General features: G+C 38.7%; 1 protein-coding gene across 3 annotated transcripts; it reads left to right on the forward strand.

Moving 5' to 3' along the window:
- The first annotated feature begins 324 nt into the window (after window positions 1-324).
- On the forward strand, window positions 325-38,115 carry DICER1 (dicer 1, ribonuclease III). Of its 3 annotated transcripts, none has more exons than XM_059819989.1 (26): window positions 325-506; window positions 1,457-1,619; window positions 2,042-2,172; window positions 2,284-2,418; window positions 3,266-3,426; window positions 4,805-4,973; window positions 7,078-7,550; window positions 11,471-11,603; window positions 12,580-12,822; window positions 12,918-13,072; window positions 14,516-14,648; window positions 15,147-15,222; window positions 16,349-16,497; window positions 18,619-18,798; window positions 20,792-21,005; window positions 21,382-21,535; window positions 23,707-23,889; window positions 24,210-24,315; window positions 24,416-24,591; window positions 24,883-25,666; window positions 27,075-27,230; window positions 31,124-32,006; window positions 34,044-34,312; window positions 36,939-37,101; window positions 37,186-37,261; window positions 37,555-38,115. In XM_059819989.1, the coding sequence occupies exons 1-26, from the start codon at window positions 363-365 to the stop codon at window positions 37,718-37,720; spliced, it is 5,775 nt and encodes a 1,924-aa protein (XP_059675972.1). In that variant the 5' UTR covers window positions 325-362; the 3' UTR covers window positions 37,721-38,115. The 3 variants fall into 3 exon arrangements, with proteins under 3 accessions (XP_059675972.1, XP_059675970.1, XP_059675973.1); XM_059819987.1 differs by having other exon boundaries at window positions 16,358-16,497; XM_059819990.1 differs by lacking the exon at window positions 7,078-7,550 and having other exon boundaries at window positions 4,805-4,972; window positions 16,358-16,497.
- The last annotated feature ends 33,974 nt before the right edge of the window (window positions 38,116-72,089 follow it).

The following is a 72,089-nucleotide window of genomic DNA, read 5'->3' on the forward strand; positions in this document are numbered from 1 at the left end:
CTTAAAGATATTTTAAATGGAATTCTGTCATAACATAAATGGGACTTTGTTCTGAAATGTACGTGCATAAATCCAAATGCCTAGAATGAACTTTGCCCTGCACAGTACAGTTCCTTTTGAATTTCTTTGGTACTTTGATAAGCATACTTCTTTAAGTGGAGAAGTGCCTGTAAATTTGAAATTAACATTTTCTCCTGAAAATAGTATGAGATTTAGCACTTACTGGAAGTAAAATCAAGTCATGTCCTTTCCTTAAAATAAATTTTTGCTTTGTATTGTGACTGTATCTAATACTGTTTCTTTCTTCTCATAGTAGGCTGTGCTGGCACAAAAATGCAATGAAAGAAACACTGGATGAATGAATGAAAAGCCCTGCTTTGCAATCCCTCAGCATGGCGGGACTGCAGCTCATGACCCCTGCTTCCTCCCCAATGGGTCCATTTTTTGGACTACCATGGCAACAAGAAGCAATTCATGATAACATTTACACGCCAAGAAAATATCAGGTACTAGTGATAATACTAATGAAGTAATATCAGAAAAAGTATAATTAAATCCATTAACTTAATAGAAAAAGAACCAGAGCAGCCGGAGAAAGTGCAGTGTTACACACAATCTTGGCATGTGTCTCTCACAGCTCCACCTGTTGGGACTTAATTGTGTCTCTGTTTCTTTAGCTTGTCTGTGTTCTACATTTGTGACATCCCCCATGCCCTCTTCTCACTTTGCTGTAATGAGGAGAACAACTTTTAAGCTGAATATTCTCTTGTTGCTCTCTGCAAAATGCTGTTAGGGGCAAATACAGTAAACATGACACTGTGCATCTTGATTGTATGCATACAATCATGTCTCCTTCCCCCTCTGACCTTTTGTCTTTTAAGTGGTAAATCTTGATTTTTTGGTTCACATAGTGGTCAAAGCAGCTCAGTAATGTCAAATCCGTCAGGGTACTCTGATTTCCATTTTGTTAAGGAAAGCTATTTCTGAGTTTTAGAACTTCAGTTCTCTTTGCACTGCAGAGGTGCCTGAAAGCTAGCATTTAGTTAGTATTACTGAAAAGCTTAGATCACCTTTAGCTAACATACTTGCTTATTTGGCTGAAGTGATGTATACAGTTAGATTTAAAAGCTTTAGCTTTTAGCTGCTTCTTACACAATGTATCTAGCAACAGAATCATCTATTAAAAAGATATAGTTAGAAAGCTACTTAAAATAGCAGCAAATTGTGATACTAAGGGAATTTTAGATTTGGAAGCTAGACTATAGTGTGTATGAATATTTTATGAAAGACTGTGACAATACATTGTTATGAAAGAGACATGCTAATTCTATGGCACTGGAAGGATCTCTGGAGAAACTACTGACTTGTCTGTAGATTATTTACCACTTGTGTTATTTTTTGTCAGCTTTTTCACTGCATTGCTGCAAGTAAGGATGTTGTTATTTTTTAAACCTAGGTTGAACTGCTTGAAGCAGCTTTGGATCATAATACAATAGTCTGCTTAAACACTGGCTCAGGGAAGACTTTTATTGCAGTACTACTCACTAAAGAGCTGTCCTATCAGATCAGGGGAGATTTCAACAAAAATGGGAAAAGAACTGTTTTCTTGGTCAACTCAGGTAAGGGGAAAAGTATACTAAGTTCCTAAACGTGCTGCTAATAATTCCATGGAATATTCCTTCATAGAAGTGGTGTGAAAGCAAAGTTGGGAGAAACTTTTGCATAAAGCCTCCAACAGCAAGGATGCTAAACTGCTTAAAGAATACCTTTCATCTTTTGCTTTTAATCCATTTAATACAACCCATTTATGACATCTTCTGTTTCCTGGTTTAAAATTAAGACATTGAATTTGAAGTACAACTTAGTTAAAAATCTGTTTCCTTGTTGTGGTTTTACGTGGAGGCAATTGGCATGTACACCTGGTTTACCATTAGTCTAAGCTATGTTATGAAACATGGTGCTAGGTAATATGACACACATATTGAAAATTAATGTATGAAAAGACCTTTATTTGATGTTTTTATATATATTTTTTCTCAAGCAAATCAAGTTGCTCAACAAGTGTCAGCTGTCAAGACACATTCAGATCTTAAAGTGGGAGAGTATTCAAGTTTAGAGATGACTGAATCATGGACAAAAGAGAAGTGGAGTCAGGAATTCTCTAAGCATCAGGTAAATTATTAAGTATAAACAATAAATATAAGCAGAGCCTACAGTAAGGTAGGCTTCATCAAAAGCTTGCACTTTTCTTATACTTTGGGGTTTTTTTTTCTTTCAATCTAGGTTCTGGTTATGACGTGTCATGTTGCTTTGACTGTTTTGAGAAATGAGTATTTATCCCTGTCAAATATTAATCTTCTGGTGTTTGATGAGTGCCATCTTGCAATTCAGGATCACCCATACCGTGAAATTATGAAGGTGGGTTTCCATTGCATGAACGTTTTAATACTTGATTGAGGAGGAGGAGTCAGGTGGGAGGGCTGGAGAAGTGGGAACCATTTAAGGCAGCTTTTACTACCAAGGAAAAATACCACTGGAACCATATTTTAGCATGTTCTGGGACTGTGAAATTACTGTAATAAATTAAGAATTCAGTGATATTATGAGATAGAAAAATAGTGTATTTATTTACTGTATTTTACAGTGGGGATTAAAGAAAAATCTGGCATTAACCGAGAAGCTAAACTTACGGAATTAGGGGAATTTTGTAAATTCATTGATAAAATATTTGAGTTTGGGAATGGGATGTACTAACCAGGTTTTATTATTTTTAAAATACGTATTTCTAAAGATGTTCGTAGGGCTCTTCTGGGATTTTCTTGACTCCATGTGGTATTTGGCTTATAGAATACAAGAAACCTGTATAATGAATGTCTTTACAAATCTCTCTTCAAGTTTAACCAGAGCATGTGTCTTTTCTGTTTTTTAGATGATACTTTAGTTCTTACATGGTGTGGAAGTATTATGATGTGTGTTGTAAATGTGTCAAGAATGTGCTATGCAATGCTAACTGTTTATGTCTTTATATTTTTCCAGATTGTAAATATTTACCTTTAAAGATTATTGCTGTTAAATGTTAGTCAATTTCTAGTTTAACTTCCAGTCAATAGAATAGAAAATACTCATTCAATGTTTGGTTCCTTTTCCAACACCTGCTATTAAAATACTAGTTTCCAACTAAGCATCTAAGTTTGCAGTCTGCTAGCTGGATGGTAGATTTGCAGGATAACTGTCCTAAGGTATTTTATTCTCTTTTACTTCACAGATCTGTGAGGATTACCCATCTTGTCCTCGAATCTTGGGATTAACAGCTTCAATTTTAAATGGGAAATGTGATCCTGCTGAGTTAGAGGAGAAGATCCAGAAACTGGAGAAAATTTTAAAGAGCAATGCTGAAACTGCAACTGATTTGGTGGTCTTAGACAGGTGTGCTGTATAATTATGGCTGTTAAATTGATGCCCACGTTTTCATTTTGGATAGGGAAATAAACCAGTAGAAATAGTTCCTATTTCAAATTTCAGGAAAGTTTGTGTGCATGTGATATCATTACTTCTGTTTCGGGTGGGGAGGGAATGTTAAATTGCTTTTTTGAGTAATCAGTGTTGAAGTAAATCTTTCCTTAAAGTTATGTACAAAGGCTGATTGGCCTTGATATTCAGAGATTTTCTGTAGTTTTTTAAGGAAGGAAAAAAAAAAACAAAAAAGACCAAATAAAACAACTGAAAAACGCCCCCAAAACCCAAACAAACCAAAAACCCAACCAACCAACCAAAAAAAAAAAACCAAACAAAAAAACCAACTCACCGCCAACCTAGAAAACTGAAATTCCACAACACATTTCTGAACTTGTAAAATGCACTGTTTTATGTTTGGAGATTAATTGGTTCATGTTCAGTCTATGCCATAATATTCCTATTTAATTTAGAAAAATGTTGCAACATCCACAGTACAAGATGTTTTTAATGCCAGAAAAGTTGCATGATTTTTTCCTTTTTTTTTTAAATGAGTAGCCTGTGTTTAGAGGCTGATGAAAGACGGAGGGAAATAAGAGGAAGTAGTAAAAACTATTTAAATAGTGGAGAAAGTGGGTGTTTTCCTCTATGTTCTTACAGAATGTAGAATCCTGTGAATTTTGTTTAAAATAAAGGTGGTGCTAGTGTGATGTAGAGGAAAATTAGTGTGAAATGATATGTAGCATGTTTTCTTGCACCTGCTGTACTGTGTTGAATGAACTGAGTTTCAGACAAAGTCAAAGATGGTTATTTCATGTTCTGGAACAGGTATTTTGTGGGTGTATTTTTACATGCATTTTTCTGAACTTACGTGAACCGTTTTCTTATAAGAATTTCTCACTCATAGCTCTGCCATTCAAGAATAGTAATTACTTGTGTAAGTGTGTATATATAAACCTAAATTTACGTTATGTGGATTGTATTTGTTTGGCATATCAAGAGAGTACACTTTGGAAAACCAGAAGTGAAGATGGTGGTCAAGTAAATTCAATTTGCTTTGTCTTAGATTTTCCAATATTTGAAATGAAAATAGTGATATTAACCTCCTTTTTAGCAAGTGTATTAGAAAGAAAAGTATGTTAGAATGAAGTAATTTAGTATTTGGGGTGGTGGAGGTTTTTTTCATTTTAAAGTATTTAACTGTGTAACTACTCGTTATTAATTCATGGTGAGGAAAGAAATGTACTTGAATACACTTCATGTTGGTGTTACTTGCTGTATAACCTTAACAGGCTGAAATAGCTCTGACTTTAAGAAGCTGCGTTTAACTTGATCTTTGCCTTCAATTAAGATATGCTTCTCAGCCGTGTGAGATTGTTGTAGACTGTGGACCATATACTGACAGAAGTGGGTTGTATGGAAGATTATTAAAGGAATTGGATGAAGCACTTACTTTTCTAAATGACTGCAACATATCTGTACATTCAAAAGAAAGAGATTCTACATTAATTTCTAAGCAGGTAAGGACATTAAGCTATGTGGAAAAACCTGGGCAATAGAAGTCTTACTACTCTTTTTCTTTGCCATGTATGTTACATTACTGAAGCTTTCTAAGCTAGCCAGCCTAGGGTATCTAAGCAAAAAGACTTCTGATTTGTGTGCTCACTAACAGTGCAAGTCTTTTCATAAATAAATGGGGCTTGAATGTCAGCCATTGATTAGAACTTCATCTGGTTAGAGAAACCTGTATTCAAATTTGCTTAAGGCAGTAAAATAATTCTGCACCCTGATGTTGTGGGTCCTTATTTGTGAAGTCAAGAATTTGATATCTTCATGATCTCCCATGACCTTTTGAATAATTCAGTACAGAAGAAGTAGTAAAGCCTTAGGAAGTATTTGGGAAAAAATGTATCCAGGTGTATTAAAAGATGATAAAGCCATAGATACACAATTTCTGCAATTTATCTTAGAACAATATTGGACTAGTGCCACACCTTGCTGGAATGGAACTTGAACCTCAAACTTGCCACTCCTATGTGTTTGCCCATATGTTGTCATGTGAGATGGCACAGTAGAGTCCAGAAGGCACAGTGTGTTGAGCAGGGACCTGTGACATGTGGGGTCTGGGGTCCAGGCAGCTTTTTTATCTCTTGGGCTTTGTGGTTTGCAATTGCCTCCTGAGGTACAACTATGTAGGTATGTAAGTCTCTGTTAAACAAGTAGTCAGTAATGAGTCATGCTTCTATAATAGTCCATGAAGAGGTTGGAGAACGTATTTCTTTCTTCAGCCCAAAGTACTCCAGTTTCCTTTAACATTCTTGGAAACCCAGCGCTCTGACCTTGTCCAGAAAAAGATTATTTGGGCCAGAGGCAAGGACGATACATAAGGCAGCCTATCACAGCTGCATGGGAAAAGGAAGTCCTGGTTACTTTTGTGCTAAACTTTATATATTTTAGCCTATTACATATTAAGATGCTGGGGGCAATCCCCAGCATTTGCATAGTCCATAAGAGTGGATTAACTGGTATGCTTCTAATGCACGTAACCCTCTGTGCTTGTTTTCTGATCCAGTAGCTCTCCAAGATGGAGGCATCCATGTTAAGAAAAAGAAATCCGTTTTCAGCCTGAGGTGCCTTTTGTGTTGGCACTGGAGAGCATCAAGCGTCTGTGTGCAGTTACAATTAGTTTAGAAAAATTTTGCCCTTAATTAAGTCTTACAGCTAACAAACTTCAGGGAGGATAGTGTAAAGAAGATGATAACCTGTTGTTTACTGCCTCACAGAAGGGAAGAAGGAAGAGAAATTAAAGCAGCCACTGAAAACTGTATCATCCTGACTGTCGTTATAGTTCTGTTATAGTTCTTATGTTGTAATAGTACATCCAAATCATAAGTCACATCAATGGTATTATTAATGTACGCCATTTCTGGATTCCTAGTTTATTGTTTGACCACTTGACTCTTCAGGAGGAAAAAACTTGCCATCAGATAAGATGTTGATGGTTCTCAAGTGCCTATGCTGTACTCTCTGAGTAGGGTATAGTTCTCTCTGTTTTTCCTATTCCACCCACGCATACAAACCCCTAATGTTTTTCCTTTGAGAGGCTAGACTTGCTAAGATTACCCTAAGGCCACTGTACAACTTTCTGGTTAGATACTTTTGAAACCCTGGCAAATATCAGTAACAAATAAAGTGAAAATGCCCAGTAAAGATTTTATTTTATTAGATCTATGTTAAATATAAAAGGTAATAATTTTTGCTTTGTTTATCTAGCTGACTCAAGAAGTATACTTCTTTTAGCACAGTTATCTTAAGGTAAATTTCAAATTGCAATTCCACAAAATTGTAAAATATTCTTTAAACTTGGGGTTTTTTTGAGATTGAGAAATGTACAAAGTTCAAAGTTTAGTTGGAGTAATTTAGGGGGGGAGGGGGAAACTTGCTCCATTAGAAACACCAAAGTACCCAAGGTCATCTAAATAACAAAAGCAGACTTCTAATTTTTATAATAGAACAGTTATAATCCTTACAAAGATTGTGCTATATGAGAAACAAGATCCCAGTCTTAAATTAATAGTTCATGAATGTACTCTTTGAACTGATACTTGAATTCATTTGTTGTAGATATTGTCAGACTGTCGAGCTGTGTTGGTTGTTCTGGGACCCTGGTGTGCAGATAAGGTAGCTGGGATGATGGTGAGAGAGCTACAGAAGTATATCAAACACGAACAAGAGGAGCTGCACAGGAAATTTTTATTGTTTACAGACACTTTCCTAAGGAAAATACATGCACTCTGTGAAGAGCACTTCTCGCCTGCCTCACTTGACCTGAAATTTGTAACCCCAAAAGTAATAAAGCTGCTTGAAATCTTGCGCAAATATAAACCATATGAACGGCAGCAGTTTGAAAGTGTTGAATGGTATAACAATAGGAATCAGGATAATTACGTATCTTGGAGTGATTCTGAAGATGATGATGAGGATGAAGAAATTGAGGAGAAAGAGAAGCCGGAGACTAATTTCCCATCTCCCTTTACTAATATTTTATGTGGAATTATTTTTGTGGAAAGAAGATACACAGCAGTTGTTCTAAATAGGTAAAGCTTTTTATTTAAAAAAAAATCATTTAAAAAAAGAAAAAAGGCAGACTCCACTGCGAGCACATAGATGTTAATATTATGAATATGTAGGGGATTGTCGTGTGTTGTCAGAACTCTACTTTAAACTTGGTTTAGGAGATCATACTGGATCTGCGTAAAGAATAACAAAAAAAAAAAATATGATTCAGGCTATGTGTATGTGGGGTGGATGAGAAGAGCATGTGTCTTTGAAAATTGTACTCAAGGGCTTGTTTTGGACCTGAGTTTGTAATTTGATTTCTTTAGAAGGCAAAATGTGTAATACTGTACTTAACCTGTAAAATAACCATATACTGATTTGTCTTAATCAGTCTTTAAATTTATAGTTGCAATGGATGCTGGAAACTTCTCTAACCTACTGAGTGCAATACTTTGGAAATTTCACCATTACTTTACTAAATCACATTATTACATGATCCAAGTGTACAGAAAATCAAATTTGTCCTTGCACAAATATCTCTTAAGACTTACCAGTACTACTTTAACAGTTGGTGTTTATAAAATGCCTATTTAGTTAAACACTAAGCACTTTCTTAGAGTCTCCGCCAAGAAAATTACGCACCCTGGAATATTTGCCAAGATATACTTTGGAATGCTCTAGTTCCTTATCAGTTCTTACTCCTGAATGTGATCCATGTTAGCATTTAACAATTAAGTGTTATGTATAACTATTTGCCACAAACCATGAATGACATCTGATTTATTCACTTATCTTGATTTTGAGGTTTTGGAAGGTTTTTCTGATAGTCTGCTAAATAAATGTCCTGTGCAATTTGTTTATTGCATTGTGGATACCTCTGAATCTGACCCTTCTGTTGTTACCTTTTTGCCTGAGTCAATAGTTTGAGTGCATAATATGTTCTTTGATCTGCAGACATACCTATGTGTTTTTTGTGAACTTCATCTTTTTTTGTCTTTTTTTATTTTTAAATATGTTTGCATAAATATGCAGTATGATTCAAACTAAGCCATTCAGTGAAATGGACATGTTCTGTTAATAAGTCCTGGAAAAAATAACATCAAGAGATTTTGATAAATTTTTGCTGAGCTGAAATGAGTATTTCATTATCTTGCAGGGAGTGAACAAAATGGTTAAATTTTTTTCTTCTCTGTGAGGTTATGAATGTGATTTAAATTATACTCTTTTTCCATTGTGTGTTCTTGTAGGCTGTGATTTATGTACTATACTATATCCTAACTGCTGTTGAAAGTGACAGCATATATTTTCTGGATCAAATACATAACCAAATTCTGCTGTCTTTAAGCTTTAGGCACATTTGGTACAGGTTATTGGCAGCAAAAAATAAAACGATATGTAACTTCTTATCCACTTCTGAAAGCTAGCTAGGAGACTCTCAAAATGCTCCTTTACCTTGTGTAGCACACCTGGTCTCAAAATAAGTGGATGATCCGCAGACCTGAGCTATTGAACAGAAGACTGAAAGCCTTCAGTGGAGAACCTCGCTGTAGGCTCGCTTCAGTTGAGTGGATTTAGTTCAAGGGCCTCTGCTGATTGTAGCTATACGTATGCTGTATAGACAGGTGGAAAGACTGTCTCCTGAATAAGGAAGTTGTGAGTGTTTGAATTAGTGTATCAAAACCACTCAAGCTTCCAGTAATCCAGTATGGATCGATAAACAGAACTAAGTTAAAGCAGAAATATAATTTTTTCTTAAAATATATTTATTATGGTAATATTTAGAGACTAGAATTCCATTTTATGAAGTCCATAGTTCATAATGACTGAGAAAGGGCAAAATTCATGGCATGTGTTGTACTTTCTGGGAGAAGTGGGTAGGAATTTTCTCTGAAGCAGTAATTAGAGCTAATCTCTTCCTTTAGAAATCTTTAGCAACAGCCATTCCACATACTGTAAATACTACAATTTAGGGATGAAAAAAACCAAACCTTCTTATTCTGTGATTATTATTACTCACAACTAATGAAGTGGCTCATTTACTGTTTTATTTGGTGTACAGTTGAGCTGTAGTTCCTATAAGCTCCTTTTCAGAAGAGAAAACATCTTCTAAAGCCCATTTCCTTCCATTTTCATTGTGGTGCCTCTCAACTGCCTTAGAGGGGTCTGAAAGCAGAAGTTTTTGTGTCTGTTTGAAAAACAACACCGGTTACCAGCCACTAATAATACTTTTTTAACCACAAGGTTGAACTCTTGAATGCTTTTAAGAACTTGCTGAAGATGTGTGCAGTGAAATCTTTACTCAGATGTCTTTAATTGTCTATTTCTGTAATAAGTGAGGTACAGTAAGAATGTTTGAGATGCTTAGTAGGTACTCAGACTGAAGCTATATGACTTGACAGAAATGCCATGTGGAAAAAGAAATGTAAAAAAATAATTAGGGTTTTTGTTCAGTTATTAACCTATACTTTTTCAGTATGTCTGTCTCAAGAGCCAAGACTGCATACAAAAATGTGAATCTGTTTAGCCTTGAACTAACATCACATGCATTTTGGTACAGGAGGATCCTTCTAGTCTGTTTCTCTAAGGATACCAAGCTGTTTGCCACTTTTTCCATTCTTTTGCCTATACTCCCTGTCCATTCCAGTTTTAACAGATTGCAAAGGAAGGAAGTCTTCAAGGTGTTTTATGTTCCCATAAATCTTGTTTAAAACAGCAACCAAGTAGAGGGGAGAGACTTCAGTACTTTTCTAAGAGTTGAAAGAGCAGGGAAAACTTTGCCATTTTCCATCTGGTTTGGCAGCAGCTCGCTGGGCAGGTGGTAGGCATGGAGCTGGCAACTGCCACAGCACCCATCTTCTTATATGTGAACTATTAGAGATGTAACTGGGAAAGGTTTGAATTACTGTTGGAGGTATACAGAGGCAGGCTGTCCTTTGGATATGAGGAGCACCTCATGATGGACATGATGGATATGCTATGAGCAAAGTGGTGCTGGGGTGGCTATAGTGAGATGTGCAAGGGTTGTAATTTTTTGTACATGATCTCTTGATTTTTATTGGCTCTGCTGCTCAAAAACCTGTTACGGCTGAAAAGTCCCAGGTTCTGTCCATGCTGAAAACAGAGCAACTAAGGATGCTACAGCATAATTACTTTGATTGCACAATGGAATTATGCTTTTAAATCCATAAATGCCTAGTTCTAGATTCCATGCATTATTTATATGAGCAATCTTCTACCTTGTCTGTGAAATCAAAACACTGCAGAAGCCAGCTTTTTCTCCTTCTGTAACCTAAAGAAGGAAGTAGGGGAATAAACTGAGGATGATCCTCACCTCTCTGATCAGTGTTCCTTTTTAAGAATTGGATTAAATTCTCCAATTGTAGATACATTTGGGTTAATGTCAAAAATAGTAGACATCTCACTGGGTAGGCTGAGTATTGCTCTTCAGAAAAGCAGCTCAACATTTTGTCATTAGTATACCTGAACAGAATATGTATTTTAAAACATAGATTGTTGTTCTCCTTAATACTAACCTAAAAATTAACACCTTATATTGAGGAAACATACTTCATTGAGGGAGCAGTTACAGGTCTTTCTGCTAAAATCATCATCATTAACAGAGATTAACTAAACCAGTTGTGAGTAGGGTGCCTTAACAACAGGGAGCCTTAGAGTAATAGATTGGTGTAAAAATACCTGGTTTTACCATGATAGGTCTGAAATGCACGTGATGCATGCACACCCATGCTGGGAATATATGCAGTCTGTCTTTTGTTATCCTTACAGAGGTTTTCACTAGAACTAGTGTTTTTAGAGAAGACTAAGGTCATTTTATGTGTTAGCGTGGCTTAATTGTCATGCTTCCATTTTTTTTCTTTTAATGTACATCTTGCAAAGAAAAGACTGTCTTCCACTTTCTGGGTTGAGTGACTTCTAAAAACATATGTAATATTTTTAGGTTGATAAAAGAAGCTGGCAAGCAAGATCCAGAACTGGCTTACATCAGTAGCAATTTTATAACTGGACATGGCATTGGCAAGAACCAGCCTCGTAACAAGCAGATGGAAGTAGAATTCAGAAAACAGGAAGAGGTAACTTCAAGAAAAAGAATTGAAACTAGCAATACCTTCAGAAACCTTTGGTTTCTTTTTTTTTTGTGTGTGTCTTCAAAACAAACCAACAGGCAGAGTCTGGGCACAGTCATTGGAAGTTCAGGGAATATCCTTGGTTTAACAAATATGCATACTTATTGGAGATACAGATATTCTTAATTTAAAAAAAAACCCCAGAAATAAAATCCCCCCCATGTTTAGAGACATTGCTATGTCACATTACATAAATTAAAACTTCATGTAAAATCATGTTTGTGTCTAGTCAGATCATCAACCATCCGATTTCTCTGCATTGGGTTGGTAGTAGTACAGTAAATACTGTAAAGAAAATCCAGGTTCCTGACACCTTCAGCAGTTGAGCTGGTTTTAATATTTATCATTGCTAAAAGTGAATTTGGTAAATAATTAAATGATATAAATATAAAACCCCGTGATTTTTGACCTCACTTAAAGCATGTGAAGTATTGGAAAGCAAATGCATTTATTCCTCCCCCTCACCCCCATCTGGGTTGTCCTTCTGACATCCTTTCCTTAGTAAATAGTATAAATATCAGAAGTACCAGCTCTGGAATGTGTTTCCCTTCCCCCTGCCTCAATTGTTTCAACCTCAGAAGTGGTTGGAAAAGATGTTGTCCTAAAGCAGCATTTTTTTATACTATAGCTGAAAAATTGTAAATAAATAGGTGGGATCCTCTCCATTGCTAGTAGCTGTAGTAGCTTCTTAAATTCATGTAATTCCACATACCAGATTTGATTCCTAGAAATCTGCCTGTTCTGATAAATAGCCTTGCTGTGTTTCTGAAAAAATTTTTTGTGATAGTTTTATATCTGCATATTTAGACAAGTTTTTGAAATGTCTGATCTACTGTCCTTGTTTTTACTGTTTTTTGATGAATCTGATGATGGAAACAGGTCTCAGACTCATCTCTCAAATTTGTCTTCATTACTTTTGCAGGTTCTTAGAAAATTTCGTGCACATGAGACCAACCTACTTATTGCTACTAGTATTGTAGAAGAGGGTGTTGACATACCAAAATGCAACTTGGTGGTGCGTTTTGATTTGCCCACAGAATACCGTTCTTATGTGCAGTCAAAAGGAAGAGCTAGAGCACCAATTTCCAATTACATCATGTTAGCAGATACAGACAAAATCAGAAGTTTTGAAGACGATCTTAAGACATACAAAGCAATTGAGAAGGTATGAGGTCAAAGGAACATGCCTGTTTTTGTTAAATTTATCATAGTATTTTAAAGGAAAAATCTCTCATTATGCTCTGTTCTTGAAATATTAAGATCCTGAGAAACAAATGCTCAAAATCTGTCGATACCAATGAAACAGAAACTGAACCCATTGTTGATGATGATGATCTATTTCCACCCTATGTGTTAAGGCCAGATGAGAACAGTCCAAGAGTTACTATTAATACTGCTATTGGACACATAAATAGGTAAGAGGCATATTCACTTTTTACTTCTTGTCTTTAAATAAAAAGTTTCTTAGTCTGTCTCTCACAACATGGAAGCATAGCCTGGGGCATTGTACACAGTTTCCTCTTAGGAATCTTGTAGGATCTTCCCTCCTAAAGAAAGTGGTTACAGCAGTTTGAAGGGATAGTTTGCTTTTTTCTCTTTATCCTACAGAGGTTCTAGCCCTGATAATAAATTTAGTGATATAGATTCCTCTTTAATTAAAAGCTGCCCTGAAACACTCCTTTTCAAAATGGGTATTAAGATTTTTTTTTTTGCTCTTGGCAAACTAGATTTAAAAAAACCCCAAAACCCAAACCCACAAACAAACAAAAACATGGCTTGCTAAAACTGTAGTAAAATCTTCCAGTTCTAATATTCACATTTGTAATAGAAATCTGTTGTCATGTTTAAAAAAAAAACCATAGTAAATAAGCTGAACATAATGCAAGTTCATGAGACAGGATGATAGGCTTCCAAGGGAGCTAGCCAATACTGTCTTTGTAAGGCCATGGCAATTAGAGGACATCCTCAGTGACAGGAAAAGGTAAAAGTTATGACACTTCAAAAAAGGTAAGGAAGAAGATCCAGGGAGCTACAGACTGGTCAATTTTACCTTAGTCATATGGAATATTACGGACCAAGTCCTCATGGAAGCTCTTTCCAGGCATGTAAATGAAAAGTGGTTGGCAGCAGCCAACAGGAGTTTTATCAAGGACAGTTTTTTGCCTCATCAACCTTGTCTCCTGTGTGATGAAGTGCTTGCGTGACTATGAAGAGGAGAAAAGCAGTGGAAGTCATTTACTACTTACGTAAAGCTTTCAGTGCAATTGCCAACAGTACCTTAGTGGCCAAATTCATGAGATGCAGACCATTTGGGTGAACTGCCTGGTAAATAAAACCTGGCAAAGCTGTCAGGTTCAAAGGGTGTAATAGTAGATGATTCAAAGGTTAGCTGGTAGCTGTTTATGTGTGGCATTACTCATGGGCCATTAGGAGGTCCAATACAGTTAAATGCAAACGTGCTGATGTTTGACACCAAGTTGGGAGAGGGGCAAGTGAGTGCAGGGTAGGTAAGGCTACCATTCAGAGGGAAACCATGACAAATAGGAGGAATAGGACAATAGTAAACTCGGGAGGTTAAACAAAGACAAATGCAAACTTTGGTACCTGGGATGGAATAATCCTGTACATCATTTCAACCTTGGAACCACCTTCCAGAAACCAGCTTTGTAATAAAGGACTTGGAAGTCTCCTGCTTGGCAGTTAATTGAACATCAGTCAGCAGTTGTACCCTTGTAGTGCTCAGTATGACCTGAAATCATCTTCTGTAGTGTTTACATCAGTAGGCGAGATTCCATTGAAATGTCTTTAGGTTTCAATTTGCAGGTTTTGATGATTTGTAAAATGTTTTGTCAACTTAGGTACTGCGCTAGATTACCAAGTGATCCATTTACACACCTAGCTCCCAAGTGTAAAACCCGAGAACTACCTGATCATACGTTTTACTCTACTCTCTACCTGCCAATCAACTCACCTCTTCGAGCTTCAATTGTTGTAGGTATTTGGGGAAGGAAAAGCATAGAAATAAGTGAATATGTTGGTGTAGGTGTGGGTGTGCCTTTTCTAGAATTAGTTTTTCATTGTTGTAATGAAAACAACATGATTTTTCTTTTCCTGTATCGTGGTCTCTAACTGTATTTAGATCCCTTTCTGTATCTGTTATAATCTGTTTTCCAGCAGTTACTGTTTATTCCAAAGGCAAAAATATTTAGATGTTCTTCCCAGTGCCTTGCTTTTTTACACACTTAAGTATTGGTTGTAGGTAAAATGTCTTTTACTGGTTTTGATCAATAGTATGTTGAGTTCAACAACTTGTAATTTTGGCTGCTGTGGAAAAACAACATAAGTCTGAATATTTTCACAAAACTGTCATCAGTGTAATACTTTACAAAGCTTTGCTTACCTAATGTTTGTGTTAAACTGTTTGTAAAATGTATAAGAAGTGATGTGCTAACCAATCAAAGTTTTTAAGAAATATTTAAATGTTTGTAGGGTCCTCCAATGAGTTGTGCAAGACTGGCTGAGAGAGTTGTAGCTCTTATTTGCTGTGAAAAACTGCACAAAATTGGTAAGAACTGGAAAAGCAACACCTCTTTGGTAAATCATATTTTGTAATTGAGAAATTGAACATGGTATGGATATTATGCATATACATGCATTTCTGCTATAGCCATCTATGATAGTTTCCTTTCTCTTGCCTTGTTTTGTGATATGATCATGTACTTACTAATTTAGCTTACACCTTGTAAGATAAAGTTAAATTTTCCAGGGGAATCTTGTTATTTAACATATTTTGTCTTAAACAGCAAATGCAATGTTAATACAAGACACACAGATTTTGACATTGAATATACTTAATAAAGGGGAAAAGAGTCTTGTTCTCTAGAAGGTTTTGATTATAGTTCAGAGACTACATCCTGCCACCAAAAAATAACTTGTTTTTTAACGTGAGTTGTAACAAATTAAAATATAAAATACACAGCCCTAAATTTATTGTATTCTCTACTGTATTATAAGTCATGTTCCAAAAATAGGACACTGCAGGATTATTTCAGCTCTCTTGTCTCTAGTATGTATAATGGAGCATATTCTTTTATTGTGGAATGTTTTAAAGTTAATTCCATCTTATGGGTGGTTTGATGAAGTACAGAAGTATTTATGTATCTTACAAGCAAAAAAAATTTGTAGGTCTGGGGTTTGTATTTTTTTCTGTCTGAGTTAAACCTTTTGATCACTGAATTCATACCAGTAAATGCATCCAAGAATAACAGCATGATGGCTCAACTCAGTGTTCGGAGTGCACATTCAACAGTAGTTTTTAGCATGATACAGAAGTATAACTGTTCTTTCTTTCTTGGCATAACTCCATGTGAGTGATTTTTAAGAGTATTTCAGTCACTGGTTGGTTTTTATGGGCAAAGAAGTTTATTTAGTTTATTTTTCTGTGTTATTTTCATTATAGAATTCAATTTTTTAATTAAAATTTCAGATACATTTTTGGCAAAATTTATTATATGTAGTAAAAATAACTTTTATCACTCTTTCCTCAAAGTTACACTTTTGGAGCCTTGCAGTAGTAAGTGTATTTTAAAAACTTAGGTGAGCTGTTTTGATGAGCAATCACATCTACTGCATAGCATCTGAAGGAACAAAAATTTGATTGTTCGTAATGCTATTTCTTTGTACTCTTTCATAATATTCAGGTGAACTGGATGATCATCTGATGCCAGTTGGTAAAGAAACGGTTAAATATGAGGAGGAGCTTGATTTACATGATGAAGAAGAAACCAGTGTTCCAGGAAGGCCAGGCTCTACAAAACGAAGACAGTGCTATCCTAAAGCTGTTAGTATCACTCACCACTGTCCACATCTCTGATCAAATGCTTTATGTACTGATAAGAAGACAAAATTGCCAACTCTTAATCTTACCTGATAAGAATCTTTTACAACAAACCTTGCATTTATAGTGGAAATATTTTGCAGTTTTAACTGTATGGAAACTTGCATTATTACCTGAATGAACTTATGCGACCATGTGCTTAGGAAGCATGCCTGCAGTTCAAAGAATCTACACTTTCTATAAAGCTTGTTGACTGTATTTGCCTACATAGAAATAACTGGGAGGAAAAATTGTCCTGCATTAATAATCTGTAAAAATTTTAAGTTCTGTGGTAAATATACTAGAGCAAAGGAAGAATTACTGCCTTTCCAGACAAATAATTGAAGACTGAAGGAGATGCCCAGGGGGTCAAAGTTACCCGCCAGGTGCTAAACACAGAAATATTTATTTTTTTTAGACGCTTGGTTTAGTTTGGTGACTTTACTGGTCAAACACAGACTTTCATAATTTTTGGTTTAAATCTTAGAATACCAAATAAGTACACTTTTAATATTTTTTACTTTTAAAATAGTTCCAAATATACTCAATACGCTAAAGAGGTCACATAAGATATTTACTATAGCTCTGCATTGTTCACTTATCCATAGATCTGTTACAACAGGTTTCAGCCATGTTCACTTATCCATAGATCTGTTACAACAGGTTTCAGCCACATCAGTTTGTAGAATTGGACTTCTTAGACAGTATTTATAGGGGAATGTCAAATACTTTAAAGAGAAAATGGAGAAAAGCTTTGTCAGAGTATTTTGCTACTACTCTGGAACCTTACTTGTTCCCCTGCGGTTGTTACAGGTTCTCTCTAAGGTTCTTTGAATAGGACAGGTAACTCATGCAGAATAGATTGCATAGTATCTTCTGATAATCTTTGCATTTGACAAAGAAACTGATAGCCTTTGCTCACATGTAGGAATGTCAGCATGTTCGTTCACAGTAGCAGGTTACAGTGCTGTGTTGTATGTTCATGTGCAGCCTCAGTTATGGCAATAGCCCTTATGTAATTCCATTCTTGGCATCCTCCACATGCCCCAATTTTATTAGTAGTTTAAATAACTGGTTATTAGGAAAGCTTAGGAAAGGACACTGTGGCTTCATAGAGTATATTACAGAGGGAACAGAGAAAACCTTTCTTGCAATACTTCACAAACATTTTGAATCTTTGCAGTGTTTCTTGGTGCTTCTTGTAACCAGTGCCTTCCTCAGTCCTCTTAACCTCACTAGTGATTTTTGGAGTAGGGGTGTCTTGTAAAATGCATGATTATTGTATCTCTCATTCAGAGGAGTTGATTTGTCAAGTGATGCATCATTCTTTCTTGGTTATTTTTTTTTAATATAGAATCCAAGAATACTTTCCCTTGCTTTTGTCCCAACTTTTCACATCTGGAAAAGAAGCTTTGGCAAATGTTTAAGGTCTACAGGATCCTCTTGGGCTTAATATAGTTATTAAATTTGTGAGTAATTTTCCATTAAGCCAAGGCCATACTTTTGCTATGGTATAACTTTAAAAACCAGGATTACATGTATTGCAGTTTAGTTTTAGATAAACAGGAGGATCATTTTTGAGACCTACAAAGTAATGAACTCCTACCAAACATAAAGCATGGTTTCTTCAGGTCTATGACAGATATGAGTAACAGAGTTAAAAGTGCTTGTGGCTGTTGTGAATATTCACATCTGCAAGCTAGAATTGTCATGAGAAAAGTATTCACATCTGCAAGCTAGAATTGTCATTAGAAAATTTGCATAGTGTAGTGCCTGGGCAAAGGGGCAGGGTATCAAATTTTGTGTGTTTGTCCCAAGTGTATAAAAAACATTTTTGATACTTCTAAACAGCTCTGCTGGGGAAAAGAATCCTTGTTACTGAAGCTGTAACTTCAGGCAAGCTTATATGAGAATTGAATTACTGGGTTGTAGGTTTTTTCTGTGTGTTTTTCTTTTTCTTTCTTATTCGTCATTTTTAGCAATACCTTTCCAAATAAACATGTGAAGCCTTGTTCAAAGAATAGTCTTAAGGTGAATTTTGCTTATTTTTATCATGTTAATGTTTGGGTTTTTTTGTATTTTTAGATTCCAGAATGTTTAAGGGATAGTTATCCCAAACCTGATCAGCCCTGTTACCTGTATGTAATAGGAATGGTGTTAACGACTCCTCTACCTGATGAGCTCAACTTCAGGAGACGAAAGCTATATCCTCCTGAGGATACAACAAGATGTTTTGGCATCTTGACAGCCAAACCTATACCTCAGGTAATGAGTCTAGCTCCTTTCCATATTCTACGTGCCTTACAACCTGTCATTTTCTACTTTATCCCCACCCCCAGACTGAAGAGTTGGAAATGACCATAAGTGCTGCTTGTATCAAGTAACCTAGAGAAAATAAGCAATAATATAGAATCATAGAATCATTTAGATGGGAAAAGACCTTAAAGATTAGAGTGCAGCTGTAAACCTAGCACTGCCAAGTCCACTGCTAAACCATGTCCTTAAGCACCACATGTACATATCTTTTGAATACCTCCAGGGGTAAGTGACTCAACCACTTCCCTGGGCAGCCTGTTCCAGTGCTCCATAACTCTCTCTCTGAAGAAGTTTTTCTTAATAGACAATCTAAACCTCCCCTGGCATAACTTGAGGCCATTTCCTCTTGCCCTATCACTTGTTACTTGGGAGAAAAGACCGACACCCACCTCACTAAAACCTCCTTTCAGGTAGCTGTAGAGAGCAGTAAGGTCTCCCCTGAGCCTCCTTTTCTCCAGACTAAACAACCCCAGTTCCCTCAGCTGCTCCTCATAGGACGTGTTTACTAGAGCCCTCACCAGCTTCGTTGCCCTTCTCTGGACACACTCCAGCACCTCAATGTCCTTCTTGCAGTGAGGGGCCCAACGCTGAACACAGTGTTCGAGGTGTGGCCTCACCAGAGCCGAGTACAGGGGCATGATCACTTCCCTGCTCCTGCTGGCCATGCTATTTCTGATACAGGCCAGGATGCTGTTGGCCTTCTTGGCCACCTGGGCACGCTGCTGGCTCATGTTCAGCCGGCTGTCAGTCAACACCCCCCAGGTCCTTCTCTGCAGGGCAGCTTTCCAGGCACTCGTCCCCAAGCCTGTAGCGTTGCCTGGGGTTGTTGTGACCCAAGTGCAGGACCCGGCACTTGGCCCTGTTGAACCTCATACAGTTTGCCTCAGCCCATCGATCCAGCCTGTCCAGATCCCTCTGCAGAGCCTTCCTACCCTGGAGCAGATCAGCACTCCCACCCAACTTGGTGTCATCTGCAAACTTGCTGAGGGAGCACTCAATCACAGAATCACAAAATCACGAAGGTTGGAAAAGACCTGTAAGATAATCAAGTCCAAGATCATCAAGTCTGGAGAGGTTACAATCCCCTCATCCAGATCATCGATAAATATATTCCACAAGACCGGCCCCAAAACTGAGCCTTGGGGGACTCCACTTGTGACCGGCTGCCAACTGGATTTAACTCCATTCACCATGACTCTCTGGGCTCGGCCATCCAGCCAGTTTTTAACCCAGCGAAGAGTACATCCATCCAAACCATGAGCAGCCAGTTTCTCCAGGAGAACGCTGTGAGAATCCATCCAGCCCAGTCACCACTTCATTTTCTGTCTTTAGTTATGGAACAATCTGTTTCTGGTTTTGTCAAACTTTTGTTTTACAATTTTATTTTTTATTATTTTGCAGTGGCAAATTGAAAATTTTCCTCCTTTTTTCTATGAGGTATGATAGGAGTGGCATATCAGCTACAAAGATGGCCTGCAGCGCTACCTTACCTATAAGAAAGCTATAAGTCCTTTCAGCATTCCTAGTCTGCAGCAGCAGAAAAAGTAGGCCATGTTAATTGAAATTGGTACCTATTGCTTAGGAAAGTTTTTAATAGAAAGGCATTTTCTGTGGATGAGACTCAGCTGAGGAATATTGCTGGTTTTCACATTTCTTCCTCCATAATGGAAAAGACTTCCATTTTTACTTGATCTTGTATAAAGAGAAGACTGTAAAATACAAGGAGAACTATTAAAAAAAAAAAGTCATCCTTTAAGCCTTCAAAATCTTAGCTATAATTGAAGGTCATCAGAGGTCAAAATTCTGACCCAGTTTGATCCAGTTTGCTGTGGGGTCAGGCAAGTGCTACCTTAGCATCTGAACTAAAAAACAACTGGTACTCTGTAGAAGAATCCTACTCTGGATTTTCTCTCTTGATTTCTTTTGTTTTCTTCTTATTTAGATTCCTCACTTTCCTGTGTATACTCGCTCTGGAGAGGTTACAATATCTATTGAGCTTAAGAAATCTGGTTTTACACTGTCTCTGCAAATGCTTGAGCTGATAACACGACTCCACCAGTACATTTTTTCACATATTCTTCGTCTTGAGAAACCTGCACTAGAGTTCAAACCCATAGAAGCTGATTCAGCCTATTGTGTTCTACCTCTTAATGTTGGTAAGAACAGAGCTCTTATTTTTTAAATATTCACTTTGAATTCCTTTAGCAACATGTTTGTTAGTGTTTATGTAAAATTTCAGGTGTTAGCTGTAGAAATAATACTATATGTGGTAGTATGGAAATTTGTTATTTATATTTTTTTACTTCTTCACAATTCCAAATTAGTTTTAACTTGATGTGAGTTGATTTATAGTAGGTTTCAGCTGACTCCATAAGGGTCTAAAATCAAATATATGTCTCCTTTGAAATTTTTTTTAAAATAATCAAATATGTGTATTGTATAAAAAAAGATTTTGTAATTTACAACTTCCCAGAAAAGTTCAGCCTGGAAAACTCTCCCCAAATAACAGAGTTATACATTTTCCTTTTTAAGTTGATGACTCCAGCACTTTGGACATTGACTTTAAGTTTATGGAAGACATTGAGAAATCTGAGGCGCGTACAGGCATTCCCAGTACACAATATACAAAAGAAATGCCTTTTATTTTCAAGTTAGAAGATTACCAGGATGCGGTTATCATTCCACGGTGAGTACTGTATACATATTTTAGGTATGTACCTATTGTATTTATACGAACCCTTGAATAAGGGGGTGTTAGTATCTGCAATAGAATTGCTTGTGAGAAATGTATGCTATTAATCTAAAGGTACCTGGTGGTGTCTCAAATAATTTAAAGATATTTTTTAGTCAATAGTTAATATTATATAGTAGCATTTAAGTGTTTAGGTCTCCCAAGACTCATTACCTTTTTATTAGGAGTAATAGAATTCACCACAAAACTTACATATTATTCTGATAAAACGTTGCGACTTCATCAAGATCTGGCCTACTGAAACCAATTTTAATTTGGAAGACTGAGACCTGGTAAAGGAAGGTATGCTGTTGGTAGACGGAGAAATTAACAAGTATAAAAGCCCAGTTAAAAGAATCTTTCTATTGAGTGGTATTTAGAGGAGAAATTTACATTATTTTATGTACTGGATATGCAAAGGTTCCCCAGAATTGGTAGGTCTTGTGGAGACTTAATTATTCCCTATGTCATGTTTGGCATGATGTGAAAAAAGGAAATGGACTGACTGGCTTGTGCTTGTACCTAGTATGTTGTAAACAACGGTAGTTTCAGAATATATATGGAAGATAAATATTAGTACTTTGTTTTGGCCTTATCTGTGTTAGATTTATTTATTTTTTTCTTTTAATGTCTTCCCACTTGTGCTGATGACTACTGTGGTAAAAATGCTCGTATAAAAAAAAAAGTGGTGACAGACCATCACTGTGTAAAAGCATTACTTCATTGTGATCAGACCACAGAAGTAGCTCATAGGTGGTGTGTATTAGCACAGTTGCTGGACTTCAGTGAAGCTATGGTATTTTACTTGTCTGAAGATCTGGCCACAGTGCCTAAACCAGAATTATTCTTTACCCTTCCCTCTCCTTTTGGTTTTTTTTTTTGATTGGGGGTGGGCCTGGGGTAGGTGGCTGAGTATATCTCTCTTACGAGAATTATTAGTTGCCATCTGATAATGTTCAGGCTTGGGAGAAACCAAAAATTTTTCACCTTGTTTCATATATTAAGAAATCTCAGAATTTCAAGTACTTCTGTTTCCAGTCACTATAAAAATAGTGGAAATATGTGCTTGTCCTCTATCCTGCTTGGTTGTAAACTCCTCAGGGGAAGCATAATACAATGACTGTGTATTCGTACAGTTCTGATTTGAATTCTTCAGAATAGGCATGGTTGTGAATAAGCTAAGAAAAAAGGATTTGTTGAAAGCTCCTTTAAACCACGTGTTCTTCAATGAAGACGTTCAGACAACCTGGGAATATGGTTTTCTTGATTTTTCTCTTCGGAAGAAAGCTAAAAAGACTCATTAATAGTGTGGTAATTTTATTTAGCGATGTCTATTTAGCTATTTGAATAGAAGCTTAAAATGATAAATGCAGCACATCAAAGTACAAAATAAGCTAATGCTAATGTAAATATTGACTGTTGATTTTATGGGGTTTTTTATTACTGTTATTTTCCTGTGCATGTTTATCACCATAGTATCCAATGATCACAATAGGATCACAGTAAAGGTGTTGCGGCATTCTGGCTTTATTTTTCTAACATTCTGCTTGTATTACAAGAACTGCATTATCCTTGGAAGGCTTGTAAATTTACCTTACTGTGTATTTGGGGTTTTGTAGTTTAACTTTATTTTGGAGCATGACATGGTTAAAATGCCAGTTCAGATGTAAGGTAGTAAGTACCATCTTTGTATGCAGTAGAACTCCATTTCTACTGATTGTAGCACATAAGAAACTAGTCATTAAAAAGGCAAATTACCAAGTTTAATTGTTAGGTGTTTGGAATTAAGAAATTATAATTTGCAGCATTACTCTTGGAGATTGTTGTCCAGAGCTTGATTTTGTATTAGATATTGAAGACAAATCCTGCATTTAATTTAAATATTTCCGTAGAGGGAATTCCGTAGATTATAGGTTGACTTTATTCTTCCTTATCTTATAGCATGTTTCTCATTTAGTTATTTGAGCTAGCTAAATGGTTTCTACCACAGAAAAATTCCACTAACCAAAAAGCTCAAGTGAGCTATTTAACGGTTTATTACCTGACCACGTTAGAATATGAAGAACTTAGCACAAGCTTTACTCTAAGGCTATAACATATGCCAAAGTATTTATTTTTTTTTTTAGGTATCGAAATTTTGATCAGCCTCATCGATTCTATGTAGCTGATGTATACACTGATCTTACTCCACTCAGTAAATTCCCTTCCCCCGAATATGAAACTTTTGCTGAATATTATAAAACAAAGTATAATCTTGATCTGACCAATCTCAACCAGCCACTGCTGGATGTGGACCACACATCTTCAAGGTAACAGCAGTCATATTTGTGTCTGATGTTTGTAGTTTCACAATAAAGTGCCTTTTTAAAAAAAAAAAAAAAGAATAAAGCTGTGGGTTTGTGTTTTCCAATACAGTTACTGATTTTTCTTTTTTTCTTGAGGGGTAATTCACTTACGTTATAACATCTGTAACTTGAGTCCATTTTTTTCCAGAGGTAACTGTGCTGTCACTTCACAATGCATTAAGGTTGAATACTAAGAATTAAGTCATCACTTCAGAAAGTTTAGGCTAGTAAGTTCTACTCATCAATTATGTACTTACTTTAAAGTATTTTCACATGGTTTTTAGACTTAATCTTTTGACTCCACGCCATTTGAATCAGAAGGGGAAAGCACTTCCACTAAGCAGTGCTGAGAAGAGGAAAGCGAAGTGGGAAAGTTTGCAGAATAAGCAGGTAAAATAGAAGTATCTAATTCAAGTTGCCTCTCTCTTAACAGTGATCTGACAGCTACCTTTACAGGTAAAATTCTTTTCTTCCCCCCTCCTCTCCCCAGATACTGGTTCCAGAGCTCTGTGCTATACATCCTATTCCAGCATCATTGTGGAGAAAAGCAGTTTGCCTCCCCAGCATACTTTATCGCCTGCACTGCCTTTTGACAGCAGAGGAACTAAGAGCTCAAACAGCCACTGATGCTGGTGTAGGGGTTAAATCACTTCCTGCAGATTTCAGGCATGTATTTTTTCAGTATGTAGTTTTCAGTATGATACCTGACTTCATTAGAAAACAAGGTGAAAACTTAATTATTACTTCATGAATTTAAAACCGATAACCCTTTGTTTAACTCATGTCAGTTTTCAGTGAAACATAGTTTAAAAAAACGTGATTGTGAGAGGTGGTGTTAGATGCTGCAGTCACTGTTGTTTTCAGAACGTGGCTTTTTAAAACATGTATGTGCACATAGAGTCTTCTTGTCTTGTGATAATATTTTTTTGTTAACAAAATCAGCATGTATCTTTACAGATATCCTAACTTGGACTTCGGATGGAAAAAGTCTATTGACAGCAAATCCTTCATCTCTATTCCTAACTCCTCTTTAGTAGAGAATGAAAATTACTGTAAGCACAGCACAATTGTAGTCCCTGAAAATGCTGCACATCAAGGTGCTAATGGAACCTCTTCTGCAGAAAACCATGACCAAATGTCTGTGAGTTACAGAACGTTGCTCAATGAGTCACCCAGTAAGCTCCAAATTGATGTCTCGGCAGAACTTGCAGCAATTAATGGTATTTCTTATAATAAAAATCTTGCCAATGGCAATTGTGATTTAGTTAACAGAGACTTTTGCCAAGGAAATCAGCTGAATTACTGCAGGCAGGAAATACCTGTACAACCAACTACCTCATATCCCATTCAGAATTTATACAGCAGTGAGAACCAGCCCAAGCCCAGCAATGAATGTACTCTACTGAGTAATAAATACCTTGATGGAAATGCTAACAGATCTACCTCAGATGGATGCCCCAAAATGGCAGTGACCACCAGTACTTCAAAAGCTATTAATCTTTCAAAAGACAGAGCAGATTCAGAAAAGAACCCTTCCAGTGGGTACTCCTCAAAAACTCTCGGTCCTAATCCTGGTCTCATTCTTCAAGCTTTGACTCTTTCAAATGCTAGTGATGGATTTAACCTGGAGCGGCTAGAAATGCTTGGTGATTCATTTTTAAAGCATGCCATCACTACATACTTGTTTTGCACTTACCCTGATGCTCATGAGGGACGACTGTCATATATGAGAAGCAAAAAAGTAAGTAACAATCCAATGATATTATGTAAAAGGCATACTGTAACAAGCCATATATATAAAAATTTCACTAGAAGATTGAATGGCAACAGGTTGATTTAATTCCAGAGCTTTACTGATTATACATTGGGTAGCATGCATATTAGGACTAAGAATACTGGACTAGGGATTAATGTTGCCATAACTGTGATTGATTGAAAGTGTTTTCTACAGTTCATTTTGAAATCTTAACCAGCTGATTACCAGCCTAAGAAAGGACAGGACTGAACAGAACTAAAAGTTCTGGGTTAGTGAGAACATTTGGCAGACTGAACACTAGAACTGTATTGAGTAGAAACTCTTTAACAGGAGTGCTTGAATGAAGGTGTGAAAGTTAGCAGCACAGAGCCCCAGGTTGTAGCTTTAATTTGACTTTTCCTTTGTTTCCTCAATAAGTTACTCTCCTTGAAAACTTTTAGCATGATCTTACAGGAACACTAAAAATGAAACAACAAAAAATCTTACAGAACTGTTGCATCAAAACTTTTGAAAGTATTTTAAAGTAAATGTAAACAGTAGTGAGCAGTCTTCAGTTCTACTGCTGCTGTTTTTAAATTCTGGAATAATCAATCATGTGAAAGTTTGTTTTGTTTGGGTGTTTTTCCCCATAGAATGTTATAACTTGAATTAAATGCTATGGATTTGATTGTCTACCTCTGATAAAATGCATCACTCTGAGAATTAAATGATTGAGTAGTTTAATCTTGGGGAATAAGGAGGGCTAAATAAGTTGCACAGTTCTAATAAAGTGATTGAATATTCAAGTTCAAATTTCAAGACTTGAAACATGGAAAGTGTGCTTAAAATGAGAAACAAAGATCAGAAGTTGATAGTTAAAAAGGAAAAGGAAGTATGTTTGTGTATGTGAGAGTGCTTTTTTCCCCTTCCTGATCAAAATACATCTGGATTATGACTTAGTAAGATTTGTTATACGGAACTGTTCTAACACTTTCTACTGCCAAGGTTTAGGTCAATCTACCCATAATAGCAATCACTTTTCATTCCAGATCTAGTCTGAATGTTGATTATTAACACTGGTAATTAATGACACTTGTACAGGTTATATTTACTTTTATTTTAAAAATAGCAATAATTTTCTTTTGCAAAGAGAATTAATGTATCAGGTTTCTTTAACTGAAATTGTCACATCTAATATGCTTGGCCTTAAAATTTATTTTTTAAAAAATCTGCACCTTGCTGTGAATTGGTTGTACTATATTAAGAAAGCTGAACTCCCCTTTGAGAACTAGAGAAAATGCATAATGGTACAAGATCTGCTTTGACATGTAAAATTGTTTTGCTCCTTTTGCATTTTAACCTATTTTTATGTAAATGTATGTCCAGAGGTTTATCAGAATTTTTTTTGTTGAAGGTTAGCAACTGTAACTTGTATCGCCTTGGAAAAAAGAAAGGACTGCCTAGTCGTATGGTGGTATCGATTTTTGATCCCCCAGTCAATTGGCTTCCTCCTGGTTACATAGTAAACCAGGACAAGAGCAACACTGATAAGTGGGAGAAAGATGAAATGGTAAGACTTTATTTAACTATGTTGAGGAATAATTATTTGCGTGTCTGTATTCTCTCACCCCTACCTCCTCCCACCTCCCAGATATTTTGGTATGTTTTCAGCATAAAAAAGTAAATATGTATCTTTGTTTCCTTTCTAAAACTTCAGTATAACTTACGGAAAATGAGAGGAAAACTGATCCTGAATAGAAGCTGAAGTAAGGAAATTTACTGAACATCACCCAATAATGAGTGTATATATTAATGGAAAAGCAGAGAAGAAAAACGTTTTCTTGCTTGTAGTTAGCATGCTTTCAGGAATTTTTTTTTTGAAATTTCACTTGGAAATTTTAAACAGAATTATCATTACTGGTTTTGCTGTAATATGTATAGGCAGAAGACTGTCTGCTTTTTAATAAATAATGAGTTCATCTTTATAGAATATATGAAAAGGAGTTGCTGTTTTTCATAGTGCTGAGGCAGAATGAAGATTAGAACTGGCTTGAGAAAATGTTCAATATTGGTTGCTGTTAGCTACACCACGGGTATGACTGAGAGCTACTTCTCATCCAAAATACAGTGCTGGCTTAGATACCCTCACTGTCCATCACCAAAAGCTTCAGAATGTCAAATCTTAATGAGGAACGATTCAAGTTATTTTCTGACAAAGCTCATTGTATGTCGAGAGTAGAAGTGCGTGTATAAGAAATATCACTGATCACAGCAGTTGGTAACAATCTTTAAGTGCTTGAGTCCACTTTGGAGATCTGGGGAAGAGGGTGGAGGGATTTTTTTCTTTTTCCCAATTCTAAAGACCACACTAGGATTGTAGAACCACCAGAGGGCACATGAGAGGACTATTAGGTAGATGTACTGTGCAAATAAATGTTTATTGCAGAATAAAACAACCTGATTATTGTGGTTCTTTATTGTGCCAAGAGTTCATTTCAAAGAGACTTACTGCTATACCTTTCTAAAAATAAAATAGCACATTTGGGACAGGAGCTAATAATTGCTTTTAAAAAGCTTGCAGTTCTCCATAGCTTTTCAGTGGCCTCTTCCTCTTTGCTAGTCACTGTTTATTTGTGAATAAAACATACAATTTCAGACCAAAATGCAGACAGTGATGGAACTAAGAAGTGTGGGTTTTGTGCCAAGTAGATACTTTGCTTTCTTGGATGTATATTTCATTCTCTGTCCGTGGGCTGATGGGCTATGACTGGGGCTAGAAATCTCACATTGTTATGACTAATTATTACTAAAACATCCTAGTCAAATGTTGATATTTTTTTTTATGTGTGTGTGTTATCAAGCTTTATTAAGGGGAAAGATCTTCCTTTGTTCATTTGATCAAATAGCTGATTTCTAAAGAGCATGAAAAAAAAGCACTTACATGTATTTATCTTCAGCTTGTAAGTGGCCATAACTTATTCAAAATCAATCAGGTGTTCTTCAAGAAAAGGTTTGTTTCTCTGGAGTTCATTGTTGATTTATTTTTTAAATGCTGTCTAATGATGAAAAAACCCAAATATCAGAATTGCTTCCTGGCTCCTTTACCTACTGTTTGTTCTCATCACTTAGAATTTCATTATTTTTTTATACAAGAAGCGATGTGCCGACAATGTTAGGGTAGTTCATGTAGCTGTCCTGCTAATTAAAATTAATTTTGTTTTAAGAAACTTGTGAATGAAATTGTAGTAAAAATGAAATTTATCATTTGTTAAATAGTTGTGAAAGCAGACACTGAAATCTGTTTGAATTGTCCATATAGACATGTCTCATTCAGAGAGTGTATTTTTATTTCAGTGACACATATGACAGGTGATGTGTTACAAGAAAAAATCCACACTAGCTCTGGTTGGGACTGGTTAAATTAGTGTTATTTTGAGCATTATACTGCTACTAGTATCCAAAATATCTCTTTCAAATAAAATTTTGCTATCTCTTTCAGATCAATTAAAGTTGTAGAAATCCCTGCTGTGTATATATGAGATGAGTGATTACAGCAGCAGAAATTCTTTTGGCAAAATGTCTAAACTATGGATTTCTATAGCTGCTTTTTAGCTCTTATTACTAAACCTGACCAAGCCTGCTCCATGAGGAAAGTCGTGATCTGTTTGATCCTTAGATGGTTTCAAGTGCTGCCTAGTACACCTTACAGCTGCCACCCATCCACATCTCTAGAGAGTTGTGCATTTGGCCCAAAGGGAGGGGTCCCCAGTGGTTGCATCTGGTTCACAGATTTGCAATATTAAGTGACTGAGACCTACAATATGATGTATGTAGATTGAGGGCAGATACAGGCTGTTTCACTTGATTCAAAATGGTGTTGGCTTTCAGGACCCAATCCAGAAAAGCACTTTGAATACAATCTTGCTCCTATCAAATTCAGTGGCAGAATTCCCACTGACATCAGTGATGCTGGGTTGAGCCTGTGAATAGTCCTTTTGATGTTAGGAAGACTACTTGTGCATTTAGCTAATACATTTAAGTGCTTTCCTGGATTGGGGCCATGGCAAATTGTACAGCGTTGTATAGCTTGGGCATATCTGTGTTCAATTTCTAATTTACATCAGTCCATACCAATTTGCTCAATATGAGCGGGGAAAAGACATGAGGCATCATTAGTTTTACTGTTGTGGGTATGTATGTAAGTATTAGAAAATTGGTGACAACTTTAATTTTTCTTTTAGTTAGTTAAGGCTATAAGTATAGCCTGAAAAAAGAGAAAAATTTAAATATGTACTTGCTTAAAGGATAGCATTAATACTAATTTCCTTTGCTTTGATTAGTTATCCTACTTCATGATTTAATGTATATGTTAATATTCAGTTTAAAAACAAACAACAAAAACCTATATTACAGGAGTGTGCCATTTTTACTGCTTTTCCATTTTTAGAACTGCTATATTGAAATCGTGGTAATATTAAATGTATGACAAACTGGAGACATCTCATATTTGTTAAAATTAAGAACCACAGGACAAGTTAGTAATTCTTACAGAACCAAAAATTGGCCTATATCTAATGTCTAATAAGCAGCAAGATCACTTACGGAATCTCCAACACATGCAGTCAAGACTGTTGCCCACATAAGCATTAGATTCTTGCCAACTGACTGGTATTAGACTCTCATTTTTGATCTGTAATATAAAAATCACCTACACTGATTTACTAAACTTACTTTCTACTAGTTTGCTAGGTAGACTGAATTAATTTGTAACTAACTGTGTTTGAGAGAATAGATGAATGTATTTTGCTGCTTCAGGTGATGACTGTTGAAGGCCTAGGTTAGAGAAGTTCTTACAATCGTTTCATTGAATGCATTTTCCATCTGTGTGGCCCAAAACTGCGATTATCATGATTGTGACTGTAGTAAACCCTGCAAGCTCCTTAGTATCTGCCATAGAAGGATGTAGAAAGAATCTTCAAAATTACACTGATTAAACATTTATAATAGCCTTACTTAGCAGCTGTAGAGAAGGACGCACCCAAAACTGTTTCTTGTACTTCTCTAAATTTTTTAATTTAGAATTCTTTCTTTTGTTTACTTTGCTGTGCAAGTATATAATATTCAGTGGTTTTACAATTAATTTTGTGTATCACATTCAAGTATAAGTACAAGTTCCTATGGAATTGCAGCATGTGTTATGTGTAGAACATACACTATTACAGGTTAGTAATAAAGGTTTTGTATTCCAAGAAAATTATGCTAGTCTTAGAATGCTAGTGTTAATTGAGGTTGTATTGTGCATCTGATCAGACAATGTAATTAGGGACATTAATTTAAAAATCAGTCTTATTATTAGCAGATACTACTCAAATCTTACTCTTCTGACAGTTCTGGAATGAAAGTTTCTCATTTCCCTCTTCAGTACCATATTGTGTTCTTTCATACCATTGTGTTCTTTCATAGACAAAGGAGAACTTGTTGGCTAATGGTAAGCTCGATGATTATGATGATGATGAAGAGGATGAAGACCTAATGTGGAGGTTACCCAAGGAAGAAACAGACTTTGAAGATGATTTTCTGGAGTATGATCAGGAGCATATCAAATTCATTGATAATATGTTAATGGGATCAGGGGCTTTTGTGAAGAAAATTTCTCTCTCACACTTTTCAACCACTGATTCAAACTATGAATGGAAGGCACCCAAAAAGTCATCCCTGGGTAGTGTTCAGTTTTCATCAGATTTTGATGATTTTGACTATAGCTCTTGGGATGCTATGTGCTATCTGGATCCTAGCAAGGCTGTTGAAGAGGATGATTTTGTAGTGGGTTTCTGGAATCCATCAGAAGAAAACTGTGGTGTTGATGCAGGAAAACAGTCTATCTCATATGACTTGCATACAGAGCAGTGTATTGCTGACAAAAGCATTGCAGACTGTGTGGAAGCCCTGTTGGGCTGCTATCTGACCAGCTGTGGTGAAAGAGCTGCTCAGCTTTTCCTGTGTTCATTGGGGCTGAAGGTGCTCCCTGTAATTAAAAAGGCTGATTGGGAAGGCACTTTGTGTGCTACCAGAGAGAATTGTAACAGTGAGCAGAAAAATCTTTCACCAGACTTTGTTTCCGCTTCTGTAGCGAGTTCAGAGCATTCTCTATATAAAGACCTGGAGTATGGCTGTTTGAAGATTCCACCGAGGTGTATGTTTGATCACCCAGATGCTGAAAAAACCCTAAATCACCTTATTTCTGGTTTTGAAAACTTTGAGAAGAAAATAAACTACAGTTTTAAGAACAAGGCTTATCTTCTTCAGGCATTTACTCATGCATCATACCATTACAATACCATTACTGGTAAGTTGTCTTAAAGAAACTAGGTTTTTTCGCCATATTGTACATGTAAAAAAAGCCATATATGTTGTGTTCCCATATGTAGTCTTTTTTCAGACATCACATGGTACTTTAAGAAGTCAATAGCCTCTGAATACAAAATCTTAAAAAATAATATCTTGCCCCTTATTTAGAGGGAGATACTTGTTGAAGCTGTATCTCAATGATTATTCATATTTTGGCTTGATACAGATAAAAGATTTACTGAAGCCTAACCAAGTTCTAGGAAAGAGCAGCATTTTTCATTTCAGATGCTGTATCACTAGTTGTATATATGACTGACATTAGATCCTCATTTAGCTGAAGTAAGTTATTGTAGAACTCTGGAAAATTGCAGTGTACTTCTAGAAGCAGAGGTTGTGTTTTGCAAATATATTTAGCAAATTTGTCCCATAATTTAATCCCAAGAATATTACCCTTTGACTGTACTTCTGAAGATTAAAAGTAGACTATACAATTTTTAGTAGCTGAATAGTCTATAGGATAGCAGCATATGGAGACTTCTGTTTGAAATTGTGAATTGGAAGGCTTAATTTAAGTCTAGGTGTTTTACTGCATAAATATTTAAAGTCAAAGTTTGAAGCAATTTACTAAATCAGACTACATACTAATTTCAGGTTAACTGCTTAGTGTATCTGTACATGATATCATAAACTTTTTACAGCAGTAAAAATTTGTATTTCTGTAATCTTCTTGAATTGCTTTTGCTTATTCTAATTAATTTAGTATTTGTTCATTCCAAAACTTTAAATATTTTCCTATGATAATATGCAGTTAAGAACAAACAGTGGTAAAATTCCAACCCTGTTCGAAGTGAATGGTAAATTCCTGTAAATTTTTCCCCATAGTGAATTAGTTCTTTATTCCAAGGAGTAAGAAAGCTCTGCTTTAACTAAAGAAATAAGTAATTTTGAAATGTTAGTACATTGAGAAACAGTTCTGACAAAATACTGAAATGCTCCTTTCATTTTTCATTCTAGGTGATATTACCCACATAAATATATATTTACTTTTTACAGATATTTAACAAAACACATAGAAGGTAGATGATTCCTTTTTGTATATATACTAACAAACAGAAACCTTGAGGGATAGTTTCTAGATGAAATTACGTTGTTGGTAGCAGAAACTTTTTATTCCATTTCTATTTACCAAGTAAGACAATTGTGAATTGCTGTTACCTGTAACTTTTTCTCTTAAGGAGTAGCTAGCAGTTGAGATCTGGCAGCATCTTGGGTTCAGCTGCTGTAAAAGCAACTTAGTACTAGCCGTTTCACACTCACATTACTGTTGTAGTAATTTTGTCTTCCTTACTTCTCTACCCACCTATCCCTGTTTGCTTTCAAGGGGTTTTTTTGCTTTTGCTTACATTCTAAAAATAGATCTCCATAACTCTCCATTCCCATGTCCCCTGTCAATTTTCCAAACAGCAATGGCTTGGCAATTTTAGTTTTCAGTTTAAAAGACCCATTCTGAATGGGAATCTTTGTTCAGTGCTTTTTGAGAAATCTAAATGTGTCACAAATTAGATGAAAAATCTCAGATTGTATGTTCCGCCTGCTTTTAATACATTGATTTCTTTATTAATTTTTTGGAGGTTTAATTGTTACTGTTTTCAGATCAGCCTGCTGGTGGAATCTCTCTTGGTTTTACTTTTTTGATGTTTCTCAGCACAATGTGAAGACCTTGAGTAAAAGCATTAATTGATTATAAACACAAGTGTTTTGCTAGCCTCAGAAATTAACACTGGGTTCAAAAGTGGCTTTATTATTAGATATAACTTCTGTTTTTCCTGATTTTTTTTTTCTTATAATTCAGTAACAATGCCTTTAAACACAAAGATACCTGTTCTAAAAAAACCAGATTGTATTCTCTGTGCATTGGTTAGTTTGTGGAATTTACACGGCAGCATACCAAACCTATCCAAAAAGGCCTGGAAGGAATGTGTGTGTTTAAACTTAATTGTGGTGTTGTACATTCTTCTATTTCCAATGCTTTAAGATTGTTACCAGCGCTTAGAATTCCTGGGAGATGCAATTTTGGACTACCTCATAACCAAGCACCTTTATGAAGACCCACGGCAACACTCTCCAGGAGTTCTTACTGACCTACGATCTGCTCTAGTCAATAATACCATTTTTGCATCATTAGCTGTAAAGTATGACTACCACAAGTACTTCAAAGCTGTCTCTCCTGAACTGTTTCATGTTATTGATGACTTTGTGCAGTTTCAAATGGAAAAGAATGAAATGCAAGGAATGGATTCTGAGGTTAGTGGAAGTAGAAGAAATGTGTTCAGTATCTGATTTAAAGCATGTCACTGGATTTCTTAGCGTGATGTGCATTTTTGTAATGTTTTAATTTTATGCGCGCAGCAGCCATAGAAGCAGGCTCCCAGTAATGAAATGTGCAATATGCAAAGTAAAATACAATCTTCAGAAAGTATAAAATCAATAATAGCATTCAGAAAATAATTAAGTTAAAACTAGTTTGCCTCTAGATTTTTCTGTGACACTTGATTTCAGTCACTATTTTGCTTTTGTGTTGTTGTTACAACATGGCGGGGGGGGGGGGGGGGGAATGCTTAGCTTGCTTTCTTCACTGGCAGATCGGAAGCACTACTATACCATAAAATTGTGATGAAGAGTTACTAAGTCACATAATGCTGACTCAGGACAGCATATCCATGCAACATCATGAACAATACTGCCTTGGCACAATGCTGGGATTATTTGATGTAGCACACTGACAGAGATTTCCACTGTTTTTTTCTTACGATTTCTGCTGGAGCAGGTGTCATTGCACTGTACTGAAGGGTGCTTGACATTGCTCCTGAAGGCTTTTTCTCTGCTAACCAGGGAAACATTATATGCATCTTTCAAATAAGCCACTTGAAAAGTAGTTTAACTGAAGACTTGCAAACACAGATCATATCTGTGCTATGCTGCAAAGCTAGTGATAACGGCCATCTATTTGCTGGAGAATGGATTAAAACTAACTCATGTAGATAAGCTGCTCAGAAAATGTATGAGAGCAAGGGCCTTGTTAGTCAAATGCTAATCAGAGTCCTGGAAGAGATGGACTTTCTTATTATCCTTTCTTTAAAAGTGTTGTCTGATAGATACCCCTAATAGTTTGTCTTCTGAAAAACTGACCAATCTCTTAAAAAATATTCTGTCTGAAAATACTCCAGCACTAAACAGACATTTTACCTTTGTCTTTAGTAATTTCTTCTTTCTGATATGCAATGTAAAAGCTTGGGAATCAAAATACTTCAATTACATATGTGTTTACAGGCCTTGCACTCTGTTGCAGTGTGAAATCCGTGTGTTTTATGGGAAGGTTCAGAAAACATTGGCTAAGAAATTTGTCACTGAAATTTAGATAATATAGGCTATTTTAATCAGAGGATCAAAGTCTGTTATCTGTCTTGTTTTCTTCACAATATGAGTCAAAAAGCTAAAAACTTACTTTAAGAGCTCATAGTAGTGATTTTTAGCTTTGTTCAGTTTTTGCTAGTGTGCAAAAAGATTGCCTAGAAACTTCCACCAAAGTTGCAACCAAATTGTGTGATAGCTGTTTCAAATAAAATTCTTGTTTCACTCTCCCTACGCCTGCTCCCTATCTTGGTCTGGCACTGAATTACTGAAACTCTTATTTCATCAGAGTTAATGCAAGAGTCTTTGTTTCTGCAGTTCATGCCAGCTAGACTGGCTTCCATGTGTGTCTCCACGTCATCTGCTTTTCTTTTTTCAAATCTCACTCCTGAAACATCTGTTGTCCCTTGCCTTATAGCTCTTAGTTTCTCTCTTCTTCTGTTATTTCAGTGTAACTCAAAAGTGCTTCAGTTTGCACTTGGTATGAAATACGCTATTGAAAACGGTTGAATTTGGTTTTTAACATCAAAATTCCCGTTTGGAGTGTGTACACATCAGGTCTGACTTCTTGTTTGATTTTAGGCAAAAATATTGTGTGGGACTAGTTTATGAAGTACTATGGTGACTCTTAAGAGGACTGAATCGGGTTTTAAACCCTAAATAGGGACCAAATGGAGTGAGAGGGTAGCTGCTGGGGGGAAAGACTGACAAACTTATTTCTCTTTAGGCAGAGGAGAGTAATGGTCAAAAACTTTGTTTTCACGTTACTTTGTTTGGACTTAGGTGTGTGTATAGTATATGTATTTGAGGTATTTTTAGTGAAGGATTAGATTAACTCAGGACCTGTAAGACATATACTGAAAGTTTAGTTTTAATAATGAGAATAGACTTGTCTTAAATTAGTAGCATAGAGGAAAACGCTGTCTGCTACATTTAATAAATACCTGAGTGTGCCTGTTTAGTTCAGTCTGATGTTCCTGGTTATCAGTTATTAATGGCTTATTTTACTCATGCATGTTTTGTGCTTGTTTCTGGGGTAAATGAGGTAAGGAAGGGGACATCCAACTTTCATCCAGAGTTTGGACTTACAGATTTTAAAGTCTCCTTCTAGGAGATGTTTAAGTATGAACTCTTCCTTTGCTGTGAGTAGCTTTCTAGTATGAATTGATAGAGCCAAGTCTGTTTCTTATTGGAAAAAACCAGACCCATGGTGAAATCCTACACAATTATTACAGGAGGACTTCACAAAGCGTATAAGGTCTCTGTACACAATGGTGTTTGGGATTTTTTTTCACATTTGAAAAGTGATATACCCAACAACTTGGTTTCATTGGGGAATAAAAGAACAATTTCACTGTGGAAAGTTGTCAATGAAAACTTAAAGCAGCTCAGGATAAGATGTAAGAGAGCTTACATTTCTGAAGATCTTTGTTTTATTTTAAAAGAAGCAATTGTTTCTCTCTTTTCTCCTCCCCTTCTCTCTCTCTCCCCCCACTTGGCTTTTTTTAATTGCAAACAGCTCAGAAGATCTGAAGAAGATGAAGAAAAAGAGGAAGACATTGAAGTACCAAAGGCCATGGGGGATATATTTGAGTCCCTTGCTGGTGCCATTTATATGGATAGTGGAATGTCTTTGGAAATGGTTTGGCAAGTGTACTATCCAATGATGAGGCCATTAATAGGTATTGTCAGCTTTCAGAAAAAAACTAATAATTAAGTGCCATCTGTTATAAAGAGACCAAAACTAATTTTTTTTTTTTAAATAGAAAAATTCTCTGCTAATGTGCCCCGTTCCCCAGTGCGAGAGCTGCTGGAGATGGAGCCAGAGACAGCCAAATTTAGGTAAGAATACACTCCCTTTGGTACACACTGCCATAGAATGTTTTTAAACTGTGTTTCAGAAATTACTGAGGATTTTTAAATGTCAGGAGTGACTTTTAATTTCTTTTGCACTTAGCAGCTAGCATGATCAGTGTGTTCACTGATTTTTTTTTTTTTCCTGTGTAACTTTCTGAGAAAACTAATGATTTCTGTTTAACTATACTGCTTTAACTTCCATAGAAGAGAGAATGTAGGTCTCTTATTTCACATTAACTTGCCTAGGCAGTAAGTAATTCTTGTGTCTATTTTTGCAGTCCTGCAGAAAGAACTTACGATGGAAAGGTCAGAGTAACAGTGGAAGTTGTAGGCAAGGGAAAGTTTAAAGGTGTTGGCAGAAGCTACAGGATTGCCAAATCTGCAGCTGCGAGAAGAGCGCTACGAAGCCTCAAAGCAAATCAACCTCAGGTCCCAAACAGCTGAGACTCCTCTTAAATAAAATGGGGGAAAAAAACACATACAAATAAAGCAAATTTTTAAAAATGTTGATGTTGAGAGGAACAAATTGGAAGACAGAATTTAAAGTTTGTTGATAACAGAACAGATGATAAATCATTTAACATGTATAAAATTTTGGAACTAATTGTAGTTATAGTTTTTTGCGCAAACACAATCTTGTCTTCTTTCCTCACTTCTGCTTTGTTTAATCACGAGAGTGCTTTAATGATGACATTTAGCAAGTGTTCAGAATAATTGTTGTCAGGTCTTTTTTGGTTTACTTTTATTGTCAGTACAGCTTTGCTTAGTGTTAGAAGGCCAGGGAGCTTACGCCTAATGCAGTTGCTAGATTTATATATAGTAATCTTGAAATTCTTCAATCTGTGCACTAGTGCCAGTCATAAAGCAGTTGATAAACTGTACTGGATGATTGGGTATAAGAAAGAATAAGTGTGCCAGTATTCTCCTTTTTTTTCTTTTTTTTTTTTTCTCTCCATGTCATCTTTTTACATTAAGATGGCATTCCCAATCATTATTGCACTTATTTGTTAGGGACAGATTTTAATTGAAATGGCTGGCATACTGGTAGAATGAAACTTCAGTTTCCTTATGCCACATGGTCTTGCATAAAAAAGGTTCTTGCCTTAAAAATAAATAAACCCTCATTAATAGTCTTTAATTTCTTATCTTTTTTGGAACAAACTGTTTTACATTCCCTTCATTTTGTTATGCATTTTACAATGATACAGCTCTATATTTACAATACAACTCATTACTATAGCTGTGACTTATTACAGGATTATAATAGAAATTGTATTCATATATATGTAATTAGGTTATTTTTAACAATTCTGAGGAGGTGGTTAGTCTACAGTTTTTTTTATACCATAAACAAAATATGGTCTTTGGCTAAAATTCCAATTTTACACAAACCTGCAAGCTAGATAGTTCCAATACTGAAAACAGTAATGAATAATTGCACAGTGCAAACTGTCACTCTAATAAAATAACCTTAGACATATCACACCTAAAATATGCTGCAGATTTTATAGTCAATTGGTTACGTATTTAACAAACAGAGCACCTTTACACTTAGAGATATTTCCACGTAAATTTCTTACTGTACTTTTCAGAGTTGCATGCATATTTCACCTACCAAAGCTGTGCTGTTAAATAACATGAAAGTTGATGTTTGAGATATAACTGCCGTACTTTTGATACATCTGTGATTTAGGTCCTTAATTTAGAGAAACTAGCTCATTGGTGTTTTGGTCTACTGCGGTTGGGGGGGAAATCATACTGTTATTTTTAGGCTTTGCCTATACTTCTTTAATTCGATTTTTGTAGGCACTCTTCACTTAAATACCTCAGTTCTTTTTTCTTTTCTTTTTCCTTCTATTTTTGCATGCATTGTTTTTTTTTTTCTGTTTTGGTGCTATGTTTATATATTATGCTTGAAATTTTAATTTTTTGCACTGTAACTATAATACCTCTTAATTTACCTTTTAAAAAAGCTGTGGGTCTCGTATTCCCACCAATATCAGTAGAGGTTTGCTGCAATTTTGCCCTGTTAATTATGCTTGAAGTTTGAGAAAGCAGAGCAAGGTGTTTTAACGTTTTCCAGCACAATAGTTTGAACTTGATGCTGTGTCTTATGTATTAAATTACAAATAAATACTGTATTTCCTGCTTTTAAACCCTATTCCTTTCCTCACAAATGCACACTAAAACAAAACAAAAACTGTCAGCTCTTGCTTCCTTAACAAAAAAATAAAATAAATGCCTTAGTGACAAGGGGTAGACATTAAGCTTTTCTGAAATACAGTTTTCAAAAGTTCATATATTTTCTATCTCAGTCATTTTTCATTGTGCAAAAAGGACCATGCTTGTATTTGAAAGCATCATTGTTACAGTAGTCAGACCGAGATTTAAAATACTAGCTTATAAAAAATTCTAGCATTTGTTTGGTCCTTCAGTCATGAAAATACAACAGGGTAGTATAAGACCTGCAAGTCTTGATGTGTATAAAACAAATGTAAATGAGATGGAACAGTAAATCATGCAGTCTAAATTTTCAAAGGTAAATTGCTTTGAGTTAGCTGTTTAAAAAAAAAAGACACCAATTTAAGTTATAGCTCCTTCCTTATGGTAGGAGTGAAGTTTCTTAGAGAAAATACATGATCACTAATGTTAACAATTCTGTGTTTCTGGCCAGACATAAATCAGCAGATATAATCAGACCATCTAGAAAGTCTTAAGTAGTTTTAACTGCGTTATGAAAAACTAAAATATAAGTTAGTCTTTGAATACCTAAAATTTCTTACTGATTGTTACAAGGTAATAGATTCTCAGGGGTTTCAGGTAATTGTTAGCAGTAAAGCGCTGCAGAGTGTTTTGATGCAAAGAAAATTAACTGAACTTGCTCTGTGTTTCAGGATAGTTTAATGATCACTTTGTTACTAGATGAAGCCTATGAATTGGAAATCTGAAATGTGTAGTGGCTGACTAAAGTAGTTTCTGCTGCTGATGCGTTTTTAAATGCGTTTTAAATGCCGTAATTTTTTCCAGTGTGACCTCATTGAAATATTTTTTATCCTTTGAGATAGAAAATTCATATTAGTTTCCATGTTATACATCTGTGTGTTTTACCCTACAGTTGATATGATTTTGATATTGGACAGTGTATGCTATTAAAGACCTAAATCTGATCATTTGAAGGTTGGGATAGAAATCACTTGACATGCTATAAGCACAAGTGTAAGTGGACTGTTGCAACCCATCTTCAAAAGCAACCACACAGTCTCATCATAAATAGTGTGGGGGTTAGTTGGCATGAACCTTGTTTTTTTATCTAAGTCCTATTATACTGTACTTTAAACAGTCCTCCTAACTATGCTGCGTTTTTATTTTTATGGCTTTTTTTGCGCTGTTCTGTTCATGTAGCACAAATAAGCATTGCACTTGGTACCATGCTTTACCTCATTTCAAGGAAGAAATGCTTAACAGAGAGGAAAAATGTGGTTTGGCCTTGCTGCTGTTCTGATTTACTGAATTTGAAAAAGATAATTATAATGCCTGCAATGTGTCATTTACTTGCACAACTTAAATAGGTCATTTGTAATGTCTGTGGCATTTTTACTGTATGTGGAGAAATACAACAAAGATGTGTAACAACTCTTGATTGTATTTTAAAGCTGTTGTTTTTCTACTTCATTGTTTTACTGTTATGTGAAGTAATTAAAATTAGAATGACCTCTGACACTCCAGTAATTATCTCTGAACAAACCAACATATTATGTGTATAATGTAGTTTTTGCAAGAAGACAGCCCCTAGTATTTTGGTCAACCTCGACTAAATCTCTGCTCCATCTGAATATTGAGTGCCCGGTAGCAACTTCTGAAGTGTTTGTTCAGCTTGATGCTGCTAAAGTCCATACAGGAAAAAAGCCTACTATTTTTAAGTCTCATAACACAGTAGTATGTTGTGACTGCAGAGTACAGAACTTAGACAAGAACCAGTTTCCGTGCTGGGGAGGGATATAGTGGTGGCCCAGGGATGATGTGCCAGATCCTCAGCTAGTGCAAGTTGATGTGGTGTCATTTTAATCAATGGAACTGCATTCTCTTACATACCTGAAGATCTTGTGCTTGTTATTGCAGAGTTTGGGGTTTCCTCCTTCTAAGCAAATATAGAGCCATAAACTGGAAAACATGGGTTTTATGTTACTGCATATGACGTAACTATGCTACATGCATTTATCTTTATAGAAAGTGAAATCTTGGTATCCCAGTCACAGCAGCACGCATAATCTGAAAATGACAAATAGCATCATGGTCTGCTGTGATACTACACTTGCCTCTCTGACAGTATTCTGGATTTGTATGTTTTGGGTGGGGTTCCCTACAAAAACGTTCTCATGGAGATCTCTATATTTATTACATGAGTAAAGCGAGAAGGATTTTAGTTTTTGCTACTTAATTACTGACATTGATCCTTTTCCAATTGCTCTAATTTTCAAGAAGTTAATTTCTTTTCTTTCATATTAGGTTTAAAACTTAAAACACTACAGTTCATGAACATGAAATGTAATCTAAATATCAACTGTAACTCAATCTGAATTATGTTATCAAATATCTAGAGGTCATTGTAGTATACTCCACTAGCAGTTAAAATTAACTTCTGTCAAAGCTAACTACATTTCTTAAAAATAAATTTTATCCATTAAAGTCCTTGGGTTTTTTCCCTCTTTTATTTGAATGGCAACCACAGACAACTTAAATTGCTTTGTAGATGCACTCAGAATTTACTGCAGCAGCAAGTTGGAGAGAGAAATGTTTGTGAACAAGAATTGGAAATTGCAGGCATTTTTATTGTAAATAGTTTGACTGAAAAGATGGTTAAAATCAAGTAGAATGAATAACAAAAATAATTTGATGGACAATAAAATATTTACCATCACATGCTGCAGCTGTCTTTAAGGGACATAAAATGTAATTCATTCATACTGTAATCATGCTGCAGAAGTTTGCAATCTGCACCTTATGGATCACAATTACCTTTAATAGTTTTTTGTAATAATTGTAGCTGAGTATATCTCCAATAAAGTTATGGTCTGTTCACCTTGTATTGTCTTTTTGCTTTTGTTTTTAGTTCCTCTTAATGTTTCCATAAATCTTCTAGAGTTTACAAAAAATTACTTTTCAGTCTAAATAAAAAAAATAATTTGCAAAAACATTATTTCTTGACCTTGTTTAAAGTCAAGTCTGCTTGTCTCCTTACTCTGATGAATGAGCTGTCTTCATAGCTGTGTGAAGACTCTTAAGGGACGTTCAGGTTAAAAATGATGGCATACGTGCTACAATTTGGTCTCTATATTGACCATTATACCTGCAAGATTTCTGTTGGAGCGGGGAGGCCCCAGAGCACAAGGGTTGAGTAACACAGGTTTGCACAGTTCGGCACATCTTGTAGGAATAACGTGTTAATATTAGCTAATAGTCTCAACATTAATAACACTGATTTTAATTATTCTTTCCATTTGTTTTCCGTTAGTATTTCACTCATCCTGAATATTAGAAGCATGTTTGTAGAGTGTTCTGACTGGCACACCAGTGTCATGTCTGTTTTATGGAGGTGAGGCGAGACAGACCTGCCAGTCAAAGATCAGGAGTCTTCCTTTTTGAAAACTTCCCAATGCAGCAGTCAGTTTCTTGGCATCTGCAATAGGCAACTTCTCCTAAGCATTTTGTCTTAGGTTATAGAGAAAAACAGGCTGAACTGCTGACAGGCATGGCAGTACCTTTTTCTGGGACTTGGAGGAGGGCCAAATCACCAAAGTCTTTCAATAGTGTCAGTTTATTCCTTGTCTCAGCTGTAATGAAGCAAGCAATTCTCAGCTGAGAATCCTGAGGAACCTTGTGGATCTTCTCTGGCTTTCCAGCTCTTTTTTTTTTTTCCCCCTCTAGGTTCTACCCTGACGCTGATAGCACTGGTAGGTAAGGCCCTTTAACCTCCAATGTGTAGGTTAGTAAGCCGTAGTAGGGGATGACAACACAGCCCCTACCCTCCAAGTTCTAGTAAGTCAGTCAAATCGGAAAACTTTCTTTACCCAAATTTTCTACAGGAAAATAGGCCTGAAAGTAATAATTAAAAAAAAAAGTAGTTGAAGATGCCATTATCTTCCCGTTCGATTTGGAGGAATGAGATGAGACGGATGGCCATTGAAACTTGGGTCTCAAAGGAAGTGGTCCATCCCTTGCTGGGTGGTAATGTGGGGCATCCAGAGTTCTCCAGAAAGTCAAAGTGTATTATCAATAAAAGTTCTGCTTCAAAGGCACGTGACTGCATTTTTTGCCAGTATCAGAGCGTCATCTACTTACCGTTGATTTTGAGTACAGCTTATTAGCAATGGTGTTGAAACTGTGTAACATAAAATAAAGATCCTTTTAGTTTTTTAAATTTAAGCTGCTCAGAATGCAGCAATGACTGGGTTCTTCCTGCTCCCCCAAAGGAACATCAGGCTTGGCTTAAAAAGGGGAATAATTAACTTCAATAAAGCTATAACATCAATACATGAATTTTCAGGATAGTTACCATTTGTCATCCTGACAAACCTCAGTGGCTACTCTATAGGAATTGAAAAGAGAATACCTTAACGTCTGTCTGAAGAAGAGTTTACAGGTACTGCTTTCTCATAGTAAGAATAAATACGTTTCATAATTGCATCAATAGAGCTAAGATATGTATTTAGCTAGCTGCTATTCTTCTTAAGTGAAACCATACAGAAAAAGCAATTTGAGTGGCAACTGAGGGGAATAAGTTTTTGAAGAGGTAGTAACAAAGCTAATCATAACTTCCAAGTCTAGAAACAGAGGAGCAGATTTGGTGCTTGGCTAGGCTTCCCTTAACACTTCTGCTAGAGTCCAGGTGTAGGATCTATTCCTTAGAGGAAATCTCTGCGTCAGTGGACGCAGGCAGTACTGACATGTAAGTGGATTTTATTTTTCTCATAGCTGTGATTATGTCCTTCCTTACTGTAGAACGTGAACAATACTTTCATTTTAGTGAGTAAAATAACCAAGGACATTCCACATGTTATGAAAACAGTATCATTTACTTCACAGCTTAACCACCTCCACTTACCTGGCTTATATTCTTTTTTTTTTTAACATTACTTCTTTTATATATATTTTATTGGAAGACTCATGCTAACTCCTGAAGTAATTTTCTTCTGTTAACTTGAAAATTTCCTGTAGTTTTGGGTTCCTCTCCAGCTCCCACTGAAGTTACTGGGAAGACATCCCCTTGGGCTCTGTAATTGGTGTGCATTTGAACTTAACACAAAAGTCCTTCAGATATAATTGTAAATTCCAGATGTCAAGTAGAAGTTGAGAAATGCAGTGATGTGCAAAGGCAGCCTCTTCTGTTTTGCTTCTGTTTTTGAGGCTCCTAAGTAAAAAGAATGGCACATTTGCTAGCTGCCTACTTTTGAGACAGCCCACCTATTGTGAATATCCAACTACCTGCTTCATTTTTTTTGACCAGGTGGGCAAGATTTGCAGGGGAGGAATTAGGGTGATCTTCCTTGCAGCTTTTATTAACATCTAGGATGCTTCAGCTACCTTCAGGCGTGTGCTCTGCAGACAGCCGCATCTGAGCTAATTCCCACCCATTTCTTCTGCTTTCAGTGGAGCCAGATCAGCAGCCACAGGGCACTGTTCGGTTTTCTTGCCCTTAGATCACCCTTTCAGCATGAGGTGAGTTGAATGAGAGAGAGGCCCCTTCCTCCCCACCCAGGGCCGGCACTCAGCTTATGAGATGGATCCCACACTGTAGCTTGAAGCTGGAAATGTTCATTCAGGGAAAGTGATGGGGCAAGGAGAAGAGGGGATTTCATCTAGCTGTGGTATGGCCAGGGAGTCACTAGTTACTCCAGGTAGAGTAACTCTTTGCCAAGGAGGGGATGGTCCCCTCTTTAATGCCACTTGGCCTGAGGCAGGGGAGTGAGTATGAACTGTTGCAGCTGTTCCAGCATTTGTGCTAAGTTTGCAGACTTCATGTACCTGACCGAAGCACTGAGCTACAGGAGGGGACTGTGGGATCACCAGTCCAGTCTTCAACTATATACTCCTTTAAGAAAGTAGCTTTAACAGAAGTACTTGAGTGGCACTTTGCCATCAATTTTAGGGTAATGTTTTTAACTTTGTTTTATAAATGAGAATCTAAGTAACATAGAGGAGCAGCGCTATTGTTGTACTAGTTGCCTGATGCCCAACTACTAGTGTTAGCACAAGCGTCAGTGAACACAGATATCATTAAGCATAGCCATCTGCTTCCATGTTCTTATACCACAGCTGTCTACACCAGCCATTTTTGCTTTCATGTATTCACTCTCCAGTCACCTGAATTTAAGCAAGACCCTGGTGTCAGAACAAAACCCTCCCTGCATTCAGTCAAGCCTCAGTATCTTGATAGCTAAGATCTGCCCTATTCTCACACATCTATAGCAATTAACAGTATTTTGCAGCACCAATTTTAAGTTAAGAAATTATTGCTTTCAGGGTGATTCTAGCTGGAATAGCAGGGCATTATGTTCCTGCCAGCAACACTCATCACCTAACTCCCAGCTTTACATAGTGCATGTGCTGCAGGCAAAAGAGATCTCACTATACAAACAAGCATGGCACAGGCAGTCGTACTCCCTGTCTCGCCAACTGGCTGCTGTGCAGGGCTGTGCCAGCAAAAAGCTCGCTTGTTTTACAAGGGCAAAAGTTCCCAGGACTCTGCCTCAACAGCAGTGTTGAAGTTGCTGGTGGTGGAGATGGGAAGGGATCTGTGGAAGATGTAGTAACCATTTTTTCCTGGACCAAATGCCTTTGCTGGGCTTTAAAAAGTTGCCCTTTCTGTGGAATCCATCAGCTAGAAGGGTTCCTGCAGTGAGCGCCAAGCACTGCCTGCCATGGAGGGCTGAATTCCCAGAGTGCTGCTGTCCCCAGCAGGTACAGCAAGCCAGCGGAGAAGGGCGATGCAGACAGACCTCCCTGACCCACCTTGCAGAGCTGAATCAAGCACACATCCTTGTGCATGTGAATGGCAAGGGTACTCCTTATTTTGCTTAAAGTTTGGTTGCAAGCCACTAAATTAGTGTAAAATAACCACACAGCAACCTCTGTGGAAGATTTCTTGTAAAGTGATGTTGGTTTATTGGCAGTTTAGCTAAGGTGTAGGGTTACTTAATGCAGCAGCTAAATAAATTGCAACAGAGCCTATGGCACATGGGCTGCGTGAACTAAACTAAACATGAGTATATGATCTATGCTAGATATATAGCAGCTGCTTTTTGTATAGGATATAGTGTGTTGATGCGTGTTAGAAAATTCCAGAAACTGCAGTGACTGAGGAAAGGCGTGATGGAGGACCTGCATAAACACCTGAGATGAACAACAAATAAAGCCAGTTGCAGGCTGGAAATATTTTGGAAGAAATGCTAAGATTCAGAGACACCTTAAATATAGAGAGGAGAGGGAACAGACCTGGGCAACTCGGCTCTTAAATCAGCTCCCTAGAAAGGGGTGAGCATTGTCGAGGAGGGCTGGGCCAAAATTCGCTTATTCCAGCATCAAGTTTTAAGGTGACAGTGGGACACGCAGGAAGGACTGAGAAGAAGAGATCAACTGAAGCAGAGCCTTACAAGAAGCAGAGGTTGAGCTTGGCCACCAGGTACTGCAGAGGTCACTTACCAGTTTTTGCCACTTCCAATAAACTTTAAACCTCAGGTATCCCTGAACTTGGTCCTCTGAGGTCCAAAACAAGTCCTGTGGTCCGGGGGCCATCTTGCCCTGGACGTTGCCTCCTCCTGCAACAGTTTAGAGCTTGTGACTCTTTGCATGTCACCCCTGTGAGGACTCAATGTCTTAACTGCGATAGCGACAACTCTGCCTTGCATCCAAAGCAAGCTTGTGGTGAGAAGAGCCGTGGTCTGTCCACTGTGCCAACAGTAAAGGTACAGTTTCTGTGCCAGCCATGCCACAAACAGCAGGCACGGTAGGCTTGTGTTTGGTAGGTGGGAAACTGGTTTTGCTGTTAGAGATAAGACTGTGGTTATGGACTTCTGGCATCACTCGGCTTAAAATCCCCTGCTGTTTTTCACCTCATTGTGACTGCTCACATCAAGAGCTACATTTGCTCATCCCTTACATTGGCACAGTCCTCTGTCTTTTTTCAAAAAGCATCTCTGCCCTGAGCTTTCACCAAGATAACATGTCTCAAAATAGAGGGAAGCAATCGCAGCTTAAGATTTCAGTTGTCTTGTTGAAGTCTAATAGACAGGAGTAAGCCCATCAGTGGTGATTTTCAGGGGACAGTTTTAAGCTTTCAACTGATTTTCTTGTAAAGCTAAATCTAACCTGATTTTCAGAGGTTGATTCCTCACTGTGATCAAAGAGGTTCTGAGAAGGTCCTGAGCGAGACCAGGCTGGAGAGATGTGGGGCTGATGTGAAGCCACAGGAGACTACTTTGACAATTATGGCAAGTATGAAGAAGCAGATGAAGCTGCAATTGCAGTCAACTGAGGAACACAAACATTTTTCAGTGGGGTAGGTAACAGCAGTCTTTGACGGCCAACTTCTAACTTCGTCAATGGCCTAGCCATAAACCCACGCATCTGCCTGGTTGCATTATTTTTGGACAATTTCACCCAGCTGCCCACCACAGGTGTCTCTGGTCAGTGGGCTCCCATTGTCCTGTGGCTTTATGGAAGCACAGCTGGGGTTATCTTTGGGGAATCTGAGCAATGCAGCGTGACAATACTGGAGATGGAGCCTCGGAGCCTTCGGCTCGACTCCCTCAGCAGCCAGGGACAGCACCACAGGGAGGTTCATCCCGTTCCCCGACCCACTGCCTTGAGGGTTGGAGCCAAAGGCTGCAGCTTGGCCCTACGGTGGGGGCTGCTCACCGGTGACGGTTACCGCAAGGCTATCCCGAATCAGCGCGTGTCCTGCCACAGCTGCCTACGCACCTCCCTCGCCTGCAACTGGGGTTATGCCTTTTATATTACGCTCCTGAGACTTGGGTATAATTTTGTCCGCTCCCTGTCCCCAACCATCTCTCTCGACTGTCAGTGTTTATAACCGCTGTGCACAATTACTCTCCTCCCCTAACCCCTGCTCCACCCCAGAGGCAGCTGTATTTCCACAGCGAATGAAGCAATTCCTGTATGTATGATTTTAAAGTGCTTCAGGACCCTTTGGGAGAGAAGGTGCTATTGTACAAATACAAGATATTATTAAAACAGGAATCTGTGTAATGGGTGATAAATTTTGATACTGTAGGTTTAATATAATATGACGGTTGTAAATCCAGTGAATTACCATAGGTATTTGCTGTGCAGCGTGTTTATGAATTGTTTGGGCAGGTGTTTTTCAAGTCCCAGTTTTTCACACGAAATGTGAATTATAGGACAGTTTAATAATATTCCTTACTAGACTCCAATATGCCACAATTAGCTGTAGAAATGTTATCACTTGATGGTTGAGCTTGGTTGCTGATTAAGTTCATGTATAAGAAGGTAAATGAAAAAAGCAGCACAGAGAAAAGAGGTCTGCAGAAGTAAACTTTTAGATCTGTTTTTGATCTCTTACAAGCAAATATCTTTTAAAGCTGCAGAAATCAATGGTTTCAGTATTGTCCAACTGTATTTTACGTGTGCTTCCATATAGGTTAGAAGCAGTTTATTTTGATTGCAATAATGGAATAGTTCTCTAAAAGTTTATATTCAGTAGTTATACTATTAATACTGATGTGAAGGGATATCTGTACTGCACATGTTATTTGAATTAAACGTTGTTGGATAGTTTTTAAATCAGATCCAAAACAATGTAATGCAGGATTACATAGGGTCGGAATTTCTTATTTTTATTTTTTACTGACTTCCACATAAAAAAGACTTATAAGACCTTGAAAAAACGTTTCCCTTCTCTGAAGAAGAGAGAAGTGCTCTATTTCACTCTTCCATCTGCTTTTGTACTACAAGCTGAATCTCATCCTGAGCTGATGTTACACCAAGCAGCACAGCAGTAAACTATCTAGAGGTAGGGTCGGGCAGAGGTTTTAAAACTTAGCAACTGAAGAACACATCTTCTCCATCACTATAGGATTTTGTGAGTGTAAATAGGGCTGTCATTAGTTTTATTAAAATCTATCGCTTGTGTTCTTTGGGGTGTGGAGCCCTTTGCTCTTCACGTAGGTGTTTGCAGCTCTGGGGGGTTTGCCGTGACTTACGCCCCTCTGTAGCCGTTGGTAGCACCCTTCAGACGAGCGAGGCTCAGGGCTGGGTTTTGGAGGTGCTGCGCTCCCACTGCTCCAGCTGACGTCCAGGGTGGCTGAAGATGCTGGGCACCACCGCCCCCTTCTCCAAGCCCTGTCCCACCGTGGCTCCTGCCTCCCTGAGTGCCCAGGAGCTCAGCACCGCCAGGATCAGACCCATCGTTGAGCGTAGCTGGATCTCACTAGTGCGATGTTACAAGCTGGTAGCTCAGATGGAGGTTTACTTAAATATTTTCTTTCCACTTGACTGGCATAAGGAAGGCTTTTGCAGCCTGCTGCCCTCCCTGCGCCGTGCCTTGTGTATGTGTAAAAGCTGCCCTTGGCCCCAGATGATATGTTTGTATTTCATAATTAATGCTGAACTTGACTTGAGGCAGATACCAAAGGACAATTTTTTAAACAGATGTTGCAGGTCACTTGTAAGTTATTTGTCAAATAAGTTTCAGAGCGCGAGCCGCTGCTTTTGCCATTGTAACCAAAGGCGTATGCTGTTCAGCAGCAGTAATTACAAAGCCAGGGCAACGCAGGGAAAATTCATCTTATTTAAAAGTGTTTTAGTGTCACCAAACAGCTTGCTATGCCATTAGGCAAGTTTTGCTAGACACGTTCGAGTTGAGGGTTTTAATTTGTTTGAAGTATTCTCTAAAACAGAATTATGTTGGAGTTTACATAAAATGAGAGAATGACATGAAAAGTTTTAACTTAAGCAGCAAAATATAAAGGCTAATCTTATTTAAAAGTAATATGTGTGTCTTGATTGAGTGCCCAGATACGCTCAACTGGGACATTTTAGTGGAATCGGTTCTAAGCTGTTACACTGAGTTATACAGAGTAGGTTTTCCTGAGCTCACATTGCCAGACCTGAAATACTCTTGTGGCTGCATTTAATAAAGAAACGAAAGTCTTGGGTAAGGGGATATGATTTTTTATGACAGAAGGAATGCAAATAACTTTTAGTCTCATTGCCTAGACCGGGTTTGGTCTGATTTGATGGAGTTTAATAATGACTTATAACCTGTGCTGACAATGTGCAGACCCGCACAACGTCATTTAACTCATTTATTCTGCTTGCTGTAAAAACAAAGAGATGGCAAATAAATATATGGAAAGTTCATTGTTTGTCAGAGGGCCCAAGCCAAAAGTTTTCAGTGACCTTTTAAAATATGGTCCCAGGCTAGTACTAAAATGTCTGTCACTCAGCGCACACACTTGCACAATTTGGCCTTTTAACCCGTGCATCTTGTTTTTCTCTCTTTCAACTGGTTGTATGAATTTCAAATCAGCTGCAGCTATTTAAGTTTTTGCATTGGAGGATTACTGTAAATTGCAGTCTGACAATTACAATGTACAGCGCACAGGAGAGTTATTAATGGATAGGCCTACTGATGGCCTTTCAGCGCTGACGAGGGCCTGGTGTTCCTCACCCGTAATTAGATCCAGTGGTCGGGGTCTGCGCGGATGAGGCAGAGGAGGGGGTCGGCCGTGGAGCGCCGCTTTATCAGAGGAAGATATCAATTGATCAGAGATAGTTACTATCGGCAACGTCTAAATCTCTAATTCACCTTCTTCTTAATGACTTGTATTGGCTTAAGGAGCTAAGTTACTTGACAGCACGGAGCTCAGCTGACAAAGCTGCGCAGGTGGTTTTAATAGAGGATTTCTGTTGCTTGAGATTTCACTAAAGACGGAGCAACAGTTCAACAGACACAACAGAGGCCAGTAAAAACCCTGGTCTGCTGCTCTGCTCAGCGAGGACACCAGCGGGGCTCGGGCTGCAGTGAACCACCGCTCCCATTTACGCGGCACTTTTTTTCTTTGCAAATCCCGCACAAAGATTTTCTCTTAGGTTTCAGTCTTTATTTTAAGGAATGAATCTTATATGGGCACAAATTATATTCGACAAATGAAAACCCTTGGGGGGGGATTTTTTTTTTTTTAATTGCCCTTTGAAAAACAATTTCCAGAACATAATGTTCCTGAAAAATTAGATATGTTTTTTAGGACAAAGAGAGAGTCCAATGCCCAGGAAGAACCAGTAAGCTTTGTAAAAGTTGAAGACAATGGTCATTTACCATTGATAAACCCAGAAAATAAACTGACTGCAAGCCAAGTGCTTAGATTGGATATGGCATCATGAACCAAAATTCTAGCTTTTTTATGAAGTAACCCAAGAAGCAACAGTTTTGTGCTTAGATTATCACAGTGTAAATCCAGTAAGAGATGGGCACCTCACTTCCCGAGGCGTTGCTGATCCAGCCCTGATTCTTTCTAGAAGGATTACAACCACCTGCTGGGAAGTTTCCCATGCAATAAAGCTTGTAGCCAATCTGATGTTCACAGTATGTCCCAGAGGTTTTTTATTATTATTATGATTCAGATTATGTATACTCATGGCAAATATAGGTTTGAGTCTGTTAAGGTTTTTTCCAGGGTAAACATTTGTTTAAAATCTTGCTCCAATCTCTTAACACATACTGAAGTAAATTCTAATTGAGTAGATCACTGGCATAGGTGAAACTTTCTGTTGTTGTTCTTGAGGGAGAGCTCAACAGAAAAGCAGGTCTGTGAGACTTTGCATTTTAGCCTTGAGTGGAAACATATTTATCAGTACAAAGCGTGCTTTTTTAAGCTGTCCTGGAACTAGCAAAGCTGAGGGACCTGTCTTCTGGTTTCACTTCAGGTTTGTGACCTCAACCCCAATACCACTTCTGGGTTTGTATCATGGTTTCTACTTGTGAGCACTAGTTTGCCATTTGCACTTCCTTGCAACCTGTCTCTGTAAGCTATGGCTTTGCAGCTCCTTGGTCAGGGACCACTGGCTTGAGGTGTTAAGAATAAATACAGTGTCCACCTGTAGTGTGCTGTTATCTCAAGATCTCAATGTGCCTTTGAAACTTGCTAATTATGGTTTATAAAGTTCTGAGTGTTATCCCGATCAGAGGAGAAAACAAACACAGAGGGAAACAAGTAACTCTCCCAAGAGCAGTAAATTGTTAAATGGTTCATTAAGTGATTTGCCCAGACAAGGATACAGACTGAGCTAGAGCATGGATTGAAATCCTGATTCTCTGATGCTGATGGTGAGACTCCCATTGGCTTCAATCTTGTCAGGAGCTCACCTGCACGTTTCTTGCTTTACGTGAGGAGAGCACTCAGGAGCCCAAGTCATGGATGAGTTACCACATAATTACAAGCTTTCCTCATTAAAATGAGAGCTGTTATTTTGGAGCTGTCTGGGCTAGCTAGCTGGGGTGCCAGTGTCAACCTGACTTCAACGTGGCTGTACCAGCAGAAAGCTGACTGGAGAATGGTGTTGAGGTGGAGGGCTGCTTCTCTGTACTATGAAGCAAAGCAAAAACATGGTGATAGCAGTCTTTTTCAACCCAAAATGTAGCTATTCTGCCATGGACAATGAGGGATGTCCAACAAGTCCTTTTTGGAACAGGTGCATAGGTCAGCTGTTTGTCATAAAACATGTTTTTATTTTATAGTTGCATGTGCTTATGCCCTTAGACTTCTGCTTTTTGTGTTTGAAGTTACCTTGGGTAGGGAAAGTTTCTTCACTCATGTTTGTAGAGCATCCTGGACAGTGAAAAGCTATCACTGATATCTTTGGATGTTATTATTTATTCACGAATGAGTAGCAATGGTGGGGGCAATAAGCAATGTGGCTCTACGAGACCCCAGTGTACCACAGGAAGGTGTTTTCCTCCTATCCCATGTCTTGCGTGAGCTCCCAGGTGTTGGTCTTGGGCAGGCCTGAGTCTCCGCCACACTGCTGCAACTACATGCCAAATAAGCAAAAGTTAAACTTCTCACTGAGGAAGACTTTGGCACCAAGAATCAAGCACAATCCTTTCTCTTGCTGTAAGTCTGTCTTTTTTATTATTTAATTTTCTTTTAAGTATGGATTGGAATGTTTCAATTACTTTATTTTACTTTACCTGTCTTCAAGGACTTGCCAAAAAAAATCATTTTGGATGCAAAGAGCAAACCTTGATCACTCAGTCCTCGAAGGTGAGAGTTTTGGCACGTTTGGAGGGTTCGAAGCAGGGGGGCCACATTCTTTGCTCTTGTAAAAAGGAGAACCTCTGCTGACTCAGTCAAGCTCTATTCATTTACACAGAGAAGATAGGGCCCAACAGTTTGCTCTATAATGGTTTCCATAAGAGACATCTCAGCTCAGTCCCTGTAATAGTCTGTGTGGTGTGAATAATCACCAAGCTGTTAGCAATTTTGAGCAAGCCTGTTAGCACCATGATCTGATCAGCTGAGTTTCGCAGAGAGACTTCGCTGAGCCATTCTGCTGCTCACAGCTGCATTGCTCCTGTAGTTCGCGTCTGCCTTTGGGGCAGCACAATGTGGGAGCTGCTTCTATTAGGTAACTCTTTCCCCTTTTTCTCATGCTGCCCTATGATGATTGTGCCCCACCATGTTGTATTTCAAACATGCTTATTAAATTCAATGACTTTGAAGATAGTTGCTTTCCTGCCTAATGCCCATTAGCTAATGACATCGGGGTAAGCTGGTCGAAAGAGTGTAATGGTAGGTGACCTTATTCTACCACTGTGCCCCTGAAACAAGACCAAAATACGATTTTTTGTGCGTTGGAGCATATATCTATACCTCATTCTTCTTTCCCAGGTGAAAAAGTTTACTAATTTAATCTTTAGTGTACATATTTATATATATACACACTATATATATGTGTATATGACTTGCTCATATATGACTTGCACATCAAGCCACCTAATGACAAAGCAAAGAAAACAACCAGCCTCTGACGTGAAGCACTGCTGCAAAAAGCATTATAATGAATAACTGACTTCTGTCTTAGTGGTGCCTTCATCTTTTTATTCCTTTTTAAAACAAAGTCTGTTTTGACTGCTTTGCTATACTGTTAACAGACAGATACACTCAAAATGTTGGCAGTTATGTTCAAGGCTGGATTAATATAGGCTTGTTATTTTACCAGCATATCCAAAGGCAAATACTCCTACTGGACTCCACCCTTCAGCTGTGAAGCAGGTTGTAAATCAGTCCCTTTTTTGTTGTTTTTAAAGTAGTTTAGGGGCTTTAAAATGGTATTTAACATTATTACAGTCTGCTTGAATATTGTGCAATTTCTAACTATTTCTTCTTTTTTTATCCACTTTTCTGCCACGCAGAAGCTTCTGAAGAAAACAATGCAGTCACTACTAATGCCAAGGTGTAGCAGAAGTGCTTATAATGTTCTTAACGACTGTTCTCCCCCAAGTATTTAGGTGCCATAATTTTTAGCCTGCTAAAAAAAACCAACATTTACAGAGGGAAAGAATGAAGGCCAAGTTTTCAGACTTTGTCCCTTTGTCTTTGAGGCTGGAACAGGTAAATTTGTCCTTGCTTCTTTCCCTAGGAAAGCTCCAGTAGGTGCACAGCCAGCTGTCCTTGTCCTCGTGCTGCCCCCTTTAATGTAGCACTAAGACTATGGAAAAAAATATTCTGCGTCTGGAAATATGGAAGGAAATGGCTACTGGGTCAGGAGCCAGCAGTTCTGATGCTAGCACACATTCAGCCCCATCCATCAAGCACTCCATGACCTGTGAAAATTATATCCTAAAATATCCCTGTTCATTTGTTTCTATTTTGAAATTGTGGTCTCTGGGTTTATTCTCTTTCCTCAAAGTCAGAGCAATGTAATCTGAATGCTGGAGGAAACTTGTTTGAGCTGATCTTCTTAGATTCTTGACTGATTCTAAAAATAGGGCCCTTCTATCCATTAAGATAAGACTGAAATGCTGGTGACATTAAGCACAGCTAATAACGTTGGTGTTATGGTCTGCAAAAAAAATGTCCATCCTGTCTAGCAGGGACATTGCGTCTGTCTGGTCTCTCAGACCCGGGTTAGAGGCTCCAGTCTATAAAATATCACCTCCTGCACTGTCCTAGCAGCTACTGTCCCCAGAGGGAGCGACCCAGTGAACACATGATGTTTCAGAGCTCTTGTGATAAAGCTTGTGTACCCTGGAAGTCAAATCTGCTTCTACCTCACCTTGTCCTCTTCTGATTTCATGTCCCTGAAACCCCCTGTGCTGCTTGTTTTCATTTTCTTTGCAGGAGTCCCTTTATCTGGACTCCCGCTGGATCTCACGTTCCCCTTTGCGTCCTGCCCCTGTGCTGGGGAGTGCACGTGGGGGTAATGCAAAGTGTGCTGGGGAGCACTTAGCACTTAGCCTATGGACTGGCACCTGTGTGCGACACGCTGTGCAAACCCAAGGCTGCTGGCTATGTCGGAAGCATGTTTAGAGCTTCCCAGATGTAAGGACTAAAAGATGAAAAAAATTACAATTTTTCAGTCCCTGTAAGCTAACCACTGTGTAGATTGACATCCAGCCTTGCTTTCCTGCCCTCCCCTGCCCTCCCCTGCCCTCCCAGCACTGTGTTCCTGCCTCTCCCCCAGCACCAGCAGTGGTGTTCGCAGACTGCATGCTGAGCTGGGTGAGGGAACTATCCCCATGACAGCATATCTTTGGGTATTTTTCTGTTTTATGGTCATGTTAGCTTTCAGTTGGATCAGGTTCCTCATCTGACCTGCTGCATAACTTCAGGAGCACCAGCACCAACAGGAGGGAGAAGGCAGGGCTGCTGAAGGCAGGGGAAGCATGGGCTGACACCAGTCTCCGCTTCCCCTGGTTGTGAGCTGCTGCGAGACCACTGGCCGTGTGCTCCCAACCTGTGTCCCCCATCACACCAACCACAGAGCATGACCAGGGTCAGCTCCTGACCTGATGCTCAGGTTACTCCTCAAGCCGATGTGTTTGTGTGTGGCCGCGTGGTCCCAGCAAAAAGGAAGCAATAGAAATGGATGACGATGAGTGAGAGAGGGAGAGCTGGGCTGCTGGTCTTGGGAGCAGTCGGCGGCTGGGTCAGACTAGCTGTGGTGGGAAACCGAGCCTACGCGGAGGCACGTATCAAAGCACCATCTCAGTGTGTTCATGTCAGACACAGCAAGTGTTTAGCAATTTACTTTGGTGATGAGATAGAAGTTTACTTAACACTTCTGGAAGATAGCAGTCTGTGTGTTGTGGCTCACTCCTGCTCACCTCCTTCCCCATCCGCTACACACACGCACACACATGGGCACACACACATACAATGGCTTCTTTGTTGGCGTGGAAAAATGCTCCACGGGGAGCTGCACATCCCAGAACACAGCTCTGTTTGCATCTCAAGACATGATGGATCACTGTGGGGAACCTTAAATCTCTGCAGCTCTCAGATCTCTATCAAAAATGGGGGCAGCTGGAGTATGGTCCATTTAACGCAAACTACATGCATAGCTGGATTCCTTACCACCTTGTCAATGCCACCCCCAACCGCCAAGGTTTGAGAGACCCTCAGTTTACTGAAATCACAGGGAGGTGAGGATTTTCTTTGACTTGGATGCAGGTTTTTTAAAGGGAACTTGGGAAATAATTAACACATAATTAACCTGTGGAACTTTCTGCCAGGAAGTATTACTGAGGCCAACTGCTCTGCAGGGTTAGGAATTTATATGAATAATAAGAGGTCCAAAGTGGAAAAGGTATCAGCCTTCAAAGTAGGGAGGACATCATTAACCAAAATGAGTTAAGGAGATAGTTTTCTTATGGATAAATTATTTCCTGGTGGTCTATTATGGGATGTCTTGCGCTTTCCTCTGAAGCCTCTGGGAATAGCTACTGATAAAGACAGTAGAGCACTGGTCTAATCCACTCTGGCAAACATGTTTCCTATTAAATATTCAATATTGCAGATGTTGTGCTCTAGAGCTAGTGGAGGAGCACTCACCCTGGTTCCTACTGTGCTCCAGGAAATAATTGCTTGTTCAACCAATTCTAAAAATATATCTTATTTGATCCCAGGTTTGTCACTCTTGTAAATTGCCATTATTTGAATGATTCATTGTCACTTCATCTCACTGGCAAGTTGTTCAGTAGAAATGAAAAAATACACATGGAGGAAGCCAGTCTGTTTAGGGAGTGAACTACGTAAGGGTGCGACATAAAACTGTCAGAGCAGGTCAGACTGAAAGACCACCCTGCCGAAGATGCACCTTTGCAGTGGTCTATAGGTGTCTGAGGAAAGAATATAAGCAATGGAGTAAGCACATAGTTATCCTTCCTGGTAGACCATCTGATTGTCGCACTTCATGTCTTGCGGACTCCTGGAGCTTGAGGCTGCATCCCCACCACAGGGCTTGATAGCCACTGGAGTTTTTTATTCCTTCTTGAACCCTTTTTATATTTTGACCTCCACTACATGCTGTGGCAGTGGCATCCAATGTTGTAATTACACCCTGGGTGAGAAGGTGCCTCCTTTTGGTTGTTCTGAGCTTCTTTGGCCCACTCCCATGGGGTGGACAAGAGTCATTCCCACAAGTGGTTATGGCCCCAGGGGCATCTCTTATATCTTTTGCCTCCTGCCTACTCCCAGTTTATCATCCAGCAGATGCTGAGACATCTCAGAGCCTTTGGTTGCTCCCTTACTCTCCTCTTCCAAAGAAGAGCTGAAGCACCTCTTCTCAGATGGGCTCAGCAAGACACTGAGGCTTGGAAATATTTATCTCTGTTTTGCACACTGTCCCCAAAGCAGTAGGTTTGAATTTTCTCCTTGTCCTTGCAACAGATCTAAGCTTTCACTGTATTTTCTCTGTAGCATGTGTGATTTTACACACTTCTACTGTATCTCCTTAGCCTCTCCACCCCCAACACACTTAGTAATTTCTTTTCATTCAAAGTACCTTTTCCACTGACTGCTTCCATGTATGAAAGTTCAATACATCCTTGTCTTTTACTGCCCTCGATGGACTTTTCTCCAATATTCTTGTCGCCTTTCCCTTTTGCAGTTTTGCTGCATCCTGCTAGAGACTGGGCAGCCAAAACAACATCAGGGATTCACAACGTGGGGGCACCGTGCATTTACACAGCGGGGCGGCGAGCACTGTGGTGGTGTTCTCTTAACTCTAAGATCATGTTTGCTCTTTAGACCGCTGTGAATGCCAGAGCTGATACTTTCAGAGGACAAACTGCAATGAGACCCAGTTCTATTTCCTAAATAGCTTTTGAGCCTTCTTAAGGAGCACAGCTCCAGGAACAGCTCCTTGAGACAAGTCCTTGTGGATATCTTCTCTCCACTGGGGAAATGAAAAATGGTTCTTCTAGCTTTTTCACAAGAATGAAACTATGGCCATATTGGATCAAACCAGAAATGTATCTTGCCCACAGCCCTGTCTCTCTGATAGTGGCTTGTGGATGCTTAGGGAAAGAACCGGGTATTATTCTGTGATATTTTCTGCATATATTTTCCATATTATGCCAGTCTGTGGCTTGGAAACTTCTTGGCCAGGAGGTTGCGTCTATTTTGGTTGGGGGACCTTTCCTCTATTCACTTTCACACGGATTTTTGAATACCATTTATTTCAGCCATTTATTAACCTGCAGAAGGAACTTGCCCTTATCCTTGAAGGGCCTAGGAAAAGTGGGTAAGAACTCTTGGTTTCTGACCTTTTTTTGAAACTCCAGACTCGTTCATCTGACAGCTACAAAAGCCATTGGCATAATTTCTTTGAAAAGTATCTGTTTCTAGTATAGTCTCCTTGTCCGTTTGTCTATCCATATCAGAAACCCTAGTGGACCGCAGCTCATGAAAGCCCTCCAACCTAACTTGAAACTAGCAGCCTCAGAGTGCTTGGAGATCACAGCGAGACACACGGCCCTCGATGCGTTATTCAGCCTTCTGCTGGCATGACTGCACTGTTATCAGTACCCAACAAGCCAGATGAAAGCTAGCTCCACTGTCTGCTCAAGTTGCAGTCACACCTCTAGGTTGCAGTGTAGACACCCCCTCTGTCTGAGAGTGTTACACTACATGAGTTCTTCCAGTTATAATAAATTTACAGTGAAATATTAAACACTGGCATATACAATTTTTTTGGCAAAAAGAAGCAAGTGTTGGAATCTGAATTTAAAACTGTAACGCAACAAGTGAACATGCAGATTTATGGACTTAACAAACACATACAACTTTTGAGACATGCCTAGCAGACATCATGCTTTTAAAATGTCACAGTTCATGTAGCTGTCACTTCAAACACTAAGGAAACTGGCACTCCCAAAGTGCTAGCAGGCTCTGGCTGGACAGTAACAAGACTCAGAGGTCTAAAATTAAAAACTGTCCAAGAAAACGTATAACTTCTTAAAGACCTCATTCTGAATCTTTTATACCACACTTGAGTTTGCAAAGAAAGGATTGTCTGATCAGCTAAATAGAAATGAGATGTTTCCACCACACCTTAGGTAGAGGAAACAGAGCTGTTTGTAATGGAGCAGCTTCCATGGGGAGCGTTATGAGCCCTGCTGATTGAAGAATGTCTTCTCCTATGAGGTTTGCTTGCCTTTCTCTGGCAGATGTCTAATCAGTGATGCTGACGTGTTTGAAGCGATGGCCCATCTGAATGTCACTGATGAATAGGATGTATTCTAGTTCTGCAGTTATCAAAAGCCTCATTTCAGTTCACAAGTCAGATGATTTTTCTTTCTGTTACAGCGTTTTAGCAATGTCAGCTTGGAAATCTCATTGCAGCCTGTTTTGGCAAACAAGGTACACTGACCTAATTGAGACCTCTAGTATAAACAGACAAAACTCCCTGGGTTTTGAGACCTGCTGCCCTTCTCCTCCTAACAGCAGCAGACAGACACCCCTGTGGAAGCATCTTTCTCCCACTGAAATGCACCAAGTCATTTGATAAATGAACCTTTTTCTTCTGGTGCTCCAGAAAGTTAAAATAAATATCAGAACCCAGAATACAAGAATACGTATTGTGAATTCTAAGCAGACTTCACCCTTCAAAGAAACATGTTTGCGTTTGTGTTTGGGAACTTAAAATTACAAATTTTGGGGTGAACTGAGACAGGAGAACTCCGGAGTGGATTTAGTCTCTGCTAACAGGATATTCTGCCGGTGCACAGCATTAAATAGTCGTAGATCAGATCTTCTAAATGTTATTTTCCATGTACCTGGGTGTAGTTTTACAACTAGCCGCTCCCTCCTTCTCATCCCAGAGACCTACTGCCTTTATTGGAGTTTCCTGTCCTTTCCCTTAGGGTTAGTTGTCAGCCAGATCAACTCCCTCATCCAACTGACCTCACCCCCTCGAATCCTGCTGCGAACACAGCAAGGGACAGGTACATGTGGCTGAGCACGAAGGAAAAAACATCTCATGTCCTTTCAGCTGTAGGCTCAATATTACCTTTTTTAAACCTCTGATGCAGCTGTTGGACACTAATTAGTGCACTGACTACCTCATTCTACTGAATTCCTTGTTTCCCTTGATGGTTCCCGTCACGCTTCCGAGCCAAAGGTTTCTATTGGGTATGGTGGGACTTTGCACTTTGGCTTAATTAAAACACATAACAGAAGCACGGCTAAGTCTCATCTATAAACATGGCACCATGCTTGAAGCACATTAGGACAAACAGTTTTGTTGTAGTTTCCTCTTCTAAGAAAGGTTCCTTTTATGAGGCAAATGGAAATAAAACAGAAAGGAAAAGAAATGCTCTTCCCTATGGGGATGAAAAATAAAAATAGGGAAGACCATTAAGAACTAAAAAAAAAGGCAAGAAAAGAAACAATTCCTGCGTTGCTACCAAGGTACACAGCAAAAATTAGTGTTGTCTCTCACTGTTAGCTAAGCTCCTTTTCTTGTCTGCCCTTAAAGAATTGAAGACAGCAACAAGAACTGTGACGCCATTGCACAGGTTTACTGGTCTCCATTCTTTCCTCTACCAAACTGCCAGGCTCCTCAAAAAAGCCTTTTAGTTAATGGAAAGTTCAAGGATTTCTAGGTTGTACATAGAAGGTCTGAAATAAGAGATTTTAATTAAATTCCAGGCTTGTTATGAAGTTAGAGTAGTGTCACAACAGACTATTTTGGTTTAGAGATTTTTTTTTTGTTAATATGCAGCACAAAACTAATTAGGGCAAAAAGAAACTTCTTCAAGAAAATGAGGAAAAGAGGAAACTCCAGTCGCTGGGTTATCAGATCCTTTTTACTCACAGATTGTAAGAGGCATATGGTGGGATACAATGCAGTACAGCACTTTTTGAACAATACTAGACAAATACTTGCAAAAGAGTAGTTCTTCTTTCATGGATAACTTTCTTTTCATTTGGGTGGGCAAGGCTCCTTGCTCATGAGCGCAGCTGGAGGGTTAGTGCCCAAAACACGGTAGCAATTTTATCAACTGGGGACAAAATGTACACGATCTCAGCTGAACTCAAGGATTTGCCTTTCCTGAAGCAGTTACCGGGAGAGCCCATCACAGGCTTTTTAGCGTGTTTTCAGTATTTAGGGCCACTTTTCTCAGACAGAGCGCTGTGGTTAGATCCTTGGGAACACAGCTGCCAAAAACATGAATTCTCCATGTATGACCACACGTCCTGCATGTCCTTCCCCTTCCAATGCATGTGTATCACAAACCTCTTGCTTCCAGCCAGGCTGATTAGGTGTGTGGCTAGAGTTGACCGGCTAGTTGGGAAGATTTCTTTAACTACTCCACTGGGAAGATTAAACTATTTCCCTAGCTGTGTCCAATGAGCTGACCATGTATTTGACACCCTCTATTTACAAGGAGATGACAAGGCAAAACATTTGGTATAGGGTGTAATGGATGGATGGATTATGCAGAAATTTGGAGGCGGAGTAAGCAACATATTTAAGAGAGGTACAAATGTGTAGATTGAAATGCTTAGATTAAAAGCCTATGAAAGATTTGAGCCCTTTTAATCTTGTGCTGCCCTAGATACCAACACAAGAGTGAAATGAAAGAGTGGCTCATCCAGAGCGCTTTGGGTTCCTGGAGTATCTTCCCACAGACGAAAGGGTTTTTTTCGCTTGCCAGTGGTCCTTGTGGTGTCACGAGCAATTCCTGGAGGATCTGAAGCCCCGTGGGGATCTGTGGTGGTTTGGCTGCTGGGTAGGTCAGGGTGGATGTTTGCACCAGCACCTCCCAGCATTGAGTGCTGTGCTCACATCAAACCCCCCAAAAGTGTACAAAATAAGCTGCTGCTTGCCAAAGCTTTTGTCTTTGGCTAAGGTAATTAGTAAGAAAGCCGCAGAGAAGGAAGGCCAAATGCCTGGTGGGGCAGGATGGTGTGGGCAGGCTGCGTGGTGACAGCCTCTCCTCTGGGATGCCACACGTGTGCCTGGGCAGATCTAACAGGGGACACGGCCCCTGTTACCCTCTGCTTGGCAATTTACATTTGTCACCACAAGGCATTACATATTTAACGTCTCACAAGACTTGTATGACTTCCAAGGCCCATATGTCACGAATGAGACGAAATATTTTTCAAAGTGTAAAAGAACTCTTTAATGCCAGGGACAGCAGCCCTGGATTTTTACATTGCTTCTATCATACGTTTCTCCTGAAGAAGTCTGTGGTTTCTCTGGTTTGTCCATTAAGCTCTTTTGTGACCCCTTTAGTGGCCCACAGGCTGTGTAGCAGACCTCGGTCCTGCTGCACCAGGTGGAGAGGCTGCAGGTCCTGCTGGATGGGCCTACTGAAATTAATGCAGAAAGGCTGCCCACACTGTCTTGAGTTGTAAAGCTCTCCCATAATCAAAAAAATAGATTTACGGACTGGAGAGGCTTGTGTGGTGTATTGGTAATAGCTTTCTCCTTGTAGAAATATATATTCAAAAAGATATAGAAATGTTGAGCTGTCAAAAAAGTGATTGAGCAGCTACCTATTATCTTTCAGGGAAAAAAATGCTCATTTTTCACTGACCATCTTCTCTTGATGTGGTTATCCCCAATTAGGCTAAAAGTGCCAGAATTACAATATAGCGTCTGCCAATTTAGCTTTACAATGGCTTGATAATTATAGAGCAGGAAAATAGTATGTCTGGAAGGGTGTTAACTGAAGAGCAAGGGGCCATGTAAATAAACTTGACAATGATATAGAAAGGCAAGAAAAAGACACTACTGGGTAGTAGTGTTATGGTGTGCAGGAGTTATTTACATGCAACCAGAGCTTGTCACAAATAATGAGAATTAGAGGAAAGCCCCTGCCTTTGCATGCCAGGCTTACCATGGAACCTCTTTGCCTCAGAAATGCAAACATGGGAGTTTAGTTTGCTTTCTGTGTTGCACAATGCAGAAAATTGAAAACTATGTCTTCTGACTGGGCCTAAAACGTGATCACAGTTTCAGCCTCCACCTACCAGCTCTCCAGGCAAGTTCCTCTTCAGAGGTCAATCAGCTCCAGAGAAAAGTGGGAAGGGGAATATGAGGCATGAGGAAGTGGGTTTTTTTGTAGAAAACATGGGGTTTGGGTGGTGGGGGAACTCCAAAGAGCTGTAAGGCCTTATGGTAAAAACCACTAGCAACACTAAATACTACTCTGGCCTTCCCTTCATCATCAAATAGTGCTTACAGAAAGATTAGTCAAAACTTCTGTTGATTTCTGTGGATTTCACCAAAGACCTATATGGCTTCAGAAGGCCTTCAGACTCTTTTATGTGTAAAGAATATTAAATTGCAGCACAAAATCCTGCATCCTTCTCCTACTTAAACTAGCAGTGTCTGCAAGCCACTTGTAGACCTTCTCTACGTGTAAGCCTGGTCTGCCTGTTTTCTGAAGAAGTTTAACTTTGCTCTGAACAAATGCAAGCTTTCTCTGCTGTAGCCTGTCTTGACCAGAAGTTGTGGTTCGTGCAGCTCTATTAACTATTAGAAAAATAGATTAGCATAGATGCAACACTGTGCTAACACAACGCCATTGCTTTTAGCCTGCTCTGAGCATGTGCAGAGTGAGCTGATGTTTGCCTGCAGAACACTGTGTAAATGTTCTTTTCCCTAAATTAAAAGGAAGGCTTGTACAGCATCCAGCAGAAGGTCCTGCTCTGTGACAAGGTCTTTTATCTGCACTGAAAAATAAACAAGGATCTTATCCATAGCTAATAAATATCTTCAGGATTTAGCCCATAGAAATGATAAATGGGATAGGTCTGTCAGATTATGAGGTGTACATAAGATTTCTCAATTTTTTTCTAACTGTGGCTGTACATTAATGGAGACACTATGCCATAAACTACCCCGTACCATGATATCCAGTATATTGCATAATGCCCTGCTTTTTTGGTAGGAAAAAAAATAAGAAGCAAACGTAAACAAACAATATTCCTTCTCCTCTGAATGAAGAAATGTAAATTCTTAGATGTCGTGGTGACGCAGAAAGCTTAAAAACTGGAAGCAAGCTCAGTATTCAGGACAGAAGAGCAGGGGAGCAGGCAGCAGTTGCCCTGCATTTTTAAGTAAATCAATCACCGGCATTATTTTTAAGTCACTGCCCTGATTTTGTGGGGCTGCACTGCTGTTCTTGTAGGGGGAGGATGCATCCCACTGCCTATTGCCCCCTCTCTGGAATCACATTGCCTCCCTGTGGTTTTCCAGCAAACACTTTGACATGGAGAAAGTAATGTTGCGCACAGTTTTACATTTTGTTTATTTCTTTTGATGCAACATAGCATCTGGGAATAAGGGGGGCAGAGACCCTGTGTCAGTAGCCAGTGGATGCCCCCTGGATTGCCAGTGGCCAGTGCAACGCAGTCTGGTTGGGTTCTCACCTGCAGATGCTTCAGTAACATCCCATGTAGCATCCTGCAGTGTTAAACATCCTGTGTGAGAAAAGCTCTACCATGCCCCTTAAGAGCCATTTCCCTGCTGAGTAAATCTCATATTGACAGTTTTCAGGAAAACTGCAGTTATCCAATTCACCCCATTATGGACTGTTTTCCACCAAAACCGTCAATGCTCACCTGTAACTGAGGTTGCTGCTTGCGTTGCTGGTGAAGCACTGCCTGTAAGTGTATGCAGTAATGTTGCAGTAAAATGGCTGACTGTACCACTGAGGTTCAGCCTAGCGAGTGCTTTCTCTGCCCTGCCCGCTCTCTTATTCATCTCCCCACTTTATACAGTTCCTGCCCTCAACTATGGTGCCAAGGCTGCCCCTACGGCTGCTTTGGGCTTGAACGGAGTTAACTGGTGTGGGTAAGAGCAAAGTTTGACCATTAGTTTTCATCTGGGGAGTGTACAAATACAGCCTACCACAGCTGTGTTACATTGAATGTCTTCCAATCTTCCCTTTAGTCAGGTTTCATACCTCTATCTAGGGATATGTAAATATTTCTGAATCTGGCTTTAAGTGATGAAGGTGCCTCAACACCATCTATTTTCTCTGAAACAGTCCTTCCCGATTTCTTCATGCTGAGATAACACAGCTGAGCATCCTGGTCCCATGCCATCCCATGGAGGCACCTCTCCTGTATTTCACAAGGTTCATGAGTCCCTCTCATCTATGCTCTTTCCTGTCCCCCCTGTGTTGCTCTGTGCATCAAGCCTGGCAGTGTGCACTGAGCAGCAGTGTGGGGGACCGGCAGTGCTGTAAAACTCCAGCCCCACACAAGACATCTGGGTGGATGCCTAAACTTCATGCAAAGCAGGACCTTCCTGCTGCGGGAGCCATCTCCTCTCCCCCTCCTTTGCTGTTGCCCCTTTGTCCCTCATCTGCCCGTGACTGGGGCTGAGGACACTTGCCTGCCTCCTGGGCAGCCTCGCATCGGTGGGGCACCTCTCACTATGTGTTTGTTCATAGGAGACCTTGAACACTGTACAGCGACGGGTGTTGTTCCTAGTGGTTTCATTCAGTTGCAAACTGCATAAGAATAAACGTGTGTCTGGGGCTCAAAAACATCATTCAAGGTAACTGCAGACCTGGGATGAGCCAAGGTCTCAGAGGTTTCAAGGTTTCACATTAATGCCTCCTGCTGATGCACCCAGCAACTGAGAAGTCCTTTTCAGGTCCTGTGCTTCAAGAAAGACTTGCCCTGCTTTATATCCTTCAAAAAATGGCTGTATTATGTATTAAAATGGCAGAAAAACTTAGTAGGATCTCAGCTGTTAAATCTTCCTGGCCTGGCATCTTACTCAGATGTTTGAGCTTTTCCTTCCCTCCTCACTTGCACTCCTGTGACTTGGGGGAGTCAGGCATATGGGCACTTTTAAAAATCCCCTTAGGAGTCTGTCTGCTTCTCCAGGCATTTAAATACTTACAAAATTCTGGCCTGTTGGCACCTTAACAAGTTTAATCTCTACATATTTCATCTATTTCCAGGCATACCCAGAGTTTGGGAGCACAGAAGTTGGTGGTGTCGCTGCAAATTCTCCAACCAAATAAGCTGGTTACCAAACATACCGAATAACTAAGAGAAAATTAACAACCTAATAGTACGGCTACTTTACGTCCTTTTAATGGTTTCCTTTCATTTCCATTCATTTGGAAAGAACTTGACTAAATGGCAAAAATAAATACCTACAGACTTACTGGGCCAAACACATTCCTGATGTAAGGCCAATGAAGTTGCACTTGGGACAAATTTAGCTCAGTGGGTTTAAGTATGCCTCTGTTTTCCATGTCAAAGGCCTCACAGCCGATAGAAAGCACATCTCAGCACATTCACGCAGTCCGTGAAATGAACCCATGTTTCATGTCGTTTAAGTCTGAAGACATACTATATGTTTCACATCTCACGTCAAATAATCCTTACAAAGCTATTTCAGCCTGCTTCTGTCATGCATGATGCAATCACCCACGGAAGCTGATGTAGCCAGCCTTTTAGGGATTTTTGCCTCTTTAGGCATGCCCCAGTAGATGGAGCAGAGCCAGGGCAGGAGGATAAATGTCCCTTCCTTCAGTGGCACTGAGAGGTATAAAACAGAGAGTTGTGAAAAAAGATTCAAGACCAAAGCATCTGAGCCTCTGTCCCGGGCTTCCCTGCAGAAGGGAGCATGGGGGCCATAGAGAATGGGGAATGCAGGAGAGCAGGATGGATGCGGTTTCCCTTTGGGCCAAGTGCACACAAAAAGCAGTTTGCAGTTACCTTTCTGTTCCCTCCTTATCGCACCCTTCCTCTGCTGTTGTGAGCCCAGTGTGTCAGATCCCAAGGATCTATCCCAAAATATTTAGCTCATTTTGTACATATTACCTTCAAGTAATCATACACCACTGAGTCATACATCATGGGATTAACAATCCTACACATGGTATAAACAGAACCTAAATAAAATCCCAGAAAAAGGATATTGCCTTTTAAATAAGTCCTGACAGCTGTGGAAAATATTATGCCCCAATACAACCCTCCCATACGACATACATTAATATGGAAGAGAACCCCAAACTGTTCCTCTGGATATTTTGTAAGGTTTTACTTTATTATGGATTGGACATATTGAAGTAAGACTATAATCTTATTGTGCTCTGACCTGTGTTTTTACTGCGCTGTATGAACAGCAGTTACTATGTTAGATGGAGAAATGTTTACAGAAAAGAAGAAATAAAAACAAACGGATTTATTGTGTTGCAGAAATTTGAAACAGGGCTGAAAGGCTGCCCATGTGTTTTGTGCTCGTAAGACCTTTCCCTGATGGAAACAGACAGCTTAGACATGACAGAAGCACAGAGAGGTCCTGCGCTATCAAAAATAAAATGTAATATCCGCACAGCACCGACTCTCTCCAGGCAGCCTCACCTACAATCAAAGCCCTTGATACGGCTCTTGCTGTTGTCTGTTTGCATACAGCACATTTTGGATCTAATTTTTTAATAGATTTTGAAATTGCTTTTAAGTGCTAGTGAAAAGTGCCAGATTGACAGCTCTGGAGTCTGGAGTCTCTTTTTAACCGCAGAAAGAGTACAGCACGGGAAATGGCAAAACAAACTTCCTTCCCCAACCCCGCTCCCCAGCCCCATCAGCGCCAGGGAGGAGGGAAGCACAGTGGGTTATCCTTCCCCACTGGTTTCTCTGCTGAAAACACCCAGAGTGGGCAGCCACCAGCCTTCTTGGGCTTCAGGGCAAAAAGTCACCCGGGGCACCCATAAAACTGGTCCAGGTACGCAAAGCACTGGGAAAAGCAAGTCCCCGTTTTGGGAAAGCCTTTCGCTCCTCCTTTCTTTGAAAAGTTGACTTTTTCTCAAGAGAAAGATCATTAGAGAAAACTGAACTGTTTCACTTGTCATGATTTGGCTTCTTTTTTCTGTTGACATTTTTATTGACAAGATCAATGCCAGCATGATCATTTAGATTTTTAATTTTTCCAAATTTTGTGGGTTTGGCAGAAAAGTATGCTAATAAACATGTCAGTGATATCCTTGATAAGAACATTGATTAAAAACATCATATGCAAAATCTTCAGCTATAAGACACAGAGGTGAAAAACTGGCCTATTTTCAACTCTACAAAATGGAAACAATTTTGAAATTTTTTAGGATTTTTCTGTTTTACATTTCAACCAGCCTTGTGATCCTCCAAGTCAAATCTCCACAGGCTGCTCAAAAAGGGGGAAAAAAAGTTTCTTAAAATGAAATCCTGGCCCCATTGAAGTCATCTGCAAAGCTCCAGTTGTATTCAGCCCAGCTAGAATTTCAGCCCTTATTTGTATGCTGAGCAAATCTGATCTGGAGTCGGTAACACATAATAAACATGGGACCCTAGGATGCCATTTTTAGTCACTTTTCAAGGGAGAGCTGTGCTTTAATTTATTTTGTCAACTGTTTTCACTTAGGTTTTTCCTATTAATGCTTCTGTTACCCACTGCACAGTAAGGTTATACCTCATATAAGTTCTTCTTCTCCCTTAATAGTTGTGGTACTTTTGCAAATGTTACTCTCTTTAATATGTGATTTCAGAATAATGAACGCTTGTCAAACTGATTTTTTGTTGCCTTGAAACGGGTGGATGTGTTAAGCAATTTGTGCTAAGAAACAGGCATGATATGACTTAAAAATGACAGTGGGACCACAGAACAGGCTGAATTATCCAGAGCGTCTTCCCAATAATCAGATGTCAGCTATTTGGCTGTTAAAAGGATGGTTCAGAATTCGTGATACTCCAGATGAATTCTGTCCCTTTCAAACCTCCATTGTTCAATGCCTGTGTATACATGAAAAATGAATTTCTGAGATTAACTGCGTATCAGATAAAACCCTGAAAAATTCTGACAGTCACTAAGTAGGATAAGGAAGGTGACACACATCCTTTCACCTTCATAGAAGAGGAAATCATAGTCCAGGTGCTATTCTTAGTAACACCAAGAATAGTTGGTAACTTTAAATAGACCAGGGATGTGAGGGTATTATCCTGAAATAAGAACTAGTCAGAAAACAGAAAAAAAAGTGATGAAGAAGTTTCACAGGTTTTTTTTTCTCCTTTAGCATTGAACAGTACAAATCTTCCCCCCATGAAGAGCTCCTTGAGAAGCTAAAGGCTAGGTGTTCTGAAAAAAGCTTATTGACAAATATCTCTTTGTAGTGGAAATTTTTACTGTGTAACAAATAAAACAAACAGCTGTATCAAAATTAGCTTTTCTAAAGCTAAAACCATTCAGAGTTTAAAGTCTAATCCTCTGGATGGTTCCAGGGCTAGGACAAGCACTGGGTCACCCTGCCATGCTCCAGCTCCATCCATCCTTCCAGCAGTGCAAGGCTCCAGGATCTCACCCTGCAAGCTGTGAGCTGCCAGCCTTTCAGCTTATGGTAGTTTTACATATCGAAACAGTGTCACTAAATAACATTAAATGTTGAAAAGAATAGATGTCAAGAAATGGTCGTATTGGTAGAGAATCCCAAATTTTGGAGGAAAGAAAGAAAAGATTTTTCTAATATATGTATGTATTTAAAATGGCTGTTTGAAATTGCTTAGAGATCGGGAAAGTCTTAGGGAGATGCTTAAATCACTGAATGCAGGTGATGGTAGGCAAACAAACATTAATTACACAGTCTTGTGAATTTTATGTATTTTAGACTCGTGGAAAACAGGGCTGGAGAGAAACTCAAGAAGTTAACTATTCCAACTTTCGCTGCCCAGATGGGATCAACTTAATCTGTTGGGTGGAGTCTAATCTGCATCTTCCTAGCTAGGGGAAGGGTTTGAAGCAGTCAAAAGTGCATGATCTATGCAGACTGCCATCTGGCCTTGCTTTCGGGCAGCAGAGCTCATGTATTACTGTGACATAGGCAGGAATTAAGTAAGTGATTCACCTTGATTCTGAAAAAGCTTCCTCAACCCAGTATTGAGAGTACTTGCAACGCCACTTCTTACCAGTCTGTTAGTGGACTATGACTGAGAAATATTCAGACATGTATGGGCTGATAAGTTCTTCAAAACCTGCTTTATAGCGAAAATTGAAAGAAATGTAGCCTATTTATTTTGCCAGACAGAAACGGGGGCACGGTTGCAGGTGACACAGACACAACTCCAACAGCTCACTGCTGCTAAAGGGGATGGCCCAGATGCATGCCTTCTGCTCTGGGGGCCACCTGCACATCCAAAATCCGTTGTGGGGAGGAGATTTTGGTTATCAGACAGGTCTTGATTTTATCAGTGCAAAGGGAATAAAAATCAGTGGCTGAAAAGAGAAACTTTACAAGGCAGTGATGTTTTCTTCACAAAAAGAGGCCAGTTATCTCTGACTGCTGGAACAACTTTTCCAAAGCTGAGGTGGATTGCCCAAACTGGAGATGTCTCTTAAAGTTCTCCAGCTCAACCAGAAGGTATGGGTTTGGTTCAGGAATCGCTTCTTGGCCTTTGTTATTTTATGGCCTTCGTTATATCAAAAGTCAAACTAGATGGTCACAACAGCCCCTTTCAGCCATCAGATCTTTGGATCTATTACACAATTTTAGAAAAACCCTACCCTGGTTCCAATGAGTTACATGTGGTATCAGTGAAAGTCAGTGGAGAATATTGCCTCTTGAGGCACGTGTGCTCTCAGTGTATCGTTGTATTGTGTACAAAGAGAAAGATAGGTGAGCATTTGTGCATGTGAATGAAACAAGATGATACACTGGAGAGTGAATGAGAGCTCAATAAAATGAATCTCTATGTAAAACCAGCCATCTAATGGAAAAAGAGAGAACAGATGGTGAAATAACTCTCTAAACAGGCTGCTGCTTTAGACTCTGGCCTTCCACAAACAAGTTGCAAGCATTTCTGATCCATGGTCCATTGATTAAAGAGACGAAATTCAAAGGAAAAAGTGGGGAAAATCAAAGAAGGGGGAAAAAGAATGCATAAAACCCCAACCCAGTTTAAGTTTCATAGTGGAATATCAAAGCAATATTGTAATATAGGAATATCAAATACCAATACTTTATTTTTATGTTTTGCATTTACTGAATCAGTTTCAATTGTATGAAGCCCTCTGCCCTTAAGCCCTATGATATAAATTTTATTGGATTTAAAGGAAACAGATTGGGAATCTGGGACAGAAATATATATGTATATTTTACCAGTATAGACTTTATGGTTTTGCCAGAGGAAGCTTCAAAACTGTTTGAAGTGCTGCTTATTTAGTGCTACTAACATATTCAGGAGTTGGAGATGGGAAGAAAGAGACATGTAAGGGAAGGCACAGAGATCTGTGCAAAGCCCAAGTAACGTTCTCCCCCTGG

The sequence above is a fragment of the Gavia stellata genome, chromosome 7 (assembly GCF_030936135.1).
Source record: "Gavia stellata isolate bGavSte3 chromosome 7, bGavSte3.hap2, whole genome shotgun sequence".
In the NCBI taxonomy this organism is placed as follows: Eukaryota; Metazoa; Chordata; class Aves; order Gaviiformes; family Gaviidae; genus Gavia; species Gavia stellata.

Excerpts from the sequence above, each read along its gene's own strand:
- DICER1 (XM_059819989.1), top strand. The coding sequence starts at position 363 with ATGAAAAGCCCTGCTTTGCAATCCCTCAGCATGGCGGGACTGCAGCTC. Across the intron at positions 15,223-16,348 it reads TGAAAAACTGCACAAAATTG|AATATTCAGGTGAACTGGAT; the intron begins GTAAGAACTGGA and ends GTACTCTTTCAT. Across the intron at positions 23,890-24,209 it reads GTGGACCACACATCTTCAAG|ACTTAATCTTTTGACTCCAC; the intron begins GTAACAGCAGTC and ends CATGGTTTTTAG.